The 61,346-nt window shown below is 39.1% G+C and overlaps 4 protein-coding genes across 4 annotated transcripts; 1 reads left to right on the forward strand and 3 right to left on the reverse strand.

Annotated features, from left to right (window-relative positions):
- Positions 1-23,515: 23,515 nt before the first annotated feature.
- asmt (acetylserotonin O-methyltransferase) lies at positions 23,516-38,125 on the reverse strand. Its single transcript, XM_033986487.2, has 8 exons — positions 38,027-38,125; positions 37,330-37,504; positions 36,306-36,435; positions 35,396-35,464; positions 32,196-32,314; positions 27,792-27,932; positions 25,966-26,088; positions 23,516-24,767 (listed from the first exon to the last, which is right to left on the reverse strand). Exons 1-8 carry the CDS (start codon positions 38,123-38,125, stop codon positions 24,550-24,552), a joined length of 1,074 nt encoding a protein of 357 aa, XP_033842378.1. The 3' UTR covers positions 23,516-24,549.
- An 836-nt stretch (positions 38,126-38,961) lies between these two features.
- akap17a (A kinase (PRKA) anchor protein 17A) lies at positions 38,962-45,793 on the reverse strand. Its single transcript, XM_033987408.2, has 7 exons — positions 45,663-45,793; positions 44,552-44,899; positions 43,965-44,183; positions 43,347-43,559; positions 42,532-42,680; positions 41,500-41,740; positions 38,962-40,495 (listed from the first exon to the last, which is right to left on the reverse strand). The coding sequence occupies exons 2-7, from the start codon at positions 44,879-44,881 to the stop codon at positions 39,605-39,607; spliced, it is 2,043 nt and encodes a 680-aa protein (XP_033843299.1). The 5' UTR covers positions 44,882-44,899; positions 45,663-45,793; the 3' UTR covers positions 38,962-39,604.
- Positions 45,794-47,739: 1,946 nt separating this feature from the next.
- sowahca (sosondowah ankyrin repeat domain family Ca) lies at positions 47,740-52,983 on the reverse strand. The gene is made up of 4 exons (XM_033986903.2): positions 52,521-52,983; positions 51,487-51,878; positions 50,416-50,805; positions 47,740-49,778 (listed from the first exon to the last, which is right to left on the reverse strand). Exons 1-4 carry the CDS (start codon positions 52,849-52,851, stop codon positions 49,323-49,325), a joined length of 1,569 nt encoding a protein of 522 aa, XP_033842794.1. The 5' UTR covers positions 52,852-52,983; the 3' UTR covers positions 47,740-49,322.
- Positions 52,984-53,407: 424 nt separating this feature from the next.
- Positions 53,408-60,430, forward strand: septin10 (septin 10). Its single transcript, XM_033986902.2, has 10 exons — positions 53,408-53,560; positions 54,145-54,259; positions 54,335-54,530; positions 54,882-55,068; positions 56,692-56,853; positions 57,215-57,311; positions 57,707-57,875; positions 58,429-58,561; positions 58,722-58,900; positions 59,396-60,430. The coding sequence occupies exons 1-10, from the start codon at positions 53,531-53,533 to the stop codon at positions 59,409-59,411; spliced, it is 1,284 nt and encodes a 427-aa protein (XP_033842793.1). The 5' UTR covers positions 53,408-53,530; the 3' UTR covers positions 59,412-60,430.
- The last annotated feature ends 916 nt before the right edge of the window (positions 60,431-61,346 follow it).

A 61,346-nucleotide genomic window follows, 5' to 3' on the forward strand; every position in this document is an offset into this window, starting at 1 on the left:
TCTGACCTATGTTTTCTACATCTCTACGTTTAGGTTCTGGCCTTCAGTCTTTTTCATCCCTGATCTTGTTGCTAGGCTTGGTTAGGACTACCTCAGCTGAAGGATTTTACTTATGCTGGATGTTTTGCTTGATGGAAGACACCGGAGTGCCTGGAGGAAAACCACCCAGATATGGAGAGCGACATGCAAATCATGCGTATTTCCCTTTCTGAAGTTGTCCTTGTAAAATTGATGTTCAAAGTTGTAAAGTGTAATTATAATTATCCCCATGGCTATAAGCTTAGTCCACCATCAGTTATTCCATGAGGTCGCGGATGTGATGCAATGTACGGTGTGTACGTGACTGTACTGTTTTTAGATAAACTTTCGATGCCCTTTCAAAATAAGTTATTTGGACACCACATGCCTTCCCCCACTAAAAAGACTGGAGACTAGGTATGGGTCAGTGGTTTCATTGTGGGTCCTGCGGGTCATGGGTTGACCCTCTCATCACTAGAGGAGATGTGCCATTAATGCTGACAAAGTAGAACTCCAACCTGATTTTAGTGGTACAGCATGTAGTTACACCCATTGGATGTGTGTATGACTTTGCTGGTGTAGATTGTCTGGCTGGTTAATAATAAAAGTGATTCCTACACTTATGATGTGCTTATGCATTGTTACTGCTTTGGTGTAAATTGATGGTAAGTGTAAGACAGTAAAAATAAGTGCACAATGCATTCTGTAATCAATAATGTAATCATTTATAGGGTTAGGGTTGGTTGAAGCCCTGTTGATGCGGAAACTGGAGTACTGAAGAAAAGCTTTGTTCAGCAGAGCAAGAATATTTGTTTTGAAGCACACAATATGAACAGCACCCAATGTCTCTCATTCCTTCACCACATAGAAGGCTGATAGATCAGGGCTTCTAAGATTTAATATAACATTGTATATGATGGTAGTTATAGTGTAGACCAATATGTCAGTGAGCTTAGAGGAATGATGTTACAGATATACTGTAGGCCTACAGGTAGTGAGCCTGAAGCAATGCCAAATCATTGTATTCTGTATTTTTTTTTAAGTTTTACACAGCATCCCAACTTCATTGGAATTGGGATTGTAATATTTGAATATGGGAAATGAAATCGCCCTATAGAGAGGCCGAGGAGGCTGCTTCCATGGAAACTGGCCAGGAGTAGTGTGTTGATACATACAATTGTTCACAAAACTTCTATGTAATCCTGTTAGCTAATGTTACTTAATTTTCATATCCTAATGAAAATCTTTACCCTAATCTCTGTCCCAAATGATATAGTACAACTCATTCTGTTTACCAGTATTGAACTTTTTTAAAAATTTAATCTGAAATCTTTCATCCCGCTGGTCTGGAAGTTATCTGGAGATAGGAAAAAACAATATAAGAAGTGAGACTTGGTCAGGAGCAGTTACACATTTTTCCGAGGCCCCTCCCTCCTGCACTAGTTATTATTCTAGTCTAGTCTGCTCAGCTCTTACTGTGCAGTGGAGTGCCAATTATTATGGTAATGACTGAAACAGATATCAGATGGGCTTTCCTGCAATAAGCTTTTCATTTTTCATATAAATCATTTCTCTGTGTATCCGATTTTACAATATGAGCGTGTTTGGGAAGGAATATATCGAACTGAGTTTTCTTACATTCCCCAGACGAATTAAACATTAATAAAACCATACTTTGGCTACTTTCATCAAAAAAACCTACTCCTATGAGCAGCCCGGACCTAAACACAAGAGGAAAGGGGGATATGATGTAAAATTGACAGATAAAGATTCAGGCCCAAGGTCACTGCACAGCAAGAATCGTTTGCTCCTGATTTATAGATGTGAGAAATACATGCATTTCAACTTGCAATAATAGTAAGTCAAAGCAGATTGTAGTGGTGCTTGTAATTAAAACACCAGAAATAGAGGGGAGACAAGGTCAACATACACAATTTATGTCTACTTATTAATACTTACCCAATCATGCCGTTTCTTAAATTGCCTGGTTTCATATGGCTACAGCTCACAATTTCTCCTTGTCCTCCTTATGTTGGGTCCTCTCTGTGTGCACCCTCCCAACCAAAGAGCTATATGAACAGGAGAATGTAGATTTTCCAAGAAGATGTACACATAATATTATTATATATTATAGTTTTGTTTATAGTTTCTGTCCAAATGGGTCAGTGCAGGAAAAATGCTGATTTGTTATTTATTTTATGTGTCCATGGAGATATGATTGTTTTGTTTGGAATTTTCCACAGGCATTGTTTTTTTATGTTGCTTGAAAATATCTTCTTATATCTTGTTACTACAGATGGCTTGCCTTTCCACAGATCTGACTTGTACCTTCAACTTGTGAGGTCACCTAGTATCATGGACATATATGAGGAAAAATTCCATGGAGAGAAAAAGAAGGCAGTCCCTAAATGCTATGTAGTGCAACCATATACTGTGCAAAAAAGTGGACTAAGGGAGTGTGACGTTACCAATAACATTCAGCTCCAGCCAAATACAGTTCATCAAGGCTAGCACTTATAGGGGCAAATTTGGATCAGAGTTTCATATTTGGAATTCCGACCGCGACGTACCATGAGTCAATCCGAAACATGCTCTTGAATCAAACCTGTTGCTAACTCTAGTGGGAGCGACCTCAGGGAAAGAAGGTGCCTTGTTTCTCTGTTATTAATGTTTATATCTTGATTTAGGGACAAAATAGCTTAATCAAAATACCAGGTCCATGTAGAGCAGGTTAATACAAACATTTTAACATCAAAATGAGGAGCCTGACAGCAGCATTCGATGGAGCCAGAAACGCTCCCATCCTTACTTTCTATATGGAACACAGTGGCCAGTGGGTTAGCTGTGTCCATTTATATATACATACAGGTATACTTTTTTAATCAACTCAACTCAACCTCTCACTTGTAATTAATTAAACTTTTATATTTATGAACTAAAAAACACGCTGGGTGGTTGGATAGTTGGATATTATAAGATAGTTTGAAGTGTTTTATCACAGCAGCGAGGACGTTGCATTATTGTACCATTTCGAATTGCCATAAGCTGACATTTTGTGCAGAGGATCATCCAGGCTTTTATTCTGAAAACGTCAAACACAAGGTAAAACTTCAGGTTTGTCCATCAATGGGATTATGCAGTAGATTCTGATGAGGAAAACTGCATTTATAAGGAGACAAGCAGGAGCTTACGTTTTGGATGGATTGTCAGTAGGATTGAGTTTGAGGCCATGTTCTGATTTTTAACAAGATTTATTTTACAGTTTGAATGGCAGTTTTAATAAGGCGTTTTTAGTTAATACATAAAAATCCAATTCTTTCATTACTTGTTATGTTTGCAATCATCTTGTCTCGTTTAATTTGAGGTTCACTTTTATTCAAACATATATGGGAAAGATTCAATGTATTAAAATTATACTAACAACAAAACAGTTCAATCCAATCATGTGACAGTGGTTGGTTAGCAGTTTCTTTCATTTCCTTAATCATGCATTTGATTTATAGAGCATTTATTGAACCTTCATTTTGTGAATGCATTAGTCATTCACTCCTCAGTGGTGGTAAGTTAATACTGTAGTCACACTTGCCCTGACTGCGCCATCTACCCCTCTGTCCAGTGACTACCACGAATCATTCAAAACAGGAGCAAGATGCATACATGAATAAAAACAATGAATGAAAGATTTAAAAGGTCACAAGAGCTCTATTTTGAAATTGCCCAAAAGGTTATTTAGATAACACTGTAGTGCAGCTTCCAATTTGTTTTCTTTTAGGCAATTGAACATCAACACTTCTTATATAAAAAAAAATGTTGAAGCTTGTTCTTGTTCAAAGGTCTTGTACGTATTTCCAATTTAAAGTTTTGTACAGCACAACATAAATGACTTCCTACTGCATTTTCTTTTAACAAAAAATAAATTAGAAATACTTGAAACTCGCACACGAATGGTGATAGAAGTATTTTGCAACATCAAAGAAATGCCACAGCACCTATCAGAGGAAAGATTTGGTTTAAAACATTTGAAATTCAATATGTCTCTAAAAGTATGTGTTTGTTGTGAGTTCAAAGCAGTTTCTGGGTTTTCATCTTTTCTAGTGAAACCTGGAGTAGATGTCTCAACATGAGATCAGATTAATAAGTAATTTTACTCCAATGTTATGAATATGACTAAAGAATAAAAACATAAAGGCAATGGACCAAAACTAAAAGAAAAACTAAAATGATATGTTTACCCTATTTCAAAATGTCACATTTTCCATTTAAAACATATGCTAAATTAATGTATATGGTAAATGGTCACATTTTTATGTAGCACTTTTCCACCTTCAAGGCACTCAAAGCGCTGTACATCAAAGAACCACTCATCCATTCACACACACATTCATACACCAAAACAATGGGGGTCAAGTGTCTTTCCCAAGCACACAACGACATCATTCATCTGCGGGATCTGGAATTGCACTGCCAACTTGCAAGGCAGCGGATCTGACCACTCAACCAATGATTTTTATGTTGAGAGCAGGATTCGAACTGCCAACCTTTGGATTAGTGGACTCAACACTCGACCAGCTAAGCTACTGTCGCCCTATATATATTCTTTTTTTTTTTATTATCTTATTTTTTTTTTATATTACACTGAAAAAATGTCATGATTTAATATATTTTAGTGTTGCCATATATTACATACAGTCTGTTTATCTCAATCAACCAGTCACTTCATCCCTTCATATTCTCTCTCTGCAGTGCATGACCTCTCTAAATGTGCATGTATTCAATAACTATTCATCATCACCCAGTATTAGTGTGTCAGTGGTGATTTTTGTATAGACTAAAGATTATCCAGCAAATCATAACTGAATCAAAACTACAATTGCGAAATTAATTAATAGGGTCTTGAAACCTGCTAACCCTGCAGTTTCCATTTACATGTTTTGAAAAGCATATATATTCTGAATCAATTTAATTATTTTAGCTTTCTCTCAAATGTTAATACTCCAGGACATGTTTAAAATGTGCTTTGTGAATGGGATCTGTTTTTAAAAGTAATTAACTTGCAACACTGGCTATAACTTAAAATAAAAAGTAATTGGATTTTTATTTAAAATCATTCAACTCTATATGGTATTCATATATGCAGCCTGTGGGGTCTTACTGGAAAAAATGAAAAATATTCACCAAACATGTTAGCTATAAATCTTCCTACAGTGGCAAGAGTTCATATCACATTTCCAGGGCAGAGCTGTTGGTTAGATGGGAGCTCTTGCCATAGGAGATTACTCACAGGAGCATCTGGCCTTTTTCAAAGAGTACAGTTAGCTGAAGCCAAGCACAGCCCGGCACATTAGCATATCCACCATGATCGTTTTCATTAGCGTTAAATGCCAGGGTCGCACCGGTTCATGTCCCTGGCCTAAAGGAATCAAGTAGCTTTACTTTCAGAGCAGGGAGAGAGGAAATTTTGAAAAGAAAAGAAATAACATTTACTGCATTTCTATAACCAAAACCATGGCTCTAACCTTCAGCTTGTATTACTAAAAACTTTATTCTAACAGTGATTCGAAGTTTGGTGATTCGAATCCTGCTCTCAACATAAACACAAAAAACATCACTGGTAGAGCAGACAGATCCATTGACCTAGTTTGGCAGTGCGATTCCAGCTCCCACAGATGAATGTGGTTGTTGTGTCCTTGGGCAAGACACTTAACCCACCTCACCCCCAGTGTCTGCGTACACTGGTGTATGAATGTGTGTGTGAACGGGTGAGTGGTTCCTTGATTTAAAGTGCTTTGAGTGGCTTAAAGGTGTAAAAGTGCTTTAAAAGAATGTGACCATTTTACCATTTAATAATCTGCAGTACACTTTCAATTCACTGGATTTACAAACATTTACATTGAGTATGGGACAAGATCTCATGCCACTGGATTTTGCGAGCTAAAATTGCATGCACAAGATAAGATCGTGCACACGTGTCGACGATGATGCAGTTGTTGATGTATTGATCATCCAGACAAACTATTGTGACTGTGCAGTAGTAAGCTCCAGCAAGACAGACCCTGTTGCATCAATGTGGTATGTACACAACAAGCCCTCAAAGACTGTGTATAGCAAACCATTTCTGCAGTGCCAATAGTACAAGGGCCATGTGATGTTGTAGGAGTGTACACTGAACATATGTAGACATGAATAACTACTGAATAATTAATGAATAATTACTTTAAAGGACAAACTGCACAATTTGATGTGAGTAATCACAGGGACCATGATCAGAAAGAACACTGATTACAAAATATAATAAATTTTAGTGATTTTTGTTCACGATAATTCTTTTTGGACTCAAAAATACATAGAGATAATTTATTTAAAGATTAATCGACTAATTTAAAAAAATAATCACTAACTAGTGTACTATTAAAATAGTTGTTAGTTGCAGCCTTAAATGAGATGGGAGTGAGCGATCTGAAGCAGACTAAACTTGTAACAGACAATAAGAAAGAGCAAGCTGATTTATCCAGTGACCCAAGGAGGTATCTTGGTCACAAATAGAGCAATATAAAATAAAATACATTGTTGTAAATTATCTATTGGGACCCCATTTTATTATTTTGGTATTTCAATTAAAACATGCCATTCTTCTTCATTCATTTTGATTATAGTTTAGTTTATGCTTTTCCATTTACAAATTAATTAATCTTACAAGAAAACATGATTTGTACTAGTTGTAGATACTGCCACTTTCCATCTGTAGTCCATCTGTAGTCCATATATATATATATATATATATATATATATATATATATATATATATATATATATATATATATATATATATATATATATATATATATATATATACAGTATATATACAGTATATATACAGTATATATACATACAGTATAGTATGTATATATATATGTATGTATATAGATAGATAGATATAAATTACACACACACATACATACACACAATGACAATGACACAGAATGGAGTTCATTTTAACAGGTCAATGGACAGAACAAAATCATACATATTTCTGCAAATTATTCAGCGCAACTCTCAGTATGTAATATTTATGGAAATGAACCAGAATGCAAGGGAAATGAACGGTTGTCATTTCCAGGGGCGACAGTAGCTGAGTTGGTAGAGTGTCCACTGATCCGAACGACGGTTCAAACCCTGCTCTCGACATACACATCATAGGTTGAGTGGTCTGATCCACTGACTCACAGGTTGGCAGTGCGATTCCATTTCCCACAGATGAATGCTGTCGTTGTGTCCTTGGGCAAGACACTTAACCCACCTTGCCCCCAGCATATGAATGTGTGAATGGATGAGTGGTTCCTTCATGTAAAGCACGTAGAGTGCCTTAAAGGTGGAAAATAACTATGTAAAAATGTGACCATTTATCATTCCAAATTCATATATAGTTATTCATGTCTACATATGTTCAGTGTACTCTCTTACATCATCACACGGCCCTTGTACATTTATACATATAAATGCATTCCTCCTTCATTACTTCTTTGTGTTACTCATCCAAAAGAGCATGAAAAACATCAGCCCCTCCCCCTGTGCCGCTAACACACAAATGACCTTCACAATCAACAGCATGGAAAAGACAGAGGATATGGGGAAAGAGAACGTTTTTGGAAAGACAAGCATATGGTGGTGAGAGAAAAGGGATATGTTACAGCTACAGGCCAAGTTGATAATCCATTCTAGGGAATCCCTTGTGTTTTTAAGTAGGAAGTGGCTGTGGGTACAAGCTCACCAAAATCTGATTAATATCTGGTTTCTAAACATTTAAAATGACTTTAAAGGACATGCAAACTGCACAATTTGATGTAAGTAATCAGAGGGACTATGATCAGAAAGAAAGCAGACTATAAAATGTTATCTATTTTAATGTTTTTTGATCATAATTCTAATTTGGATTCTAAATAAATTATCTTTATGTATTGTAATTGACTAATCAAAAAAATAATCACTGACTAGTCCATTATTAAAATTATTGTTATTTGCAGTCCTAAATGAAATGGAAGTGAGTGATGTGAAGCAGGTTAAATCTACTAAGACACGTAATGGACAATAAGAAAGAGCAAGCTGATTTATCCAGTGGATCAAACATCCATCCATCCATCCATCTTCTTCCGCTTTATCCGGGGCCGGGTCGCGGGGGCAGCAGTCTAAGCAGGGACTCCCAGACTTCCCTCACCCCGGACACGTCCTCCAGCTCCTCCGGTGGGACCCCAAGGCGTTCCCAGGCCAGCCGAGAGACATAGTCCCTCCAGCGTGTCCTGGGTCTTCCCTGGGGCCTCCTCCCGGTGGGACATGCCCAGAACACCTCCCTAGGGAGGCGTCCAGGAGGCATCCTGAGCAGATGCCCGAGCCACCTCAGCTGGTTCCTCTCAACGTGTAGGAGCAGCGGCTCTACTCCGAGCTCCTCCCGTGTGACCGAGCTCCTCACCCTATCCCTAAGGGTGCGCCCGGCCACTCTGCGGAGGAAGCCCATTTCAGCCGCTTGTATCCGCGATCTTGTCCTTTCGGTCATTACCCAGAGCTCATGACCATAGGTGAGGGTAGGAACGTAGATTGACCGGTAAATCGAGAGCTTCGCCTTCCGGCTCAGCTCCTTCTTTACCACAACGGACCGATACAGCGACCGCATCACTGCAGACGCTGCACCGATCCGCCTGTCAATCTCCCGCTCCATCCTTCCCTCACTCGTGAACAAGACCCCGAGATACTTGAACTCCTCCACTTGGGGCAGAGACTCACCACCCACCCGGAGAGAGCAAACCACCTTTTTCCGGTCGAGAACCATGGCCTCGGATTTGGAGGAGCTGATTCTCATCCCAGCCGCTTCACACTCGGCTGCAAACCGCCCCAGTGCCTGCTGCAGGTCCTGGCTCGAAGAAGCCATCAGGACAACATCATCTGCAAACAGCAGAGATGAAATCCTGTGGTTCCCAAATCAGGCCCCCTCCGGCCCCTGGCTGCGCCTAGAAATTCTGTCCATAAATATAATGAACAGAACCGGTGACAAAGGGCAGCCCTGGCGGAGTCCAACATGCACCGGGAACAGGTCTGACTTACTGCCGGCAATGCGAACACAGCTCCTGCTCCGGTCATACAGGGACCGGACAGCCCTTAGCAAAGAGCCCCGGACCCCATACTCCCAGAGCACCCCCCAAAGGACACCACAAGGGACACGGTCGAATGCCTTCTCCAGATCCACAAAACACATGTGGACTGGTTGGGCATACTCCCATGAGCCCTCGAGGACCCGATGGAGAGTATAGAGCTGGTCCAGTGTTCCACGACCAGGACGAAAACCACACTGCTCCTCCTGAATCCGAGGTTCGACTATCGGTCGGATTCTCCTCTCCAGTACCCTGGAATAGACCTTACCGGGAAGGCTGAGGAGTGTGATTCCCCTGTAATTGGAACACACCCTCCGGTCCCCCTTCTTATACAGAGGGACCACCACCCCGGTCTGCCATTCCACAGGCACTGTCCCCGACCGCCACGCGATGTTGCAGAGACGTGTCAGCCAAGACAGCCCCACAACATCCAGAGACTTGAGGTACTCAGGACGAATCTCGCCCACCCCCGAAGCCTTACCACCGAGGAGCTTGCCAACCACCTCAGTGACTTCAGCCAGGGTGATGGACGAGTCCGCCTCTGGGACCCCAGTTTCTGCTTCCTCCTCGGAAGACGTGACAGTGGGATTGAGGAGATCCTCAAAGTATTCCTTCCACCACCCGACAACATCCCCAGTCGAAGTCAGCAGCTCTCCACCCGCACTGTAAACAGTGTTGGTGAAGCACTGCTTCCCCCTCCTGAGGCGTCGGACGGTTTGCCAGAATCTCTTTGAGGCCGTCCGATAGTCCTCCTCCATGGCCTCCCCGAACTCCTCCCAACCCCGAGTTTTTGCCTCTGTGACTGCCCGAGCCGCGGCACGCTTGGCCCGCCGGTACTCATCAGCTGCCTCAGGAGTCCCACGAGCCAACAAGGCTCGATAGGACTCCTTCTTCAGCTTGACGGCATCCCTTACTTCCGGTGTCCACCACCGGGTTCGGGGATTGCCGCCGCGACAAGCACCACAGACCTTACGACCACAGCTACGAGCAGCTGCATCGACAATAGAGGTTGACAACATGGCCCACTCGGAGTCCATGTCTCCAACCTCACCCGGGATCAGGGAGAAGCTCTCCCGGAGGTGGGAGTTGAAGACCCCCCTGACAGAGGGCTCCGTCAGACGTTCCCAGCAGACCCTCACAATGCGCTTGGGCCTGCCAGGTCTGTCCGGCTTCCTCCTCCGCCAGCGGATCCAACTCACCACCAGGTGGTGATCGGTTGACAGCTCAGCCCCTCTCTTCACCCGAGTGTCCAAGACACGCGGTCGGAGGTCAGATGACACGACAACAAAGTCGATCATCGACCTCCGACCTAGAGTGTCCTGGTGCCATGTGCACCGATGGACACCCTTGTGCTCGAACATGGTGTTCGTTATGGACAAACTGTGACTAGCACAGAAGTCCAATAACAAAACACCGCTCGGGTTCAGATCGGGGAGGCCGTTCCTCCCAATCACGCCCCTCCAAGTGTCACTGTCGTTACCCACATGGGTGTTGAAGTCCCCCAGGAGAACAACGGAGTCCCCGGTTGGTGCACTGTCTAGTACCCCTCCCAGGGACTCCAAGAAGGCCGGGTACTCTGCACTGCTGTTTGGCCCGTAGGCCGACACAACAGTGAGAGACCTGTCCCCGACCCGAAGGCGCAGGGACGCGACCCTCTCGTTCACCGGAGTGAACCCCAACACGCAGCGGCTGAGCTGTGGGGCAATGAGCAAGCCCACACCAGCTCGCCGCCGCTCCCCACGGGCAACGCCAGAGAAATGGAGAGTCCAACCCCTCTCAAGAAGTTGGGTTCCAGAGCCCAAGCTGTGCGTGGAGGTGAGGCCGACTATATCTAGCCGGTAACGCTCAACCTCCCGCACAAGCTCAGGCTCCTTCCCCCCCAGCGAGGTGACATTCCACGTCCCCAGAGCTAGTCTCCATGTCCGGAGATCCGGTCATCGAGGTCCCCGCCTTCGACTGCCGCCCGGATCTCTCTGCACCCGCCCCGTGGTATGAATCAAGAAAGCTGTGGAAAGATGTGACTCAAAACTTGAAGCTGAAAGACATTGACGCAGCGACAGAAGCTAAACATCGTTTGGAGGAGAAACAAAGAGCGGAAGCCCGAGAACGAAAAGAAAATGAGCAGCAATGGGAGACCAGATTATTCCATGAAGACGGGGAGTGCTGGGTCTATGACGAGCCTCTACTCAAGAGAATAACTGATCAGAGGCATTAAAGACTCTCCTGTACATATGCATACATTGATGCACATAGAGTCTTCATAAGAACTCTGACAAAAAAAAAGTTTTCTAAACCTTGGACAAAACTGACGATAAAATGTATACAGTTTTCCATTTGACTGTAAAACGTATGGAGGTGAATGACATGGATGCAACCATAATATTAGTAATAAGCCTCTTTGGGCAATCTCAGTCCACCATCAGAGACACGTGACAACATCACGACTGCAGCAGAGATGGACAAGAAAACAGCTCTCATTCTTCAACTTCACAGCCCCCCTCAGCTTTGTGAGACAAACCTGCGGCTCCTGTTTTCCTGCACTTTATAAGAAGCAGGACAGAGATGTGTGGTTGGTGGATCAAACAATGACTGCAAAAGTTTACTTTGACTTTACCAAAGATTCTCTGCTTTGCCTAGATACTATTAGACATTCTATAAACGTTATGTATGTGACGTTATAAATATTAACATACATGACCATTCACACAGTTTACTAACCTTGTACAACAAAATAGTGTGGATCAGATGGAGAGTTAGTCCTTAGTCTCTAGCTGCCACCCAGGCCTGCATATTTATGAAGATTTTTAAGAGAGAATATGAAGTATCTATACTGACATGGATAATGTGCAAACTCTATACAAAAGGTGTCCTCTTTTGAACAAGCACTAATGGAAGGAGTATACGGGCCTCTTTTAAATACTAAACCCCCTGCTTTTTTATCTGTATATTTATATTGTCTCTTTTAACAAATAGTATCAATGACCCTTGTTTTTATGTATGCATTGTATAAATGTGCTAAACCACAAATTAAGTTCCTTAATAGGAACATAATGTCCTGTTGTGAGGTGAGAATACCACAGTGCCATGGTGTATATGACAAATGCTGCTGTAACAGTGTTGAAAATAGCAGGCAGGTGGTTATAATGTTATACTATTCAATGACATAGTCACTTTGAGAAATTGAGAAAATTTGACTTTTCTATGAAATGTGTAACTAACCTCTTATTTCAGAACAACAATGAAAATGCCAAAATGGAGTGGTGAAATAGGTGAATGTAGGTGGAGATATGAGTGAGAATGAGTTTTACAGATAACATTTTTACAGTGAGACACTGACAGGCGTGTGTGCTATAAATCTTGATTCAAAGCGTGGACCCTTCGCCCACAGCACTGGATCAAAGTCTTCAGTCACAGGGCTTCACCTCTATTTCAAACCCACACTATCTGAGAAGGTCAGTCCACAGGTGAGGAGTGAGAGACAGACCAATATATGTAGTACACTGATCAGAGCAGAGCTGTCATGTTTTATTGTGACAGCCAGAGACAAGAGCAAATTAACCCTGCTTATTCATTTGACCTTCAGTTTAACCTTGTTTAGTTCTGTCTCAGTGCAGTAAAGATGAACAAACAACACTGGAGGAGAACGACTCGGAATGCCATTGGCTTTGTGGCTAAAAATATCCTCTCTTCTTTTACAGTTTGCCCAATCTTCTACAGATTCCCAAACGCTGACCTAAGTGCTAAGCAATTTCAGATTCAGAAAGTATTTGAATTTAAATTGGACAAAATCAAGACAAAGTCAAGGTCGGAGGTTCAAATACTGCTTGGATGAAGTTCAGTCCTCCTTGCCTATTATAAAACTGGTGTGGGCATGAGTGATTGGAGGTGGTTAAAGGAGCCAGTGGTGCAGATTGGCAACCATGCTTCCATCAGTCCCAGGACAGCTGTGGAATAATGACTACAGTGTGAGAGACTTCGACAAGCCTGTAAAGAAAGTTACAAGTGTAAGGCATTCTTATTATTATTATAAACATATATACATTTTGTCTCAATCAGGACAAGTTAGGTTAACAACAACTAAACTAGATTAACATGGTCTAAACCAGAAATAATCCAATTCTAAACCAGTTCTGATCTAGTATTAAACCAGGTCACTTCTAGCCTTATGAATATATCTATTTCAATGTGTTTATTTGCTCTGGACAGTCCATGTAAACAAGGTCTTCACAATATGCAAAGGTGTCCTCAGTAATGTACGTTCTACATTTGTTTTAACATTCATTTTTATTGTATAGATAAGTAAAGTACAAAATGAGGCCAGTGACCAGCTCCCGGCCCAGCACATAGTTTGAGTCTCTCACTGCAAAGTCATAACTGTCACAGAAATAATAACGAAAACGACTTAAGGCTTTATGAAGGCCAAATACATCAACTTGCCCTGTGTCTTGGTGCTACTATCTCACTCTTTGGGCTCCAGTGTAATCTTCAGCTCATTTGCATTTCAAAAATCGTATCTTTGTGAGTCATGCATCACAGGCACTGGTGAGTTTGTCATTACTTGGTTATGAAAGCCCCTCAGCCTGCCTATGTGTAAAGATCAGCTTGGGGCTTGTCTGAAGACATTTTCCATTTGTTAAACAGTTACACACTCAATCTCAGAAACACAAAATGAAATGAATACAGCGGGATGTACGAGTGCAAGAACATGAGAATCAAGTGGTCCATTGAGGGAAAATGGGTCATTGCATCTGCCATCATGGTATAGGAGTATGTTCAACTGCATATAGTGAACACGCCTGGTGCCTATTTGTGACATGAATATATCAAATAGATGTCATCAGTCCAATCTAATGTCAGTCTACAAACATGGCTCTTTTGTAAAAGAAAAAATGAATGGCTGCTTATAGCATGATGTACAATGACCCTCACACTTCATATGTACATGTACTGCTTGTAAGTACGAACAAACTATAAAAAGCATATGTCTGCAATGATAGAAAAATATCTTATTCTTACACAAATATAATAAATATATAAGTAATATATATATATATGTAATGTATAATATGAAACATGGTATAAAATTAGTAGGAGTAATGTGAATTCACATTTGGGCTTCTCATTCCCAAGCAAGCTTAAACATTTGGGTAATCCCAAAATGTCAACAATGTCACAACCAACTCTTCAACACTTTGGCCTGAAACTGTACATTCCAGACTCAAACGTATTCACACTTTAATATCCAATTAAAGCCTGTACCTGATTTACCTAAACACCAGACTCTGACCTCTGAAAACTGCTAAATACATTTTACGCCGAATTTTATTTCCTCACCACAAACATACCTGGAGTTGTTTTGTTTCATTTACACACTGAACACACTTTTCATTAAAAAGTATCATAACCATTATGATTTTATGTAGGATGGTTAAACACACTGTTTTAATATAGACCGAGCATAGTCCCCAAAGAAGAAGCAACAAAGAGAAAACAGCATCTCATTTGCATAATATTTTCTGAGTTTGTTTTGCCTCATCTTTCATGTGAGGAGGCAACTCCATCTAACACAATATAGAAACAGCTGGTATCTGCATACAGCGCTACCTCCCTCTTCTTACAACACTGACACTTGTTGAACATGATTTATCAGTGTCATTAAGTTGGGATTAGTTCCTGATGCTTTGACCTTGCCGAAAGCTTGCTCCTCTTGCATCTAATCAAATCGTTATGTAAATATCCAATTTGGCCACTAGGGGTGTGTGATTGATTGGTCAGTTTTCTCCTCTTGTACACAGTATGGATTTGGAAATAATTTGACAAAGCCTCTGGGTAGAAATAGATGATTCATGAATAGATAAAAGAAAGGTCAAATGAAGCAATAAAGGATCAATTACAGAGAGAACGTTGGTCACTGAAAGATGTCAAGCTGTTTGAGTAATAAAGATCATCAACCTCCATCTGTTTGTGAAGGCCAATCAAGCTGACAGAGAGAGTCTAGTGTGGAGAAAGATAACTATGATTGTTAGTGACATTTGGGCAGAGAAGAGCCCCCATGCCGCAAACCAAGGAGGTTGTTACTGGTCTCAAATGATAATCAAAGATATTTTAAGTTGTGTCTCTCTAAGTAATATTAGCCAAATGGCAGATATGTTAGAAGTTCTATAAACATTCATCCATCCATCATAATAATTCAAGCACTTATTTACATAACTGTTAAGATATTTTGTGTTTACATCATGCTGGGTAGTTTGCAAAGTTATTGGGGAAGTCAGAGCCATACCAGATCTATCGCTTTCCAAGGCTTTTTTTTTTTTGTAGAAATGGTGATTCATCTGAGGTGTTATTCAAGTGAAAGCTCAAAATCACCTGCAAGCTGATTTCAATTTGGCAGTTAAAGGTCCTACATTTCTCATCACAAACCAGACCTGGAGTTGTGCTTTGTTTCAGTCAAACATGTTGAACACCCCAGCCCTGAAAATTTAGAGAGTTCTTCAGTTCTTCTTCTCAGAGTTAGTCTCTCAAACAGAAAACACTGTGATGTCATGTACTAAGACAGGAAGTGCTCCACTGTGTTTTTAAACTCCATAAACCCCATACTGTATTTTGTGCTGAATTTTGTTCAATAGAAACAACTGAATCAATTGTTTTTTGTAACTTTTTTTACCTGTTTTATTTCTCAAATTATGGATATGGATTATGAAATAAACTTGACTTAAGAATTTGTTACATTCCACCACTGAAAAAAGCCCTCCTCCAGGCCAAGCAAGGGTTAGGTTTGCGGAGATGCGAGCCCGTTGACAGTAAGGATGTTTTAAAAGTTTTCTACATTAGCCACTTGTTGCTTGAACATATTGTTACAGTGTTTGCGATGTTGGTGGCAGATTGCATCTAATTGCCCCTTGCCAAACCTTCCTCCCACAAGTTTCCAGTTGGCGTCTTGTGTGAGTGACTAATTGTTGCTTGTCCTGTGTTTTTCAGTGTAAAGTGGAGGTCTGGTATCTCTGTCTCTTGTAATTATTCAGCCTATTTATTTTCCAGAAACCACTTTGAGAGCCCACCTAATGTACCTCAAGTTAATCAACAAATAATGACTTTGCATGGTATTAATGGGGCTTCTCATTGCACCGTGTCATCTGGACAGCTACTTCTTAGAAATTAAAAGTTTTGTTTTGTTGTTTTGCCAAGTGAACATAGTAGCAAGAGAATAAATATCAGATAGAACAATAGAACAAATAGAAGACCTTGTGTCATTTGATTTGAAGTGTTGTGTCTATACAATGAGAAAACAAGAAAAGAAAAAGAAATCATATTATTATTATTATTATTATTATTATTATTATTATTATTATTATTATTATTATTATTATTATTATTAATTGGAGGCAAGTGATTACTTTCAACTGTATTTTTGAAAATTTGGCCCACGCAAATTAGTGCAAAAACACATCCAAATGATGCCCACCCTGGATCTCTAATGGTGTTTTAGATGAGAGAGAGGGAGAGATGTGACATGTTGCCTGCAGCAGAAGTGACAAATTTGTGTCGGGCATCTGTCTGCCACGAGAGACGAGCAGAGGACCCCTGCCTGCTGCTGCCTCGGTGTGTGGGCGGGTATTTATTACATTGTGGGGGCTAAAATCTGTATACACACCCGTATTTTGGGGACCTGCCTCTCTTATGGGGAAAGAGAGAAAAGAGAGAGGAGTGGTCTGTATTTAGAGTCACCGTCAGGGCAGGACAGAGATATGAAAAACACACGCAACACTAAGTGACAGTGAGGAGCAGAGATAAGTCACACATGCATTTAAATATGTATACTTCCCTGTCTGTGTATGGCCTCTGCAACACATGTATTACCTCCGCAGATCCTAAAAAATGTATTCCTCACAAAAGTATCACCTCTTTTATTGTTTAAAGTGTATCTCTTTATTGTTGAAAATGTATCTCTTTATTAGGTTATTTTGTTTATTTATTATTATGAAGTTATATTGAATGTTCATGTAATGGGGTTTGTTGCTTTGACAGGAAATCAGAATTAGTATTCTTAACACTGATATTGATATTTATATATATTTTTTATATTGACAACACTATTTGTTCTTCTAGTTAGAAATGTATGTCTGCCACTATCTACAATAATTTAATTAATTAATAAGAAAATAGAAATAATTCTGTAAATACATTCACATGTAAGAATGAGCAGCTAGTCAAGTCTCTAATACATGTGTATGCATATGGAGCCTACAGGGCAGACACTGTTCTCCGCTCAATACCAAACCAGGCCATGAATTATGGAGGGGCTGGTGGAGCAAGAGACACTTTTATTGAGTTGTGATGAGCGAGATGTGGCGGGTATTTATCACACTGTGGAGACTAATATCTGTATATGCATTCACTTTGTGGGGACCTACTTTCTTTATGGGCAACAAAAATCTGGTCCCCACCATGTAAATCCTTCATTATTTGATTTAAAGTTAAACAAGCCTGGTTAAAAGAATGTCAATGCAATGTCCCCAAAAAGCGTGGAAAGCCAACATGTGCGTTTGTTTTTGCGTGTGTGTGAGTGTAATTGTGTTGAGCTGTGATTTTGAAGAGAAGACTGATCACCTCTCCATCCTCGATTGAGTCAGCATTGTCACTGCGACCTTTGTTTTTCAGTCTTTGACAAACATAGACCTGTGCCAGTAACACACAGCTGTTACCGGGGCCAGTGGTACATTTATTTTTTTTTATTGGACACCTTTTCGCATCAACAATAGGGGGCGACAGTTGAGGGTTCAAATCCCACTCTTGACATAAACATGATTGTTGAGGCATAGGTTGACAGTGTGATTCCAGCTCCCATAGATGAATGCTGTTGCTGTGTCCTTGGGCAAGACAATTAACCCACCTCTAGTGTCTGCATACATATGAAGGAGTGAGTGGTTCCTTGATGTGAAGTGCCTATATCCTCAAGTTTCTGGACAGATTATAGTCTACCTCCCTGTAGACTTATTTTAATCTAATATCAACGAAAAGATGTGTCAAAAAAAAACACTCTTTTTTTTCATACAAAACTGATACTTCTGTGTAGGTGGAAAATAAACTCTCTAAAATTACACAACAGATACCAGCCCCTCACTTCACACAGTTAAATCCAAGCCTAATGTGAGTGTTTCCTGAATTGCCCTGGGGTTGTTATCATTAAGGGCTGTCTCGATGGGTGTGAGTGGGAGGATTCGTGACTCAGATTTAGATGTTTAGAGGTTCTCCAAATACACACAACAACCATCAACAGCATAAGGATGATTATATGGGGTAAGGGTTACTCACTGTACTGTATATTAATTAAGATATTCATTAGAGGGATGTACAAATACAATTCCCTGTTTCATATCTTTGTTCATTCATTGGTAAAAGTAATTAAAATCAAAAGTAGACTCAGAAGATGAAGCTGACTATGGTAATTTGATTCCGTCTTACTGCTTTTGTGTCCTTGAGCAAGAGTTTTCTCTCTAAAGCGTTTGTCAGTAGTTGTAAATTGTTTAGGTGAAAAATGTTCCATGAAGCTGTGGCTACAAAGGTGGCTTATACTTAAATAACTACAAAGTGACTTTCAATAAAGAGTTACATAAGACTGATATAAAAACATGACTTATTTATGCAGTGAAAAGTAAGTACATGTTTTCACTCAAATTAAAGTGCTTTTTTCCACACCAAAATGATTGATCTTGGTAGTACAGACATTTGTTGTGAGAGTAGTTGGGTGTAACAATTCATGGGGTAATAGTGCAGGAATCTACAAAACTATAATTCAAATAACAGGGTGACAGCAGAGTGTTTGTCCACTGATTTAAAGGCTGGCGGTTTGAATCCTCCTTTCAACGTAAACATCAGCAGGACACTTGACCCACCTCACCCCTAGAGTCTGCATACATTAGTGTATGAATGTGTGTGTGTGAATCTGTGTGTGAATGTGTGAGTGGTTCCTTGATATAAAGCGTTTTAAGTGCCTTGAAGGTGGAAAAGTTACCATTTACCATAAGTTTTACTTATGGGCTACTATTATGGTAACATTTTTGCAGATTGATTGCAGATGTGTCTTCCTTCCATCTAACATTACAGTACTTTAACTATATTCATTAGGACATTCTCATGAGGGGGTTTGTTTTGATGTGTACTAAATATTTCCAGGGCAAGTATGTTTCCAAACTAATCCATCTGAGGATTTCATTTGTGATGATTGGATTTTTTTTTTTTCTTATTGCCCCCTAAACAGACAGGAAAGATTTTGTTTGGAGAATAGGAGTGCTCCACAGGGCTGTACCCAAACCAGCAGATAGAAGGTTACATCAGCTAAGCTTAGATACAATTATGCACTCAGACAGTGATCTATATGAGTTAAAATGTATTGATTGATATAATCAGAAACATTTTTTGGGCTTCAATATTTTTTGGACTTCCATATTTCAAGGAAAAATCTAATGCAATCTGTCAGAGTTGTGTGTGTTAAGTGTTTACTTAAATGATCGATTAAATGTGTAAGATGAAAAGTCCCCAAACTAAGTTAATCTCAATTACTAAAATCAAGATTTAAGGTGCACTAAATTTTCTGGTGGGGAGTTCGCAACCTGCTTGTCCCCATGGAGATGTTATTGCATGAATGTTTCACAGTATGGCACTGAATTTACCTGGCATGTATTCAGTTACAGGGGTGTTTTTATTGCACAAAACTACCTTGAAAAACATGCAAGGTCATTTCTCCATCTTGACATCGCTTGTCACCATGGAGACAGAAAGTTTAACATCAAGAGAAAAGTTAAATAGTGGACTTTTAATAATCTGAATTAAAGTAGTTCTGCAGATTTTTTTAGTGTGCGCTCCTACATTGCGTTTTATGGAAATAGCACTCAAGTCTGGAACAGTTTTGAGTGAACTGAGGATCTGGACAGCCTGGACTCACCTCTCTTCTCACTCTCCCCTCTCTATTTTTATAGCTTCAACTTAGCAGATCGCTCCATAAAACTCACTCAGGCTGAACCAAGGGCCGTTGCAATAATGGCTTCATGAGAGGGAACTGCAAATGGGTGCACAGGCAAAATGTATGCACCTCTCTGCTCCAGTGGAAAAAACATTGACCTGAGTTTGAATCATTGACGAATCAAAGAAAAAGTACTTGAAAAGAAGCTCAGAAATTACATCTGATTTTCCACTGCTGGGAAAATGAAGTATTTAAATTCTACATGAAACCGTGCTCTGTGTCCTTAGGGTACAAGCTTCAGAAGTGAACATGTTAAACCTCATCTCATGCTGCTGACCTGATTCACATGGGGGAATTTTATTTTGAAAGCATTACATAAAAGTAAAAAACTGCTACGCAATAAGATGATTGAATTATGAAAATATATTCAGTCATAGAAATGCTGTACCGACACTAGAGTGACCTTTACAGGACTAGGACTGCACAAAATATAGCAATCTGTCGTAACGGCTAGTGCAGGTGCGGACCAAGGAGTGCAGACTCGGGGCAGGTTGACAGTGTTTATTTACAGTTTGTGCAAAAGACAGTTCAGATAGTTCATTTATCATACACGGGACGTAGGTAGCGGGAGGCAGACCAGACGGGCGTAGGGCAGGAGCAGGAAAACCAGGACCGGAGCGGAGACTGCCAGGACTGGAGCACGACGAGACCAGGGACAGGCCCAGGGAAGACTGAGCAGGGGTAATCCAGAGAGCGGGAGCCAGAGCAGCAGACGAGAAGCAAGCCGGAGACCAAGACAGGGCAGGAGGCAAAGCAGAGGGTCGACTGTACCGGAGCTGGGGCGCAGAGGCAGGAGCGGGAACGAGCAAGAACAAGAATCTGGAAAGTGGCAAAAACTCCAATGAGCAAACAGGCAGGCAGGTAACAAAATACAAACTAAGCTGGAGCATTCACGTTGACACGCGGACGGTCTGGCTCCCAGTGTCTTCTGCTGAGCCCTCATATACTCGGCAGCAGGCGCAGGTAATTGCGCTGATGCGCTCAAGGTGCGTGCGGGAGGAGTCAGGAACTCCGCCCAGCTCTGGGCAGACAGGTAGGGGAGGGGGAGAGAACACAGAAGGACAGGAATTGCAGACATCATGACACAATCGAATTGAAGTTGGTGCAGTTGTTGAATCGGAAAGGCTGCAGTGATTGAGAGAACTGAATGCCTCTGCAAATAACTAAATGTCTTTTGTCTTGAAAATCTTGTGTACCTGGTTTGACCTCTACAAACATGTTCTAAAGCATATGTGTCAAACTCAAGGCCCTTGGGCCAATGCGGCCCCACGTCATTTTATGTGGCCCGTGGCAAAGTAAATTAAAAGGTATGAATGTCTTAAAATGTTTATCATTAGATACACAGTTAAAGAGCCATTTTTTCATATCTATGCAAATCCATACACAATATTTGTAACTTGAATAAGTAATAAATATAGAAATGGTTAATTAACAAGATTAAAAAGTAGTTGCATTTATTTTACATTAAATTTGGTTACATTTAGTGACATTTATCTTACAGTTAGTTACATCTGGCCCTTTGAGAGCAACCATTTTGTCGATGTGGCCCTTTGTGAAAATGAGTTTGACACCCCTGTTCTAAAGTGTATTCAGTTTGTCTTGTTAATAATCCTGAAGCTCAGTGGTGGAAAGTAGTAGTAAAGTACAGTACTTTATGACTTGTACTTCATTACCTTTCACCACTGTGCAATCTAATTGCAATCTCAATACTCAATTTTGTCCAAAATTGTGCAGCCCTATATTGGACCCTTATAAAAAAGTTTGAGGTTCAGAAATAATAATTAAAAAATATATATATTATTCATGCAAACCAAATATACAAATACATTTTCTTGATAACCATGTATGTCTGATGCAACAGTTGTACCTTTTATGTATTGGAAGAATGCATGCATAATTTAACTTTTATTTTGGATGAGTGTATGTATAAAATGTTCTGGCACTGACTTCTGTTTTGGGTGAGTGCTTGTTTTGATTTGAACACTTGATACGATGAAAATTATATTGTTGTGACCAAAGCCCACGCTGTGTCACTGCTCAGGACTGTGGTCCGTCTCCTGCCTCTGCTCTTCATTTCCCTCATTAGTCCGGCTCTTTGTAAAACCCTCCACAAGGATTTGACATTCTCATTTATTGCACTTTGAAGTCTGATTAATTCACAATTACAATGAGGGAGGGGGAGGGAGGAGGGTAGAGACAGACAAGTGAACAGTGAAAATACTCAATGGAATCTGTTTGGAGAATAAGCGTGTCTTAGTTTTTTTTTTAACAAATCTGATCATGAGTAACACTTTATAATAGTTACGCCTTAATTGGGCTTAATAAAGACTCCAAGAGTCTATTGTGACCAAATATTTATCTAGGCTATTATATTAAGGTGTAGTTATTATATATTACCTAATTATTTAAATGTATTTGGGTCACATCTGTAAACAGTCACATTTTATTTAGCGTTTTTCCACCTTGGCCCTCAAAGTGCTTTACATTAAGGAATCACTTACCCATTCACACACATATATACATACACCAGTGCATGCAGACACTGGAGGCGAGGTGAATTAAGTGTCTTACCCAAGGACACAACAACTGTATTCATTTGTAGGAGCTGGAATCGCACCACCAAACTGTAGGTCAGTGAATCTGAGCCCTCTACCAATGATTATGTCGAGAACAGTGTTTTCGGACTGCCAACCTTCGGAACATTTTTTGGACCTTTTTCTATTTCTATGGAAAGGATATAATTAAAATGTTACTGTAAACAGGTTAGCTGATGTTTTTACTCAAGTTAGAGTAATTACATGAGACGTTCTTTATTTGGACATTTCGGCTACTAACTTCAAGCCATCCTCAGAACTGTCATAGTAGATGATAAAATGGAGACAAAATTGACTTTTACATCAATTTGGTGGAGTGTTTCTACTTTTATACTGCAAGTACTTTTTGAGTCCAGATCTAAGTACATATTGCACCTCTGATTACATTACACAATCACTTGCTATGAATCAGAGTCTCATAAAAGCTGTATTTCTCATCAGAAGAGCCCCAGAAATAGCTCTCACAAAAGGAGGATTCTAAGTCTGAATACAAGAAGATATGACAGGAATAAAAGATGGAGCAGTGCCATTGTGTAAAGCCATTTATTGAGTCCATCTATCATTACACAGAATAAGGTACAAAGAGGCTTTACTGGGCTGTCCGAGGGGCGAGTTCATACACAAGGATTAAGAGAGCATAATGACAAAGATATGAAGAAGGTCCACCGTATGAATAACCACTTTCATATAGAGTAAACCCACCTATATAACTATGGAGATTAATTTGAATTTCCATATTTATTTAACAAGATGGAGGATAGTAAGGGATTTCAAATCAGAAAGTTGGTAGTTGAATCCCCATTGTGATTGGAGCCTTAGACAGTCCACCGGAGCCCAATGCATGTGCAGTGTTGTTTGAATATGTGAATGCTATTAACAAGTTGTTGTCATCAAAACATGTATTCAATATTTTTGTAGAATAACTGAAGTATCCAGAGAGTTAAGAAAAGCAGGGGTCTATGGATGTCTAATCCAGGATAGGTTTATGTTAAGTTTTAAGTTTATGCACCATCAGTATGGGACCGGAGACATGAACACTGAGGACATTGTGGTAGTATTGTCCATTCAAGTCCGTCTATGCTTCCATTGTAATTCATGGCGACCTGCCTGCTATTCACACCTATGTGGCTCAAGCTGTTCCAGTGGCTTTCCATGTATAGTAGCTAAGCAAAACTTGTTTTACAGATATGCTGTATATGGTAGAAATGAAATCACTGTGTGCTATCGGCATCTAATTTATAAAGAATTTTATCCTCCGAGAATAAGGAAGTGCTCTGCTCTACACTTAATTTTTATATTTCACACACACATCGATGCTTATATGTTTACTGTCAACCAAATCCCTACCCTAAACATTAAAGGTGCACTATTAACAATTCTAATAGAGGATCCACCGCCAGCTTGTCTCCATGGTTATTCCTTTGCCTGGAATGTTCCACAGTATGGCATTAAATCAATCTAGCTCACATTTATTTGCACAAAAGCACCTTAAAAACATGCATTCTTACTGTGAGAGGGTTTGCAACACCTCAGATCAGACTTGTCACTTGGCCTTGTGGTGCCAAGCTTGTCTCCATGGAGATAAGTTGGTGAAAAGCCCTACTGTGGAACACTATGCAAAAACAGTAAGAGACTGTCTACCAACATAGACAGTTACATAGTACACTGTATAATGTTTTGCCTTATTGGTGTACATTTTAAGTACACCAGTATTTCTCTGACCTTAATAGATTTAATAGCCCATTCCCCTCAGCGCACCCTCCCTCATGCATCAGTCTCATGTTTGTTTGCGTCCCAGGACAGTGTCGTAGGTCTTGCCGGTGAAGCGATGCTGAACAGAGGTGAATCCAGCGGCTGTTAGCAGGGCAGTGTACTGGGCAGCTGTCCTCTCCCTCCCCTCAGTCTGCACCAGCATGTTCAGAGAGTAGAGCTGAGCAGTGAGGGGGCCTGAACCGTCTTCAAAGAGCAGGGCCTCAACCAGCAACACAGCGCCGCCTACAGGACACAACAAAACAGGATCTCTAAGCTCAAAGTAGGGCTGTCAAAAGTACTGAAAATAAGATACTATTTGATACTAAAACTAATATCAAAACTATATACTCATACTAAAAAAGTCATCTTCACAGGACAGAAATTAACCTTTCTTCAGTAGCTTTAAAATGATCTTGTGCTGTATCAGAACAAGTATAAGACCACATTAGACTAATATACGCCCACTATGGAAACTATCTGAATGACTGACAGATTACACAGATATAAGAAAAGTACTATTACTTAATGTTGAAAATGACATTCTATTGTTTCAATACAGAGAGCTTTTAATTATCATTGTGGTGTCAGAATCGGTATCGGGTCTATACCTTAGTATTGAAATCACATTTAAATGTTAGTATTGTAACAACACTAGCTCAAAGACACATGTTATCCAATTGACCCCACCCACGCGCTCTCCTATTGAATTGAGTGAAAGACATATTCAACAAATTAATATGAAGTGTGAACTAAATACAATATAAACGTATAAAATGAAAATATATAGTCTTTGGCCGTGAGAGGCTGTGAAAACTTCAACAACCCCACACAACTTCTGCACTCAGAATTTAAGATGTTCCTGTCAGATCGCAGGTTTAGGCTGCCTAAGTGTAGATACAACAAGTTAAAAAAATATGTAATCCCTTCTCCTATAAGATTGGTTAATAGCACCTTGTAGGGATAAATGTTATTTAAATTATTACAGTTGGTCATGTAGTCTGTTGTTCTAATGCAAACTACAGTATGAATGTACAGCACCATATAACTAACTAATTACCTCTATGTGGGACAGTTAAGTATGCATTACCTCACCTGATCAAAATAAATAGAACAGGAATCAAACAGAAAACGCCGATTTTAATATTTGGCCATTCTTCTTCATCTAGATCTTAAAATGAAATGTTATTGTAATTGTGTTATTGTTATTTGCTTGTTTTTGGCCTGTTTAATTTAGACTCTTTCATTCATTTCCCAGTTTTATTATCAGACACACAGACGTCTAGGGAACTCATCTCCTGAGTCATTGCTTGTGTCCTTGATCAAAGTCAGATGGACAGATTTTCGGGGATGAGTTGCTCTGTGGGATTCAATCTGCTCTGTCATTTCAAGCCGAAGAAACCCATGTTTTCCCTCCGTTTTTCACACTCAGATCAACACAGACCTGGATTGCAGGCCTTGTACACTCGAGAGAGAAGCTCCACGCAGCACTGGTCAGTCCAGTCATGGAGGATTCGGGCTAAGATGTAGAGGTCTGCTTTGGGGATTGGGTCTTTGAAAAAATCACCTGCAAAATCAACATACTAATTACTATTCACAATTAATATGCAAAAACACTTAAATTACACAGAAAATTCACGCAAAAATATATTTAATTCACTGTGTTTTTGTCAAATGAAGAAAATATAATTTACAAAAATGATCTCATTGTTGTCCTTTTCATCCTGATGAAACTGGATATTGATTTGTCTGTTCTTGGTAAAATTATTTGTCTAGTTCTATTGTATTATTAATTGTAACTTGATATTTTAAATCTGTTATTTAATCAGCCATTAATTTAGTTTTGCCTCTCATTTTTGACTGTACCGTTACACTGTAATCCATCCAATAATTGTCTTATTTACATACCATGCCATCATGCTATTTATTTACTACTACTACTGCTACTGCTACTGCTGCTACTACCAACCACCTCTTGTAACAAATACTTCTTTATTCTATTAGTCCATTACATATCCAAACCTGATTACTACTTGCGTTGTGTATTAAATTATGTGAAATCTGTGTGCATTTATCCAGATATTTCCTAACATTCAACTGTGCTGTACTTAAAAAAAAAAAAAGCATACAGCCCCATGTTCCTGTGCGTAATTTGGCTTGGTTTTATCAAACCTAACACTGCAGCCTGCCATTATCAGCCTATCACAGAAATGGGTAAATAAACAGGTCTATGGATCAGGCTGAAAGAACAGCACAGGATTACAAATGGGAACACAGGTGGTTGTTCAGTTTATGCCAGCCACTGTTACCTGTGCTGTACCTTCATGTATTTTAATAGGAGCATTGTGTCGTTCTGAGACTGAAGACAGCTGAAAGACAGTAAACAAGGCCGGTGTAATGCGGTCTGAAAATGGCATCCATCAGAGCTCAGCAACATAACAGGGTCAAACAAAGGCCAAGCAATGCAAGATACACGTTTTCATCTTTATATAGGTCATTGTGTTGTAATGTCCATTGCTAATCCACTTACAGAGACAAACACACGTGAGTGCGTTCTTTCATCCACAAGTAGCTACTGATATTAAATTATTTATAAGGATAATTCTATTTTATTGTTTAGTACACCAGATTATGGTCTTATTTGTCCCTGCAAGGAAATTTGTCCTCTGTGTTTGACCCATCCTCCTTTTTAGCAATTGAAAGTAAAATTTTTGAAATGGAAATCTTTACTTTTGTCCACAATAATTTTATGTAACATTGTTCTTTACAAACTTGTAAAAAGACCTTTAACGATAATGCATTTTGAAGTATGATATATTACTAAGTAAATATAGATGATAAATGATAATATTGAAACAAATTTATGCCACTGACACAAAAACCCAAGAGCTGATTTAAACCACAAAAACATTTCCAAATCTACTGGCTTAAATCTCATCATATAGCTAAAAAATAATCACAATTTGACAGGCCTACTTGTATATTCCAAATTGTATATTGTAGTATCAAATATAATATATATGGCATTTTTGTACAATTGCTGTTAGTTGGATAGGAAGGAAGCTGTCACTTTTCAAATGTATAAGAACTATGAAACAATTTTCTATTATATTCCAGTACTGTCTTGATTGAACAGAGATGGAATGTGTGGAAAAACTGAATTAACAAGAGTGGCCTATAGAATCTGTGTTTACATTAGCACTTGTCGATCTGAGTTGACAGACAATGCCTTCAAAATTCAGTTTTACACCCTGACTACGAGCACTCTACCTTCATGAAAACCTATCCTGCTGTGGGCACTGGTGACAAAGTGTTCCCTTGACGTACGCACCACCGTGGGGAGGTCAAAGATCGTCACAGTGCATTGTGGGTAGGTGGACGTGCAGTGCTTGGCTAATGCGCCGCTGCAGCCTGGAGAGACAAAAACACACACAGGATTACTTACAGTGTAGTTAGTGCACAATGAATACTGATCAGATTCATTACTAAACCAAGAGGCCAATGACAGAGAGCCAGTCATTCTAAAGGTGATGATAAGCATTCCAAAGGCAAAACTGTCAGGGGTGCCCTAACTTTTTCTTACTTGATAGGCTGAAATTGATGTGCGAGTCCATCAAACTTAATGATGCACTGCACATTAAAAGCCACAATCAAGATCATTTTCTTGTGCTTTTTCTTTTTTTATAAGTAAACTTTAGAGTAAGAATGTATGTATCTAATAAATTATTTGAGTCCTTGAAAAATACACACTAATTATTTATTGCCATGACTTGATTTAATTGTGTGCAGTCTCTGGGTATTTGCTTCATCTAACATTTATGCTAATACACATTTTTAATTGAAGTGAATTTTGAGTGACACTAACCCACTTCATTCATAAATATTCAAGCTTGCGTTCCAGGAATCTTACCAATACACACATTCACAGTTTGAATCCATTAGACCTGGTCATGAAAGTGATTTCCAAAGCTTTTCATGGCTACTGTTTTATGCACAACATTTGCTGCTACCTGAAGGACCCCACGCTGTGCAGCAGAGGTCAAAGCTGTGAACTGAGCTAGAAAAAGCAAACAACGCAAGAACAAGCCATACGTGCAAATACAACACCGAGGATCAGCCTAATATGAAAAATGACACCTTCATAGATAGTTTGGCAGCATCATTATCATTTTCATGCTTCATAAACTATGAATTTGAAACAGTAAAAGATAGAAGAAAGTGACAGATAATAATAGCAGCAGAGTGCGTGAGGAGGGTTGGACTGATAGGAAAGCACCGAAGTGGAATTGAGAGGCATGATATGGGAATAGGCCTGCTGCTCTAATGCTGTGGGTTCTCAAGATGCCTGCAATGTACTAATATTATAACTCTGCCCAAAGAAAATCTGTATGTTGGTGTGTCACATGTCACATGTCACCCTGATCCTGAGGCCAAGCACTCATAATGTCATAATGGGAACTGTGCAAAGAATGGAATGTGCAATATGTGAATCGGTCTCCTTCTTTATATGAAATGTATTTGTTTTTTGTTTGGCCCTTTTATGACCCTAGCCCTTTGGGACAATGGATGGAAATTACCATTTGGCTGTAATCCCATGTGTTTGCATTCATGTTGTATCACGTCTGTCCATTAACATGCACTGTCCCAATAAAATAAATAAGTAAAATAATCAGCAACTCTTAATGAGTATAAGAATTTATTTCCTATTTGATTTAAAAATCTATAAACGTGAATCTTTTATTTTATATTGATTTATTTTTTGAGATTGTTTTGTTTTCAACAAACAGATATAGAGATGTTTGATTTAAGACTATATAGCATAAGCCTGCTATACCTCAAACAATTTTTAGACTAATATATGTGTGTAATATATGTCTACTGTAAATGTTAACTTTCCTTATCTCTATGGAGATGTCATCCACATTGTACTATCTATCTATTATCTATCTTCGAGGAGACAGTTGATGTCACTAGGCCAACTTACAGGTCAGATTTGTAGAGAGGTGACCCTGCTTGGAGCTCACAGGCAAGCAGGTGGCAACCTTCCATCAGAAAAAAATTGCATAGTGCACATTTAAATTTAGTCAAATCCAAAAAGTCATATCATAATATTTGTATGGATATGGTGGATTTCAAGCCAATCTTTATGCTGTCGAAAAATCCTGAAATGTAAATGCAAGAGCAGCAACTAATAAGTTTAAGTTTACCTTGAATGTTACCGTAATGTTGAAATTTAAATAAGCAACCAGTGTAAGTCTTACACTCACATACACATGGACATAGAAGTTGGAGGGACAGATGATGAGCAGCAGGTGACACAGGCACAACAGATGTAGCAGAGGCTCATGATGGGACAGCAGCTCATGCCCTTCACACCCCCCTGCCAAGCACACATTTTAGGAAACCCACAGTGCTCTACAGTGATGCATAATCATGAGCATGTGCAGTGGAGCAGACAGGGATCACAGTGCACCTCCTCCTGTGTCTGCAGGAACATGTGAGCAAAGAAGGGACTGTAGGGGTTTACATTTTTTTCAATCGCTTTAGCACATTTCTCTGTTGAAAATTGACATTTGCTCACACAGAACCCCAAACAGAGTTATATTTTACCTAAACTAAATTTATCTCAGCAAAAAGCAGTTTTTCATTCAAAACCGAGTCCCCCCAAAAGTAAGTTTTACCATCAAAACTCTTAGACATGTCTTTTCTGTGCTCTTTCATTCATTTGACAGAGCAGTTCAGAAGTCTTTGTCCTGCTCTCACTGACCAGAGTCACGGCCGTTGGGGTTCACAATATACACATATGAATCCGGGGCTAGAAAAGCTGTGTTTTTTGTTTAAAACCAGTGAAAAGAATCAAACATTTTTTGTAAAACATATGAATGAAATAAATATATTACCTATGCATATAGCTCTATTGCTGGATTTTACTGAAGACATTTACATTACACTGTATATACAGTATACTGTATGTAGCATGTGTCATATTCATACAGTCTGTGCTCTCTCCTGTACACCTTCTCCCTGTTTGACTCAAGAGTGAAGTACTCACAAATAGGTCCTTTTGCTGTTATGCTTGAATTTCTATATTGAAAGAGACAGAGTTTAGGCCAACATCCTTAACATGAGAACAAGTGAAGGTGTATGTGACTCCAGTGATCATGTATGATTCTGAATGAGAGCTGTGTCAAGTGTTCTGAGAGAGAATCTGAGAACTGTGTGAACTGATGAGAAATGTTCCAAATGATTCGAGTGCCTGTGCCCCTGTTCAGATATATGTTTGGACCAAATGATCACACTAAGTTTAAAAAATTGTGCTAGAACGATTGAAAAAACTGCAATGGCTTCACAGCGCCCCCCTGTGGTCATCTTAAGTGTCACACTGCAGGTAATAAGCTATAGACTTCAGTTCAGCAGAAGATAAAACCAAGCAATTTCACTTTTATTTTTTACAGATGATTGATTGTTGTCTGTTTTCCATTTATTTGAAGCCAAGGCTCACTGCTGATATTGAATTTGTTCACCCAGCTTTGTGCAAAAAAGAAAGTGCAAGAGAAACCTCCATGTCACTTTGAAGAATGTTTCCACTGGAATCACAGAAGAAGATGTTCCAATAACATTCACGTTTTGGTAAGGTGAATTTACATATAAAAACCCATTAGTAAAAGTAGACCACAGAGATAGAAAACACAATTGAAATTAAAAACTGTAAAGTGAAGTAAGATTTCTGATCAAATCCCACAAAACTATAAACTCTAAAAGTTGTTCTGGCTCTCGCTGTGTTGGTTAGATCCCCATTATCTAGTGGGAAGCTGAGTTGAAGAACAGTTTTGACAGACCTGCTGGATACTGGAGCTAAACTCAGTGGGGCTGTTCAAGTCCAACTACAGACAACACACTCAAAAACACTCACAGTGGTATGTTTGTTTGTTTTTCTATTGTGACAATTAGAAACTTTGGACAAATCTCAACGGTTTGATTTGCAATTAGGCTAAACTGAAATACGCATTGGCACACAACATAATTTAGAGGAAAGATCAAATGTAACTGTTATTTAAAATGTGGTATTTAAATACTATTATTAATTTGTGTTTGACTCAGGCTTCAACTAGTTTTTCTTGGTAGCCTGCAGGAGCTGTGAGCATGGCAGCGGCACCGGGGGACATATCTTCAAAACTTGAGCCAAAATCTTGATCAGGCTTGCCTAGAGGATACTGTGCATGCTTTGGGTTGATAGAGGGGAACTGGAGAGGTTGGAGGAAACACACACAGACATGGGGATGCAATTGACACAAACTTCCTGGCTGTGTGGTTTGTGTTGTATTGACTTTTTTAAGTGAGTGGATCTAAAATGTGTTGGCACCACTGCAATATCCTCTCAAAGGCTTGTTACATATTCATTTCCTTGTGGGATTTCCCAGGGCAGTTTTGTAGAGCATGCTGCATGTGTGCTATGAGGTGACTTTTAAGGACTTTTACAGACTATGAAATGTGCTTCGTCGGTGTAATGTTGAGTTGTGAATCTTGCACATATATGAAGTATGTGACCTTCACTTGCTGTGTCCTGATTAACCCAGTGATGCCATGTTCATAAATGTTAATGAGAATGAACCTAAGGCCGTATGAAAATGAGACAGGTTATGTGATGAGCAAAGACAAACAGAAGTGACTTACCTCCGAGGTCACAGATGACCTTAAAAGGTGAGAGGTCAAAGGCCCTGATGACGTCTCTGCCGCAGATGTTCCAAATGGAGTTCATTAACTGCATGAACTTGACCATCTCCTCATCAGACCTGGCCATACACAGCAGTTAGACAGAGACATGGTTTTCACACAAAGTAAAATGTAAGAAAATTTTCAAAATATTGTAGCATTCTTGTGTAAGGAAACATGGGAAATTTCTTCTGGTTGTTTATTTTCTGAACACTGTTGACCGTAATCCATGCCAGAGCAAAACAAAAGCAGTCTCAACTCACTAGAGCCAGTCTCCAAAACAAGACAAGTAACTGACGAAAGGACCGTCACATCAACTTGTTGGCATAGCAACCATGTCTCACATACAAAAGCAGTTACATGATAAAACATAAACAGCTACAATAACAACAAAAGCTGTCAACTCTGAACTAAACACAAAATATTAGATGATTACAATACATAAATATAGATAGGGCTGGGACAAATGAAGTATGGGGGCTAGAATACTGAAGAATTGAGTGATTTTGTGCTGTTGCCCCTCTGTGGCTAAAGGTACACAGATTTTTTGCCCACGTGTGTTGTATATTACATAGACCTACATTCATTTTCAGTACAATCACAGATTAACACCAGATTTCATTTTTAAAATCGAAAACATGGTGTTAATGTCAAGGAAAACAGGTTTATTGACTTTCTGAACTGATCCAATTCTCACATGGCTTGGTAAACACACACACACACACCCACACACACACACTACAGCTTTAGTGGTCCAAACATGGGTAGAGTGAACTGATCAAGCGTCTATGGCAGAGAGGAGAGAGAAGACACATCCCAAAGTGGCTCACTGTACATCACTGCAGCTCCACGCTCTGTCAACATCAATCTGCACTGTTTGTGAATCAGAAAATCAAATAGGCCTTTAATAACTGCTGTGTTTTGCATTATAACATCTGACATCCAGAGGAGTTAGACTGAAGAAACTTGGAAAGCAAAGACAGCTTTTTTAGTATGGTAATTTGATGCTCCTATAATATTTTCTATACCAAAGAGAGAATAAAATTAACCAAATCAAAAAGCACAAATTTTATCGAATATATTTTAGTTATGGAAAATTTTGTCTGGAGCTACAATTCTATACTGATTTATGGTTCATGTACCAAAGTATCAAGTATCAAGATATGTTTGTTATGGCTGTGGATGTTCTGTTGACATTTTGGGCTATATCAAAAACAAATCAAATAAAAAATGTGGTTTTCAACAACACTGGCAAACGTAATTACCAGTTAGTCACCATGGATTTGATTTTTTTTGTGTGATGTGATAAAAACTGCAGCGGTACCGTTTTCTATTTTGAGAAAAGCGACCCTTACAAACATTTCTTTTCCGGCCTTGAATTTCTACAGGCCAAGTATCATTGCTGAAATCACACAAATTGCTCTGAATAAAAGCACATTTGACTTTCAAACCGCCATCTTTTCCAACAGCAGTGACTCATCATGACAGATCCTTTGTCTGTTTTTGCCTCTCCAAATCATTCTTGAAAGTGGGATCTTGAAATTTTAAATTATTCAGGTGCAACACAAGGCAGGCTAAACTGAGGAGTAAATAGTGCTGTGAGTCATCCTTTTGAATTCGTTCTTCCTGCCGCTCCGAGAGGTTGTTCCCCACTTGGATAATATACCCACAGTATTCACAGGGGAAATGAGCGCCGTAAACAAGCTCCACTCCACATTAAATCAATTGAGCACAGGTGTGGAGGCTCCTCATTCTCAATCAATTAAAGCTGAATTGCAAATTAATTTGAGTGAGAGAGGAACTGTTCAGTCTGGGTGTGTATGGGCTGCACTGTAAACACAATAGAAACATGATTTGTACAGCAAGAATGGCATTGCCTTGTAAACTTGATTTAAATAAGTATATATGTGGCAGTCAAGAATAACTTTTCCTGTATGTTTGTTTTTTTATGAATATAGACGAGGAAAGAATGTATTTATGGAAGGAAGGCAGGAGGACATTATTCTTGGTTTATGTTAAAGAATCTACAGGCTGTAAACAATTAAATCTCCATTTACTTCCACAAACATATACATTCTATCACCAGCTTACACACGGGAGGTGAGGTGGATGACGTGTCTTGCCCAAGAACACAACAGCATTATTCATTCTGAGTGGGAATGGTCTAACCACTGAGCCACTGCTGCCCCATTACAGCACCGGGCATTCCTAGTGGTATCTCATCCGAAATACTATCCAGGCCTAAACCCGCTGAGCTTCTGAGATCAGATGACATTTTAAGGAACATTCAAAAGATGGAATATTGCGTTTTGACTAGTTAATTGCTCTGTCAACAGTGATAACCTGTCATTACTCTAAACCCCATAGGTTTTGTCTTAATATATTTAAATATAGATGAAATGCATGCTTGTTCAGTTATCTCCTGTCCTCCTCCATCTCATGCTCTATGTATTTATGATTTACATCTAACATTACATAAAGTACAGGACAAGAGGACATTTTTGCGGCTCATTTCCCCTCTTGTTTGGACTCTGACAGATTTTCGACAGCCCTCCACACTACAATGCCTCAGGCTGGCTGCGATCAAAAGCTATTAGCAAACAATGTGTGAAACTCTTGCAGCCATGTGACCCCTAAAAACTGCTGACCGGCCAATCGGTGAAGCAGAAACTGTATTAGTTTCTGTATAAACAAACAAGACCTCAAGGACAATAGCTATGTGAACTCTAGCTTTTTTCTTGCCTTGAGCTTTTTTATTTTTTATTTTGCTGTGTCACATCTCCTGTCTCCTAATGAGTCCCACCAGTCATTTCTTTTGAAGGAAACACAAACTGGGTGACTGGCTGTCTTAAGAAAAAGTGACAAGGAGAGAATCATTATTGTGTGTATTGGAGGTTGTAGTTGTTTATTACATTGTGGGGACTGAAATTGGTGTACACTGTCACTTTGAGGAGACTCTCCTCCTTTATGGGGACAAAAATCTGGTCCCCGTGATGTAAATCCTTCAATATTAGAACAATGACATAGTTTACAGTTCAGATATTAGTCATTTACAATAAGGTTATTGTTAAGGTTAGGACCAGATTCCAGGAAATGTGTGTAAGCCCCTCCAAAAATAAAAACATTGTGTATATATAGTGTTTTCAAAAGCGATGTCTTACCTGTACAGAGCCTGAAACAGATCTTTGGAGTTGACACCAAATGCCTTTTCATACTGGTTTGTTCCCTCTCTGAAAGTTCAACATATATTTGACATTAGCTTACATAAATGGCATATATTTCAAGCTCACATTTGCAAAGTAAGTTCTATAATGTCACTATTTACCACTTCATTTTGTGGCTTGTCAGTCCCAGAAGTAAAGATAAAAAATTTTGCAACCTGAGCGAGAGTTGCAGCCTTCACACCTGGAGGCAAAAATCTGTCCTCTTCCACCTCAAACTCACTTCCTCTGTTCTTTCTTATCCCTCTGTGCATTATTAACCTTGGCCTGTTTTGAAGTGCCCTGTTTATTTATTTCCTGTTTTAGCTCATCGAGTCTGTCAAGCCCTTGCATCACGTTGTGTCCCAATTAAACAAAAAAGAAAATGTCTCTAAAGTCTCCATCACTTGGGGCAGCAGAATTCAATACAGCTGGGACACACCAAAGAGGGTTCAAAGCTAACTATTTTTAAAAAAGGTACATTTTAAACCAGGCAGAGAAGTTCAGGCTGAATTTTTGTGCTAACCCAGAAATGTACTTATAGTCTGCTTCTTTTAAGTATCATATCACATATTCATACTATATCTCTAGAGTGATAAAATGGTAGTAATAAAATAAATATTAAAACAATCAAAAATATATATATGTTATAGCTTATCTCCATGAAGATGATATTGCTTTTCCTGCTCCACTGAGACAAGGCCACATTACAGGCCAGATCTGCAGAGAGGGGACCTGGCTCACAGTAAGAATGTATATTTATTAAGGTATTTTGAGCAATAAAATTACAAAAACATATAAATATAACTATATATATAAATAAAATATATAAATACTGTTTTATAACATATATTAATAATTAATGACATACCTGATGGCGTCGGTGAGGTAGTGCCAGCACAGGTAGATCGTTTTGGAGCTGTACTGAATGGAGTGATACAGGGACACTGGGCTGGAGTGCGTGAGGTACACTCTGGCCTCTTCTGTGTTACTGTAGAGCACTGAAACAAAGAACAAGACAAAGTGAAAAATACTGCAAGTTTAAAGATGTCTTATGTTGCAAATTGCTTTGTAAAACATTGCAAGAATAGGCAACTGTTGTGTTGTCACATGTACAATTCCAATAAGCGTTCATATCGTTATTAGTCAATATTAAGTAAAATTACCCACTGTGTTGATCAAACCAAATACAATATCAGATTATAAACATTAATTTCCCTGTCTATGTACACGCAAAGACTACCTTAACAATAATATTCCAAATTGTGTACTATTATTACAATCTAACCAGGCCCACATCAAAAATCTGGGGGCAAAGTTAGCATTGGCCTAAAGTAGAAATCATTTAAGTTAAAAAAAAAAAAAAGAAAAAAAAAAAAAAATGACTGTAGCTCTGTAACTGAGTGTACGTGTTTTGCCTTCATTTAACCTTCAGGTCAGATAAATCTATGGCAACTGGTGGTTCATCCAAACAGCACAGTTTCTCACAGAGCAGAATATGTTGAACCCAGTGAGAAACGGTGAGTCGCTCTTCCATTTCACTGAGTCAGACAGAGTGTACGAAATCTCACGCTGACTTTAGTGAACTACATAGAGCTACTTCAAAGAGAGCTATTTTAGGAAGCCCTGGGTAAGTGCTTTAAATGGTATAAATATTAATGTTAGCTTGAAGCATCTCAAAAAATGTTAACAGAATGGGAATATAATCTCTACAGACGTTACATACAAAACAGTTACTATTGTTTTCTATTGTAGCCATGGCCAGTCAAGTCTAGTCTATAGTCTTACAAAGTTCTGTAAATGCCAAAGTGAAAAAAGTCAAATAGGTCTACTATTAAGAAACTGTTGCAACCTTAACGCCCGCTTTTGCTTTTTTAATGGATGCACTCACTAACCTCGTTCATTTTCCTGCTGTGTTGTAAGGAGCTCGAGCCCTGTGCACGCGGCCAACAGTCTCTCCATCCCATCCAAACTAGCGCCCAGTGCTGCAGAGAGCTCCGCGGCCGACAGGGGGCGCTGTGCCTCATGTAACGTGTCAAAAACTCCCAACTCACAGGCCGTGAACACAGTCTGAGACACACAAGAGTACAATGTGCATCTTTGAGAAATGGGTGGATAAATGGTATATTTAATTATAGAATGACTGCTCTGTCAGACTGATACTTTAATACTTTGATACTACAATTCTCATGCCATCTTGTTACCTAAAGTTATTTTGTTACCATGCATATTTTAGGTTTTTTTTTTTTTTTTTTTTTTTTTTTTTTTTTTTTTTAGCTAGGTCTACTGTATTTAACTGCAAAATCAGCTATTAATTACATTTGTATTGTAAAATCTAAACTCTTTTGTAGCCAGATGTAGCCATATGTAGATATAGCTATGGATATATGTATAAAAAATAATAATAATAAATAAAAAATAATAATAAAATGGAAACTACATTGTGGCACATGTTGGCCTAAAATTAAATATGTTCAGCCAATATATATATAATTCAAACAATATTTCAAATTTCAATATAGTGAGCATTAACAACAAGTATAGACGAATTTATCCTGTGGACCAATAAAATCTTTCCAACCCTTCTTTTACCTTAGAGATGAGGAAACCTTCCATGTACTGAAGTATTTTCCTGGGGTACGCCTCTATAGCCTGTGCTCTATCAGATCCTCTCTCCTGGTGTTCAGCCATCTCCCCGTTCTCAACCAAATTCCCAAATGGTTCACCTCTGTTTGTGGAGCATTTATGAATGACCAGGCAAAACCATAATACGGCCAGTCAAAACCATAGCGCCCACCCCCTTAAAAACAGTGAGAGTAGCAGTGGGCTAAGAAGATTACAGTCAGATATCCCAGATTAGGACAAGGGCTCAGACAGCACCACACAAAGAAACAATATGGCCACAGTGCGCCCTTGTTCATTATCAGTCACACTTGGTTGGAGATTTTGTGCATTTCCAGAACAGGACCATCTCTGTGTGACGGGAAATGAGGTTGACTCAACAGGTGACTAAAACTTGGGATATGCCTATGAACCTAGCCACATGATATCGACACAAACTTTTTTTGGGGGCATGTCTTGGGTAGCTGTGGTTGTTTAAATGTGCTTTATAAATAAACTGGACTTGACAATGCACTTTGAGTTTGCTGCAATGTATTATGAAACTAATGGACAAACATTCAATTTTGAACACTTACTTCTACTTGAAATCAATTACGGGGGTTAAGATGAGTAAATGGAGATGTTTTGCCTGGAATATTCCACCTGGAATGTTCCACAAAATAGCATCAAACTGAGCAATCTCTATGTAGAAATGCAAGTGGCTCCACCAAACATAGTATTCATTAGATAAGTTTGTACTGAGGAACATTGCAGGTAAAGCAAAACATTTTCCCAAAACAAGTAGGGAGAAAACTTACATAGTACCCACTAATAAGCTTTTGTTCTAGTTTCTAGTCCACTAAACATAATTACATATTCACAATATCAATTAATCAACCAGAAAAAACAAGGCCATTGAGCAAAAGAATCTCCAGAACCACTTTTATTTGAGAGACGTCACAGATGCTGAACATGCAACAACCAATAAGAATGCCTAGCAAAGTGTTGGACAGCTTAATCTTAACAAGGCATTTTCATTCATAACAAAAAGGTACAATACATATCCTATGGTCAGTGGCATATGCATTATTGTATCTTCTCCTATTCATATCTTACTAGTTATGTTCAAGTATCTTACTGACAGGCACTACAATGCTGTCAGTTGCTGTTCAATACATTTAATCATTATAGTGTGATAACACATTCAGGATTGACAATGCCCTTTGAAGAAAATAAAGAGTAAACTGTGAGTTAAAATCTTAGTTGTGAAATTAGTTATGCTGTATGACTTTAGTTACTCTTCCCCCCTCTTCATAGTAGACACTTAAGTTCAATACAGCATTTACTGTTTTGCTTTTGAACAGTAATGTAAAAATGTCAAATGAGAGCAGCCTAAAACTAATGGAAAATATTAAGTTAACGTAAAACTAGTCCAATAAAACAAATACCACTGAATTTCACATGCATGGCAGCTTTCCATGTTCACAGTCTCTGTTTTGACATTCAAGTTTTTTGAAAGGACCATTGCATCTCTTTGTACTGTGTCTTATTATACTGTCAAACTTAAGTCTATCTTCTATTTGAATGGCTCCTATCCCTGCTGTGCCTCCTGTATCGTCCACTGTATTTGCTGTGGGAGGAGCTTCGAGACCTGCTTCGGCTATATCCATGATGACCTCGCCTGTAGCCCCTTCCACCACGCTCCCCTTGACCCCTCCCTCCGCTGCTGCTCCTGCTCCTGTCCCGACTAGAACTACTGCTATGGCTCCTTCCCCTCCCCTTTGTGTAGCTGCTCCCCCGCCTCCTCCTGCTACCGTGCCGACTGGAACTCCTTCTCCTGTCGCTGCTGCCATGATGACTGGAACCTCTCCTCCTGCTGCCGTGATGACTGGAACTCCTCCTCCGGCTGTCGTGGCGACTGGAACTCCTTCGGCTGTCGTGGCGATTGTGGCTCCTTCTCCTCCTGCCTTGGTTATAAGGGCTTGAACCTCTGTGTGGTTGCTCTGGACCTTTTGTGTTCTCTTTGCTATGTCTACTCCTCATAGCTTCATTTTTATTATTATCTCCTCCTCCTCCTCCTTCTTTCTTTGCCTCCACATTTTGCACAACAACTGACTTCTCTGGTTTTAACCCATTAACCCTGCTTAGGACGCCCATTATCAAGTCATCAGCTCCACTGGTCTCTGGTCCAGATGGCTCCTGAGTATCTGGAGATTTTTTACCACTACTTTTCTTGAGCAGGTTACAAAGTAGTTTCTCTCTCAGTTCCTTCTCACGGCGTTGAAGCTCTAGTGCTCGCTCCTTCTCCACCTCCACCCTGTGAAGCTCTGCCTCCTGTTGGCGTCTGCAGGCCTCCAGCTGCTGCAGCCGGGCTAACTCCGCCCTCTGCCGAGCCTCTTCCCTCCTTTTCAGGTCCTCTCGCTCCGCCCGCTCCTTCTCCAACTGCTGCTGCCTTTTAGCCTGTTAGAACAGATTTTTTAAAATGGAGTTAGAGCAGAATGAAATGAAACAATTTAATTATTTGGTTCTTGTAAGGCAGGATATTTTGGTGTTTTAATGTTTTCTTTTTCTTTTCCTATGTGTCATATCTTATGTATCTGTTTTTGTTGATTTTGTGTATTTTGGGTGGCTTAATTTGTATTTCAGATGTGCTATATAGATAAAATTGAATTGGAAACAAAAATGAGGTTAGTGGAGAATGAAATGAAAAAAAAATACTAAATTTACTTTCAATTATTACATCATTTGCTGAGATAGTACCTGTGGCAAATATAACAGATCAGTAATGAGCCATTTTGTGAAGAAAAGGTCAAATTCGAGGATGAAAAACACAAGTAGGGTAAGTTTTAAAGTATGCCTGCCAGGTAGTGGTTTTGGCATTACTTTCACGCATGTCAGATCTGCTGCCCATGTCTAACTGGAAAGTTAAATTAGAATCTTCCACCAAAACAGTGAGCAGAATAGTAAAACAAATACATTTCTGGTTAGCACCAGGGCAGATATGGCTTCAGTCTGCAGAAATGACCACAAAATATGTTTAATCAAAGTATTCTAACCAAATTGAAACTATAGATGCTTCCTCCTGTGTACGGACCTCCAAATGACTGTAGCTCTAGGTCGACAGTTTTTATTTTATCCATTCCATAAAGCATGTCCTTTCCAAGCTAGATAATCATTTAGGGTTTGACAGTAACAACACATGATGACAGTGAGTGTCATTTGCCACCAATCTTCTGCAGCCCTTTGAAAATCAATCATAGAGCGATTAGACAGTCCTGGCAATTTGCATAATTGTTCACAAATGATAGCACCATCTGTTTACACTGCCACCTGCCCAGGCAAAACGGCTCTTTCTAATGTGGCACTGTCCCTGGTTGGACAGGATGCAGTCTGTTGTACCTTAATCAGTGCTGCCAGTGTTATTATGATGTCTTTAGGAGTTTCAGTTTGATTTATTATTCTACCTTTGCTCTAGACAACAGTTCAGCGATCAGCCGTATGGACTCCAGGTTTCTCTGAGCGAGTAGCAGCCTCCTTTCCTCCATGGCGATCTTCATCTGGAGTTTCTTCTGCTCCTCCTCTTGTTGTTTCTTGACCTTCTTCATGTTCTTGCGCTCCTCTCTTTCCTTTAGTTTCTGCTCACGTTTGCGCAGCCTCTCCTCCTTTCTCCTCTCCTTTTCCTCTTCCTCCTGCTCTTTCTGTTTTCTGAAAAGTAACATTTCTCATTAAAAACAATAACGCAAAGATACTCTGGCATACCAGTTTAAAAAAAAGTGGTTTCATGGCTCTTTCCTTGACTTTCTTAGGTCGTTTTCACACCTAATAGTCCAGTAGACTCGGTTCGATTCGGGACCAAAATTGAAACATTGTTAACATTTTCAACTGGAGCGGTTTGCTTTCACACTGCTTTTTGTCAAACGAACCAAACCTTTTGAGAAGCTTGTCTAATCCTTCACATGTGGTGGCGCTGTACCAAAAACCATGGAAGGAAACGAGACAAAAAACCATGAAGAAGAAACGCCGCTCGTCTATTGGTCAATACAACGCAACTTCTTTTCCGCAGGGAAATGTAAACAAAATGCTACAGTGCGGGGGAATCCTACTGCTTTCATTTTTTCACTTATTAATTTATAAACCTCGTTGTTTTTGTGCGTGGTCACGAGTAACTGACATATATTTTCGTCAGACCATATTTCTATGAGGGCTTTTACCTCCTCTTCACTCCACGTCTGACCACGAGCCATTTCTCCGCTCCGCTAGCTTTGCACCCGTGTTTGTTTTGGTTTTATTTACCCAGAATGCTCTGCATGTAATCCGCTTCCTGTCTTTGGAGCGGCCTGTGGTCCGCTTGGCGTTCACATATGCATTCGAACCGTACCAGAGTTCACTTCAACCGGACCGAGACCTAGGTTTTTTGGTGGACCAGAGTTCGCTTTTTTGGACCGTATCAGAGTTCGATTGCGAAGGATTGCTAAATTATGACTAATTTTTGGTACCTTTCCTCTTCTTTCCGCCGCTCCTCCTCTTCCTTCTCTCTACGTTTCTGCTCCTCTCTCTGTTTCTCCAACTCCTGTAGCTTCTGTCTTTCCATATTTCTTTTCTTTATGGCTGCGTCACTCAGGTGCTTGCTGGTATCAAAGCTCACCTAGAATAAGAATAAGAACACACATATTTTGATTGTAAACAAACCTCTAATTGTGTACATGGTTACATAAAGTTTCCATTTTGTATAGGATAAAGCAGTGAGTTAAAAATAGGCCATCAATAGGTTTCATAATGATGAAAAATTATGATAGTTAGCTTAGTGATTAACAATTTAAAACAATCATGCAATTTTAATGATGAAAAATCCACTAATATTGCATATAACAGTGAACAGAAACCCATTATCTAGTTTAACTACAGCTTGGGATTGACAAAAATGCCCTAAAACAATATAGAAAAGTAACAAAAGAGTGCTACAGTTAAATACAGTTATCACACTAGTGTCAGAATACTTTAGAAACAAGATACAATTTAATCAGTACTCCCCACTTGTATCAACATAGGTCTAGCCTGTGTTCATTTACTTAGATCTAATAAGTAAGGATTAGAAGGCACCCTGTATTTACATCCAGGAAACAATGATGACGCAGTTTTAATTGTCATTAGACTAAGAGCTTCTAAATCTGTTGGGTCAGGTGGTTTCGTTGTGGAAACGTGATGTAATAGCCTGTTGTTAAGAATAATGAATGTGATGTAACATTGTTGTAGAGAGTATAAATAAGGCAGTGAATATATTAGGTAATAACAATAATGTAAAATGCTGTACCTTAATATTGCAGGCCACAGCTTTGCCATCTTCTCCCTTCAGCATCAATTTCATGCTCCGTAGTGTGTCCATAGCTTTTGTGAAACCACCGTACTCCACAAACTGGACATAGGCCTCAAAGTTCAGGTGCCCACCAAAACTGAACGTGCTGAAGTTTTTATCCATCATCTCCTCTCTGTAGGGGTCCAGCATGGGGATGTCCACTTTCCTTATCTACAGAACACATGCCATTTAGACACATTTGTTGTTTTAGTCAACTTTAAACAATCAGTAGGGCTAAAATATAAATATATATATATATATATATATATATATATATATACACCCCCACACACACACACCCCCACACACACATATATATATATACACACATGCACTTTTTGATACAAAATACAAATTATTTCCTAGTCAAACTTACAAAGACCACAACTAATCTAAATTAGGTCTACGAAAGAAAATCCCATCTAACTTTTTTCAGACATAATGCATAAACAAAACCTGTAAATCTCTCAGGACCCGATTATTCTGACAATATATAGTCTGCTTCCAAGTGAGTAATAATTTTGTAATAAATGGTGGAGCACACATTTTCTGCATGATAAAAGACAATATCGTTACCTTTCCAAAAGTCTCAAACACTGCTATGAGCACCTCCTCTGAGGGTCTGTCAGGGTACTGGCTGTCCTTCTGACTGAACCAGCGACAGGGCAGTCCCTCCAGGTGGATGGTGTCCGGCCTCTCTCCCGGCAGCGTCTCGTTCATGTCTTTGGCATCTCGGAAAAACGAGTCCCAGTCGTGACGTGTGGGACAGTCCACTTTGTTTTCCACAGCACGAACCTATGGCCACAAGGTTAGTCTCAGATAAATATGACATAATATTAAGTCGGACACATAGACTGGTGTTATGAGCCAAATGGCTCCCATTGGGCACAGCAGTTTTCTAACGCAGAAGTCACCAGACTTTACTTCTTTATAACATAATGATCCACGGGTGTCATAGATTAGAACTAAATAGCAGACACAAGTACAATAGGTCTTCTTTAATTGAAATTGAGATTCTGTCATTTCTAATAGTCAATGATCAGCTTGATCAATATCAGAGGAAAAAAATATTCATTCAGACCTATAATCAGAAGAGGGCTCCATTTTCCATTTTCTCTATCTGCAATCTGAAAACTACCAGTTAAATTGACAGTACTCTTTACCTTCAAAACATCAGTAAATCCACTTAGTTTGATGGTCTTTCCGTCAAGCCTTGTGAGCAGGTTCTTCACGACGGTCTTGTTCTCCACCTCTCCTTCAAACCGTATAAAGTCCATAGTGCTCTTGGAGATGCGGAGGACAGAGAACTGCTCCGGGGCGACTATGGACTTCACCCGCTCCATCACCTCCCAGTTAGAGATACTTTTGCCGGGCAGCTTGAGTTGGGGGAGGGCGACGCTGACAGTCATTTTGGCAATGGGTTTGAGGAACAGGTTGTACTCGGCAGACAGGCACACAGCCTCTGAAGTGTCGTGGACTATTGTAGTGGTCATTGTACCAGAGAGGAGCAGCTTTAGAATATAAAGAGAAGATTAGGTTATTACAAGAATGAGTATTATTCAAGGTATTTCTGAACAATAAAAACACCTGTAATCGAATACATTCAAGAGAGTTAAGACTAATGCCAGACTGTGGAACATTCCAGGCAAAGCAATAACATCTCCAATGAGATACAAATTCATTGACAACCATCAGAATCTTGCTTGTCAGATCAGTTATCTGGATCATATAGTTGATGCGATGTCATATTGTGCTACTATTTAATCCTCGTTCTTCGTGTACTTATGCTCATACAAATCCATTTAGCTATATTATTTGAGAAGTGGCAAATGAAATAAAGCTCAAACAGTATATGAAATAATGCCACATTTATAGACGGCCAAAGACACCATTTGTAAGCCGAAAGCAAGCGAATTTTTAGAAACTCTGGTCTTTGGAAAAGCCAGACCGCAACTTGTTATATAGTACAAAATATGTGATATGTGGATGACTTACAACAACACCACAGTATATTGATCGTGATTCAACATTGTTTGACAGGTAGAATCAAGGCTTTGCCTTTCATTAAATTGAATTAAAGACCGAAGACCACAGAAATGTATAATACTATTGAAGTACAATAAGAGAAGACAAGTTTTTATATTAGAGCCATGGTCTATGCCGAAAAGGCTAACATTAGCTCTGTGGCTAGCCCGTTAGCTGCAGAGGTGCTCACGGAGAATGTACACAATGTACCTGGCTGCAAAACAAAAGAAGCACTTAAAAGCAACTCACCTCGCATTAATACTATTTGAATAAACTTTAATGTCACAATTACTGGCCCTTGTCTAGCGTTTGTTATTGAAAGAAAACGTCGCAATTCTAGCTTCTTCCGTTCTCAAAGAAGCGCACTTTGACCTTTGAGTGACGACACGCTGCATTAGGGGGTATTTGTAAACAGCGACGCCAAGTGGAAATAGTGCGCATTCCTCCAGTGCGCATTTTTGGTTAGTGTGTTATTATAATTGCATAAACAAGGATATAGCGCAAAGACTGACTAAAGTTTCAATTCCTGATCTGGTAGTGGACTGTCAGACTTCAAAACAATACAGTAAATTGCATTCAAATATTTTATATCTTTATCTATCCATGGGTTTCAGAATGCTGAAAGATTAGGACAGTTACCATATTTTTAACAATTTAAAATAAAATATGATATAATATAAAATATAAAATATTTTCTGGTTTTAACAGGAACCTGAAACTCATGAATAGAAATCATAAAGTAGGCCTATATTAATTTTGAGAAGAAAAGAAAAGATTAGACCTATTAAAAATGCATTACCTTAAAAACAGCCCACACATTTAATCTGTTTAGGTTTCATGTATCTTTAAATCTTTCTGTTTTGAACCAGGCTTTCATTGCATGCCACAGGGAACGTGCTACATGTTTGGGTGAAAGGCCACGATGAATGGATTGGACACACTGATAAATGTCCAGTGGAGGCCCCAGGCAGGAAAGTTGGCACAGTTTCCCTGAAAAGATGGCAGAGGAATTTAGATAATAGGCATTGCTCCCTATCTGTGAATGTAGGTCAGACAGCCTCTACGATGAGCAGTCATCAAACACTTCCCTGCTTTAGGCTATTTGACCAAGGGAAGAGTAGGCTATTTGTATAAAACACTTGATGACCTATCAGCCAATCTTGTTTAATGACACAACCATTCAAAACAGAGGTGGAGGCAAACTTCAAAGTACATCATGCCTAACACAACTGTCATCACTATTTCAACTCATTGCTGTTTTTTTTCTTTTTTTAATTTGACAGAACTATTGACAGCCTGCTGCTTTGATTATCCTAAAATTGTCATCATCTAGACTAGAGCTTTGAGATGATACAACAGACATTGCCATTGAAAAAAAGGAAACAGAACATAATAAAAGTTTTTTTTATTCTTGAAATTAGATACATTCAGTTATTGCACCCAAATCTCTACATTGACTATTTCTCGCTGTTCTCTCTCCCACTGACACATGTAGTCTTCTTTTTGGCTTTTAAAAATAAAACTTATAGGCTACTGTAAATTGATGAAGTGTAATCCGAGGCCTCTTGGTTTGTCCCACAGCGGCAGGTGCAGAGTGAAGAAGACTGTCAGTCAATATACACAATGGAGTGTGAGGTGGGCAGCTTGTAGACAGGAAGCGGTGGATAAACTCTAAACACAGGACCAAAGCCGTGGACGGGGGAGGGCACGGGGGGATAAAGGGACATCAATTATTCAGCTCTATCAGCCTGTGACAATCAGCTGGGTCAGCAGGATGAGAAGCTAAAAGGACAGTGTCACTCATGCAACAGTGTTCAAAAGTGGCATTTTGCATTATAAATATTGTCTGAGCACAGTCAAAGAGTAGATTTGTGTTAATGGTGCTTAAAATGCAATCATATTTTAGTGCAATACAATTATTCAACATTCAGCTTTACTTTCTCTGCCATTTTTGATTATTTTTCCAAATGTGAGTTATCTATTTTTTTGTTAATGGACCCTTCAGTAGTCTTATAAGCAACAAATAATATCAGGATTGCCAAATATATTATGCGGTCCAAAAAGCATAAACAACAATCCAAATATTGTGTAGTTTAAACTGTTTTTAGATAAATCGTAGGTCTACACATAACATTTCACACCACTGTTGGGGACATAGAGGAAGGCAGCAATAGAAGTAAAAGGAAACTATTGTTTCCAATCTTGTATAATATTTAGTCTACATAAATTGCTTTCACGTTTTAAATTTCTTGCTCCAAAGTAGAAACTTGAGAGCCTATTTGAAGTACTCCCACCACAACTGCATGCAAAAAAATAATGTAACATAAATAAACAACTATTGCTTTATTCACATTCAGGGCTGACAGTTAAAATACATGGCTCAGGTTTCACACAACACCTAAACACAAACATGATTTTAACAAGTGGAACAGATGTAAGAGGTTCCCTATTCATGCACTTTACAAAGTGATAATGCTCTGTACAGATTTACACCAAAGTAGCCCTACAATTTGTGCTACCAACTACAAGAGGTACATTCATTCACATTTCAGGTTCGTTAGGATGTCAGTAGGAGGTTTTCACATATTTAGGGAATAGTCAAAATCAAATAAAATGTATGAGCCAATGATTGTTTACATGCAGAGGCAAGACACAAGGGCGGGTAAGCATTTTGGATACAAAGTACAATGGAAAAGATTTTTGGAAGTATTTAAGGTAGCTTATTTACCACATGGATCTTGCTGTCAAGTACTACAATGTAAGGAAATGATAGCATTTTTCTTATTAAAGGGACTGTATCTGATTTTGAACCATAAGTGAGGAACATAATATCTCAGAATGTAGTTAATCCCGCCCTCTTAGTCCCCTCTCTCACAGACACAACAGTAACAGATAGTTGTTTCCAAACAGTTCTCATCTAACAATGTCTCTGATTGGACACAATTGTCTAGCCCTGGTGGCTGTTTCCCTGTGATTCTCCTGTAAAGACAAAACTGTGTACAAATAGCTGCTTTTTTATGGAGTAAAATGTGTTTTGCTGGACTAAATGTAATAAAAGTCAGGTACAGGCCCTTTTTAATGATGCAGCCAGGGGAAAAAACTAAATTAGGTTTCGAGAGGTACAATGTGGTATTTTTTTCCTATACAATATGAGAGTGATTTTTACAAATGAATAAAGGAATCACAATGGTTGGATTTTAAATTATAGGTCCAAAATGACCTAATAGGCCAGTATGACAGTTATGACTACCCTCCTATTCTCAAAGTGACACAGTGCAAATGTACAAATGACAGTAATTATATAGTCCATTTGTGTGTAGTAATAAAATCTGCTACATATTTAAAAAAAATATGAATGGAACTGAAATAATAATTCTAGCACCATCCAACAGTATTCAAAACAAAAATGGTTAAAATATATCAGTAGACAGAAACAAGAACACAAACAAATATTTTCAAAACACTATTGTTTTATCGAATTGTAAACTAAAGCAAATTATAGGTTAGTGCAACAACTATAAGTATAAACAATAAGATTAGAAATTTAGTTCTAATAAATAAAATAAGTGACTTTAAATTATAAATATTATTAATAAACAGATAGTCATTTGATAATAAACTTGTGCTTTTTTGAAGTACTGATGAAACATATTTAAATATTTAAAACTGCATCAGGAACATTGTATGGTAACTTTAACAAAACGGAATGTTAGATGGAATGTTACATTTATAGGACCTTGGTCAAAACATTTCCTTGGCAGTCTGATTGCAACATAAAAACTACCTGGTTATTTCTGCCAGCATTTTCTACCATTTTTACTACAACCTCAGTGCAGTGCAGATTTCACTGTTTTGATGAAAGGAATGTTAGCTTATTGAGAGTTAAATTGCAGATAAAGTTGTGTCATTTTACCCAAACAGATTCGACAGTGGCCGAGTTCGTAGTGGACTTTTTGGCAGATCTTCCCCTTTTACCACATCTCCAGAGTCCCTGAAGGAGGCACTGTGTATAATCTGTGCTCTATGTCGCCCCCTGTGCAGACGAGCATTTAATCGACTCAGAGATGACTTTCTCTGTATGCCTCCTTTACTCTTCCCTGTCCCGTCCTCTGCTGCCTCTGCTGTTGGGCTCAGGAGGCGCAGTGGGTTGAGGTTGCCCTGGAGCACTCTGGGAAATCGCCAGCGCCCCCAAGTGGTGCCACTGTTGGTGTTTTCACTATCAGACTCAGTGCCAGGTGAAGTGACCACACCCTCCTCGTGCAGACCTGCGACCAGTGGAGGAGGAAGGTACTGGATGGCCCGTCTCCCGCTGTAGTCCCGCGCTTCAGGATCTGCCTCCCAGTCCGAAAGCAACACACGGACAGCCTGTAAATGGTTAAATGTTTAATGTCAGTAAAGGTATAATTTGGCTGACTATTTTGCTGTTGTTTTTGAGTAATAATTGTAATTAGGGTTGGGCAATATTGGCAAAAATGAATGTTTCAGTATATGTGCTAAACCTGCCTGTAAATGACATGGTTGAGGTGTACCAGTACTGCACCAAACATGAATGGATTGTGAATGTGCAGAAACATCACTTCATACCTTTATTTGGATGTTTATACATCTTTTTTCTTTTTAAATTCAATATGAAGCAAAATTCAATGTGGTAGTAACAGTAGGTAATATTATTAGTATTACGAGCAATTCAAAGTATAGAAGTGGTAAAAGTAATAACAATTGCGGTTTTAGTATAGCACTATTATAAACTCTACTAAGCCATAGTAAGTTCTTTTAACTTTAACTTGGTATTGCTGCTACTGAAATGCTTGGTTTGAACAATTATGACAATTACATTAGTGACAGAAATGTACTATATTTTTAGTATTAAACACCCGCTCCAGGTACAACTGCACATAAATAATTACCACAGCTCATTACTAACTCCAGATGGAGCAAAAGGAGAGTGATCATACAACAATCCAGTGACTCATTGTCACACTTGATCCCTCCCATTACCCACCTGTATGTGTCCATGCATGGCCGCCAGGTGCAGAGGAGTGTATCCAGCGCTCGATCTCACATTCACATTCACCGAAACACCGTTATCTTTAGCAAAGGTTAGCAGGTGCGATATTAGAGCATCCTTGCCCTGTTTAGCGGCCCAGTGGAGACAGGTGAAGCCAGTCACAAAGTCCTTCTTGGCCACTAAACTGGGCTCCACAGCTAGCAGTGGCTGTAGGCTCTCCCATAGACCATCAGACGCACACAGCATCCACTCGTGCTCTAGGGGGTCAAGGGTCACCGAGGTGCAGTCTTCATCTGTGTTTGAGGAGAGGATAGACGTGGAGTCACCATCGCTCCGCATTGAGTCACGCAGACGAGAGCCACGGTTGATAAGAGACCTGCGCACCTGCAAAAGAAAAAATAAGGGATTGTAACCACTGACAAAGGGAATGAAGGTAGAATATACAGTATTAGACAATGGGACAGGAAGTTTATGCCCTTGACTACTAGAAAAAACACCTCAAAAATGACAGCTCCTCATCTTTTGTGGTTTGTACATAAATATGTGTCAAGATATACACATAACAGTAATAGATCATGCTTGAGGATAATATCTGCCCCACAGACGAGCAACTGCACAAAAAAAAAAAAAGAAAATAAAGTATACACTGTGATTATAACATAATAATAGGTCATATATATTGTCATTATGCTCATTTTATCAGCAGGACTTGAAAATATATAGAAAATATAGAAGAGCCTGCTAGAAAAGGTAGGCAAATCGAAGCATAGCCTGTAAAACCTGTGACCTGCAGCAAAATTTAAATAGCTGTGTAATCACTGAATTTTTCTGATAAATGTGACCTCAAAGTACATGAAGAGGTGAATGTATCAGATGTGGTCTTATGACTTTCACAAGTAGCTTCAAAGCATGTCAGTCCATCAAAAACAACCAAAAACAACTTGAAAACTGTTAGCTGGCATTCTTATTGAAGGTGCTTATTTGGCCTACAGTAAGAACAGTATTTTAACTGATCTTCATTTGGATAATAAGCACGTGACACTCACAGTTTGGAGATTACTGTACCTGGGGAGAGCTGTTCATCATAAGCTCTATGAAATTTCTGCGGCTCCCTTTAGGAGTGTGTATGTCCCCAATGGTCTCCAAGCCCTCCAGAGTGCTGTCCTCAGATAAACAGCTGGTGAGAATGGCGCGCTGGGAGCCTTTCGACACTCTGCGCAGGGCTCTCAGCTGCTGACTGTGGGCACCTGCCGCATGCACCTGCTCCAGGTCGGATGTCCCGATGACAGGGGCCGACTCCCGCCTCCTCCTGTCCCTTAGCCTCACCTCCCCAGCCCCGCCCCCAGAGGTAGGTGTGCCATGTCTGTGGTTTTGGGCCTGGGACAGAGGAGCAGATTGCTTGTTGCCATTGGATTCTGTGTCGTTGTCAAGGGCATCTGCAGGCGGACTTGATGAGTCTATGGAAAACAAAGCACAACTTTAACTTAACTGATAAATGACTGTTGATTTTCTAACTTTCTGTTGGTTAAATCTACAATTTTATGAAGACCTGTGAACATTAACTTTATGCAATTGGGTAATCATTTTGTTGCATTTGTAGGTCTGTAAAGGAATCTTGAGTGAATACTTAAATAATAATAGAAATTGTTCATTATTGTATTGTAATTATTATTATTATTATTTTGCATTTATCCAGGTTCATTAAGCACAGACTACTGGCTTGTCAAATGATAGTCTGAATGAACTGATTATTTATTTTATATTAGTTAGCTGTGGAATAGGCAGCACAGAGAACCATAAATGTCTAGTTACATTGCTGGAGGGGTTTTAAAAGTAGGGCAGCAAAATACAGGCTACAACACTAACTTAATTCATAGGGCAATGTAATATCCTATTCACAGTTGTTCTAACAATAATGCAGTTAGCTTAGCTTTACATTTGAGGTTTTTTTTTTATTTCACTTTAATTGCTAAGCTACAGACACATGCATACACATAATCTAGTTGTATCAGGCAGTATAATTTTGCATTCAGTAGCATAGGATTGCTACTCTTTAAAGATCAGTGCGCTAATGTGTGTGTAATCACCGTCTGACTCACCTGTTTGCTGTTCGGTGTCAGGGTTGCCATTGACAAAGTGAATATTCCCATTGCATTCTGAATGAGGCTGGCCGTGCACACCCGAGCCTGAACGCATCATCACCTCTTCGTCGCTGTTTACGCTGTTTAAACATACAAATTTCTCCCCATCTTCCACTTTCACGGACCCCACAATGTCCACGATGCTCCTGACCGTTTCTCGCCTCTCTTCTTGTGGCTCATTCTCCGCACAATCTGATAGGAAATGGTCGATCAGCTCCATCAGTTGGACCCTCCCTCCTCGGTCCTTTAGGTATTCCCGCACGGCTTGCTCTGTGCATTGGGATGTCATGCTTTTAATGGAGAAAAACACTAAAGACGCGTAAAAATATTGTTGTTTTCACGTAGCTGCCATTCCCTCGTTTTGACGGCATGACAGCATCTTCATCCTCGGCCTCCCTCCTCCTCCTGGCTCTCCTCCTCTGTGGGAAACACCAACGTTATGCGCGTAAACAGTGACGACAGGTAGAGGGCGCTAGAAACCACACACGTAGCGGGTGGATCATTAAGAAATATATTTTAAACAGAACACAATGTCAACACGTTTATTTCACCAAAAACAGTGCTGCCAAATATACATCTATGTTTTATGTATTAATTTTTGCAAACTTTCTAAATGACATCTCTTACAACAGTGAATGATCGGACCGTACCATTATAGTGTGAAAATGGGGTACTTCGAGAAAGTAGTTTGTCAATTAATTTACAAAAAGAGCACTTTGACTGTGGCATACAAAAATGTAATACATATTGATGTTTATCACATCACCTTTTAAATATATTTTGATAAAGCAATATAACCAAATCAAATCCGATCTTTTTCTTTTTTGTGTGGAGTGGTACATTCTGTCCAGTTGTCGACGCTAGACGGTCACAGTGGGGCGGTCTGTGAGGATTTTCAAAGAAAGACTTTTCACTTTGTTTTAAGTTTGATTTTGTTTTATTCATTCAGTATTATAAGTATATAAACCATGGCTTCCTCAGATGTCGCTCGCCAGCCGGTATGTGCTTTTATTTATTGTTTTTTTTACAGAGTTTTCACAACATTCATGGTATTCCAGGGAGTGTCCAATGCTAATGTTGGGTTAGCAGCAGCTAGCCGAGATTGAAATAGTTTTGTGTTTTGATTACTATATAGCCAAAACAACCTTACCACTCATTTGTTTACGTATCCATCATACAAAATAGGTTTTACCAGAGGTGACTGAGAAGTTATCTCAAACAAAGACCTTCAGCCTCATACTTTTCCCAACTTAGTACTTCATAGTATCTGTGTATTTATCTGTCCATTGCACCTATTCATTGCTTCCTGTGATAGCATGTCAGATATGTTTCTTTGGAGTCAATCAGACAATAATTATGATCGATCAAGTTGTTGGTAAAGTTATTGATGAATGACTCACTAATTTACCGTATATTCAAAACCAATTCCAATTAATTTTACAATCTGAGCTCTTATACTGCTCTTGTAAATACATTTAAGGACATATGTAATGTGAACTTAATTAGAATAGAAATGTACCACTAATAATGTTTGTATTTAACTAGCTTATAATAAGGACCATATTCTGTGTTTGATTTCCAGGATAAGAACATCCGCCCGCTGAATTTGGCTGGTCATGTGGGCTTTGACAGTCTCCCCGATCAGCTGGTCAACAAGTCCATTTGTCAGGGATTCTGCTTCAACATCCTCTGCATTGGTACAGCATTACATAAACACACAATTTAACTTAATGATTCAGAACCTCAACTGACTGATTACTGTATTGATGCAGGTGAGACTGGTATTGGTAAGTCGACTTTAATGGACACTCTTTTTAACACAAACTTTGAGAACTTTGAGTCGTCGCACTTCGAGCCTCAGGTGAAACTCCGTGCTCAAACCTACGACCTGCAGGAGAGCAATGTGCGCCTGCGCCTCACTGTGGTCAACACCGTCGGATTTGGGGACCAGATGAACAAACAGGAGAGGTGGGTGTGAACTTGTTTTTCATGATAAATAATTGCATGTAATATCTAATATGTAAGATAAGATGTTGAAATATGTGTAGTTGTACGAGAATAGTTTTTGCTTATTATTGTTTATTATTAAAGTCACCTTACTCTAATTTGATGCATGATCTGTTCACTTCTTTCAAACAAACATACTTAAAAGGTTAATGGTTCCTCAAAGAAAGTTACAGATTTTATATTGTAGTTTTTTGTTTTAAATATAACAATTATTTGATCAAAAGAGATAAGTCAGGCCAATATGGAATTACAGTTGTGTTTTATTCTGCTTGAAGTTGCTGAACTGAATTGTATTTTTGTTGTGTGTTACAGTTACCAGCCAGTGGTGGACTACATTGACAGACAGTTTGAAAGTTATTTACAGGAGGAGCTGAAGATCAAACGCTCACTGCACAACTACCACGACTCACGTGTCCATGCCTGCCTCTATTTTATTTCCCCTTCGGGACATTCGCTCAAATCTCTGGACCTGGTCACCATGAAGAAACTGGACAGCAAGGTACTGTTCAGATTTTGTCATCTACTGGGGGACACAAAATTCAAGCTTTTTTAAGGGCAGTGGTGTGAAAAGGCTACATCAGAGAGCTTAAAAGTGTTTTTTTTTTTTGGCTAATACAAAAAGAAAATGTGGGTCTCATTGGTTTTCAGTTGTTGTTTGTGCATGTTAGAAAGTATGTCCCTAGTTTGTAGTTTAGGCCCCTCTCTGTGGCTGTCTCTCCTCTTGATGTTTTAATGGTTAGTCAAGCCTCTCCCAGCTTTCTTTTTCTCCCTCAATCTCTCTCCCCCTTGCTTGCTTCCTTCTTTCCTTCCTTCCTCCTCTTCTTTTTCTTATTCCCTATTCTCTCTATCCCCCCGCTTTCTCTCTCTCGCTCTCTCTCACACACACCTCCCTCTCTACCCCTTGCTCCTCTCCTCTCTCACACTGTTAATCTCTCACTCTCTGCCTATCCCCCTCTCTCCTTTTCTACTTCCCTGTTCTCTCCATTTTTCTAACCCTTCTTTCTGTACCCCCCACCCCTTCCTCCCCTCTCTCTTTCCCTCCTTCCTTCTCTCTCTCTCTTATCTTTCCCCCTCTGTCCCAGTGGCCACAGACTTTCCCAGGCTCTGTGTGTAGCCACTTGTGTCCATTGGTGCCGCTGTGTGATTTCGGTGTCAATGTAACCCTGGATTTGCGTGTGAAAAGAGTAGAAAAACCAGTGGAATGCCGTAATCACTTTGTGCATACACTTTACCGTAGTTGCCCCTTTGTTTCACTTTATCGTTATACTGAATGTGCTAGCTTGACAGAAAAACACCCATGTCTCCATTAGATTTAGTGCGGTGCTTTTTGTATGTTGTGCGCTTGTGGCTGGATGTGTGGTCGGCATAGAAACTCCAATAGTGACAAGGGCCCATTCCAGTGCTGTCTTTGGCATGACGAGATGGTAGACACTGAGGAGGAATGTAGCGGTGAATGCCAGAAATAACATGACTACAGATCCTGGAGCTTCAGAGCTGTTAATTTAGGTCCAGAAACTATAATTAGACCAATGTTGTACTCAAACTGCTGTTATATTGTGCCTGTTTGATGTTAAAATGTTTGGGTTCAGACTATTGTTGAACATGATGTACATACAGTCAGGTTTTGACATATGTCACAGCATATTGTTTCATCTTATTTCATGTATATAGCAGTTTCAACTAGGGCTGACAAAATGTTACTTTGCTTAGGCAGTTTATTATTCTATTTACAATGAAGTTCATGTTGTCAGAAGCCTATTGAAAATGGGGTCCCCTTTCTTTTGAAGTGAGTCATTAATTTGCTGTGAGGTTTTGTGATTTTGACCAAAGCTGTGAAATGAAATACCATGAAGCAGTCGATTAGCTTCACCTCTGACTGACTCCCAATAATCACAACAACTTGGTTTTCTTAGGCATGAGGTATTTATCACTAGATGAAAGTATTGTATTTGTGAACTGGTAATTAAGGTTTCTAAACGTTTTGTCACTCAGATTGGAGTTAGTTGCCAAATAGAACCATATTCTAGTAAATTAACACACAAGGATGCCATTCCTAAAACTGAAAGGCAAACAAAACATTTTAAAATATCTTGCTGTATATTACCATGATATGTTTCTGCAGGTGAACATCATCCCTGTGATTGCTAAAGCGGACACCATCAGTAAGAGCGAGCTGCACAAGTTTAAGATCAAAATCATGAGTGAACTCGTCAGTAATGGAGTTCAGATCTATCAGTTCCCCATCGATGACGAGACTGTGGCCAAAGTCAACACCTCCATGAATGTAAGTTATGATTGCAATTAGATGTTTAAAAAATGATCCTGTTCAGAATGTGCATTAAACAAATACAGGTAGAAGACTAAAATATTAACGGCTAAATTAATACAAGACTCCCGTGAAATTCAGAAGATGTTTATAGAGGTTTAAACTGCAGGTACAGCGAGACTTTTCTAAGAAAAAATATTCTATAAAGAGGAGGATTTGAACTTTGCAGAGGATATTCTATCATTGGATGTTACTGCTATTACTGCTCCTATAGCTGTCAGACTTCAATTATGTGCATTTAATGCTTTCATTTCCACCTTTGCATTGTTAAAATATTGTGGGTGCAAAGATCATCTGAAGCTATTTTGTTATGTTTTAGGGTCATTTGCCATTCGCTGTCGTAGGAAGTACAGAGGAAGTGATGGTTGGGAATAAAATGGTGAAGGCCCGTCAGTATCCTTGGGGCATTGTACAAGGTAAGTGTAGATTGTAATTTAATTTAATATAGCATACACTGTACAATATACACACAAATCAAAAGCCCAACTTTCTCATGCCTAAATTTGGGCTAAACCACAGATAAGATAGTCCAAAGAAGGACAAAAAATGGATTTCTCTCTAAATAAAAAAAAAATACACAAACTGCAGTGCGGCTCACATTCCACAGTTTGATAAACATTGCAATAGTAAAATGCAGCACTATATAAAAAGCCATAGACAATCCACGAAGGGAAAATATTTAAAATTGAAATTTTATTTTTCATAAACATCTCAGCACAGCAGAAAAAATATTTAAACAACATGATAAATTTACTGTTTCACTGAACTGTACTAGCTTATTTCTAATCTATCTGTATAATGGTTTTTGCAGTTGAAAACGAGAGCCACTGTGACTTCATGAAGCTGAGGGAGATGTTGATCTGCGTGAACATGGAGGACCTGAGAGAGCAGACTCACACGAGACACTATGAGCTCTACAGGCGCTGCAAACTAGAGGAGATGGGCTTCAAGGACACAGACCCCGAGTGCAAGCCTGTCAGGTACCACAACGCACTAAGACTTACCTTTATTGTATTTCAGTTCAATTCAAGTTTATTTATATAGCACATTTAAAATTACTTCAGCTGACTCAAGTGCTTTACACATATTTTACACGTATTTCTGTTTAATTTACTTGCTTCATTATTTCTATATGACAAGAAATATTTGTTGTTTTTCTGTATAATTTTTGGTATTTTTACTTGGCCCACTGCAATATGTTATTATATGGTGTTAAAATTACAATATCAACAGTCAATAAAAAAAAACATAAATAATCATTATAAAATTTACTTTAAAAGGGAAGAGTACCATCAAAATATGCACAGCTAAACAGAACAATTTTGAGCCTGAATTTGATAATTGTCGGAGTAGAGGACTGTCTCACATCTTCAGAAAAGCTGTTCCAGATTTTAGCTGCTGCCTAAAAGTAAAACACCATGAAACACCATCTCTAGTATGAACTAAGCTAGTGCCACAAATTCAGCAATATTATAGTTGGCATTAAAACCATGTGTAAGATACAAGTAAGTAAATGTATTTCTGTGTGTTTAGTTTGCAGGAAACATACGAGGCGAAGCGTCAGGAGTTCCTGTTGGAGCTGCAGAGGAGAGAGGACGAGATGAGACAGATGTTTGTGCAGCGGGTCAAGGAAAAGGAGGCGGAGCTCAAAGACGCTGAGAGAGAGGTACCACAGTAACATGGTGTCTAGTTCTATAATGATTAAGCCAAAACATTAGTATATCTGTCTCTAAATAAACCTAATACTTAAACTGCAGTGGATGTATAATTTATGATTCCCTTTGTGTCAGAGCTACTGTTATACGTTTTCCTGTCTCTTGTTTTAGCTACAGAGCCGTTTTGAGCAGCTGAAGCGGCTCCACGCAGACGAGAAGGCCACTCTGGAGGACAAGAAGAAAGCTCTGGAGGAGGACCAGGTCTCCTTCGGTAAAAGACGCGCAGCTGCTCAGCTCCTGCAGGGACAGAGCCTGACTGCCAATGGCAAGAAAGACAAGGATCGTAAGAAGTAAGACTCACTACCCTCCACACTACTCACACTAATACACTAAAACTTACTTTGTGCACTTACTCTGCGCTTGGGATTTTATCCAGTGAATAAAATAAATGTGAAGTAGCTATAAACTAATTCAAACTAGTCATGATTGCTCAAGCTTTTTCAAAATATATTATTATTATATTATCTGGAAATCATATATATACTGCCATCTGGTGGTGATGTTATTGCAAAACCTAGAAAAACCAAAACTCATAACTTCCTCAAAAAAACAAAACAAACAAATTCAGTTGTAGAATAATTCCTTTACATGGTTAATTATTTACTTTAAGTAGTCTGCACTTGAATATTTGAGTTTTTGCATGGTTAATTGTTGTCTAAAAAAACATGTTTATCTATTGTTTATTTCCAATCATTAACTGGAATAAGCTGTAAACATTTATTTAACCTTCTACTGAAGATGAAAATGTATCCAGGTAAACTAAACATTATTTTCCTTTGTTGCAGCTCTGGCTTCATGTAAAGATTATGGACCTGAAGTGAAGTCCAGTGACTGTCCCCAGAATCAGTCCAACTCCAAATAGCATTGACTTTATTTTTGCGCCAAAGTTAAGTTTAAAAACAATATGGACTCTTCCTTTGTGTTATTTGTCTTCTAGTTTGTGGGTTTACATGTTTTAATATTGTGTATTTATCTTTTCTTTTTATATACAGTTTATCTTTTTTTTTCTTTTACCTCCTTACCTTTATGTACAAAGAGGAACATCTTAGCAGAGTTAGCCTCAGACCCTCAGTACTACACTCATAATAATCATACAGGGGCATTTTAATGACTCCTATACAATGTAAAGGGACCTGATATTAGTACACTTAGGGACAAACAAATTTTTGTTGAAAGTTATTTTACAAGGCATTTTACTCTTTTAAATACTTCTTTAATATGACTATTTCCTTGATCTATATTTTTGTAGCTTTAGTGGACCGTGGAAATATATTGAATTTTGCTACAGCTATTCATGATCATTTGTTTAATTTTGAGATTCTATAGTGGCCATTAGAGGAAGGCTTGAATGGTGCGTTCAGAGGGAATCTTTAATACAAAATGCTACACTAATAACAATGTGGCTTTGTCTGCATTAGGTACATGTTACAGAATATATTTATATGTATGTTTACTCTACTACACTGCCAGCCAACAGGAAACAATGAGCGTATTCATGTCTGTGTTACCCTTTTTATATTAACGATTGAGTGATTTGCCTAATATTTTTCTGCACAACCAAAACACTACTTTGTGATATCACCTAAACTACAACTCAAATCACAGCCATGTTTCTGAACACTAGACTTGTTAGTGCCTTATTAATGATGATACATCCACTGCATGTACAAGTGATGGTCACACATACATGCAGTGGATCTGGATCTGACGTACATCCAGTGGATCTGACCTGTGCCTCATGTTACACTTGTGTTAAAAGAACAACAGTGTTATTTGGGAGTGTTTTTATTCTTTCTAAATAAATCAAGTATTTTTGACAAGACAGACGTCCTTGTTTATCTGTGTGTGATTTAGAAGAATGTAGGATCAGTAGAATAATAATTACACGTATTCAGATGACCATGATTCATTAAAGGTCCACTATGTAACTTTTCTGGTGGAGAATTAGTCACCTGCTAGACTCCATGTTGCACAATATGGCATTAATGAAATTTATCTCTGTGGTAATGACCAAGAATATGTTTTTTTAATTCATTTTTTAATAACCAACAAAAGAACTTGAATTGAGTAAATGTAGGATAGTTTATTTTAAATGCCATACTGAGGAACATTCCTGGCAAAGCAATTGCCTCTCCATGAAAACAAGCAGGTGGCAAACCACTCACTGAAAAAGTTACATAGTGCGACTTTCATTGAATATGTTGTTGTGTAGTAACATGTTGGGCTTTTATTTAACTTATTTGCTGTTATGTTATATATTTAAAAAACCCCAACAATTTTAGACCCATTTGATTTGATGTTGTACATTTTCCAATATATTACAAAGATGTTCTAATAAATTTATATCAAAATTTCCAGTTGCTGACAGCTTTTAGTAACTGGGCAAACCTTGTGTTGCTATAGTTGAACACAGCACCCTGAGGGATTAGATTACCCTAGTAGGACTGTTCGGAGGTCATGAGGAGTACAATGTCGCCACCCTTCAGGTTTGGCTTCCTTTCAACTGACAGGGAGTTAGAACGTGCACATAGACAGACAGGTAGACAGGTGAGATAGTACAGTGGAGAGAGGAGCGTTTTGTGGAGCTGATGGGTTCCCTCAGGCACATTGATGCACCTGGCTGCTCCGCTTGGCAACAGAACATCATAAGGTAAAGCAGTGTAAAAGTCTGACATGTTTAGTGCCTCTATGGGAGGTGCACATTCTGGTCAGTGTTTTTTTCTTGCAGAAGTAAAT

The sequence above is a fragment of the Periophthalmus magnuspinnatus genome, chromosome 21, assembly GCF_009829125.3.
Source record: "Periophthalmus magnuspinnatus isolate fPerMag1 chromosome 21, fPerMag1.2.pri, whole genome shotgun sequence".
Lineage (NCBI taxonomy): Eukaryota > Metazoa > Chordata > Actinopteri > Gobiiformes > Gobiidae > Periophthalmus > Periophthalmus magnuspinnatus.

Excerpts from the sequence above, each read along its gene's own strand:
- asmt (XM_033986487.2), bottom strand. The coding sequence starts at position 38,125 with ATGGCTGAACACCAGGAGAGAGGATCTGATAGAGCACAGGCTATAGAG. Across the intron at positions 37,505-38,026 it reads AAGGTTTCCTCATCTCTAAG|ACTGTGTTCACGGCCTGTGA; the intron begins GTAAAAGAAGGG and ends TGTGTGTCTCAG. Across the intron at positions 27,933-32,195 it reads GGTCATCTGTGACCTCGGAG|GCTGCAGCGGCGCATTAGCC; the intron begins GTAAGTCACTTC and ends TTGTCTCTCCAG.
- akap17a (XM_033987408.2), bottom strand. The coding sequence starts at position 44,881 with ATGACCACTACAATAGTCCACGACACTTCAGAGGCTGTGTGCCTGTCT. Across the intron at positions 44,184-44,551 it reads GATTTACTGATGTTTTGAAG|GTTCGTGCTGTGGAAAACAA; the intron begins GTAAAGAGTACT and ends TTGTGGCCATAG. Across the intron at positions 43,560-43,964 it reads TGTTTGAGACTTTTGGAAAG|ATAAGGAAAGTGGACATCCC; the intron begins GTAACGATATTG and ends TGTGTTCTGTAG.
- sowahca (XM_033986903.2), bottom strand. The coding sequence starts at position 52,851 with ATGACATCCCAATGCACAGAGCAAGCCGTGCGGGAATACCTAAAGGAC. Across the intron at positions 51,879-52,520 it reads TGACACCGAACAGCAAACAG|ACTCATCAAGTCCGCCTGCA; the intron begins GTGAGTCAGACG and ends TGTTTTCCATAG. Across the intron at positions 49,779-50,415 it reads CCATGCATGGACACATACAG|GCTGTCCGTGTGTTGCTTTC; the intron begins GTGGGTAATGGG and ends AACCATTTACAG.
- septin10 (XM_033986902.2), top strand. The coding sequence starts at position 53,531 with ATGGCTTCCTCAGATGTCGCTCGCCAGCCG. Across the intron at positions 53,561-54,144 it reads CAGATGTCGCTCGCCAGCCG|GATAAGAACATCCGCCCGCT; the intron begins GTATGTGCTTTT and ends TTTGATTTCCAG. Across the intron at positions 54,260-54,334 it reads CTTCAACATCCTCTGCATTG|GTGAGACTGGTATTGGTAAG; the intron begins GTACAGCATTAC and ends GTATTGATGCAG.